Genomic DNA, 60,948 nt, shown 5'->3' on the forward strand with positions numbered 1-60,948 from the left:
TCATCCTCAAATTAATCACACTGAAAGAGTTAACAAATCAATCGTGACTGCTTTAAGATCCTATTCATTTCCTGATCAGAGAGCTTGGGATACCCATATCCACTTTATAGTACAAGCTATCAGGACTTCGTCTCACTAAGTAACCAAATGTCCTCCTTCTTATCTAATGTTTGGTCGTCATATTCCTCTTTCTGGTGATTATTTTGGTAAAATTTCAGAAAATGCCAATAACTTTCCCACCATATCAGATAAGTTACACCGCTTAGAAGATATTCAGCATCTTCCTGATATCTATGTGGATGTTCGCAAACGTTTGAAAGCATCTTATGCTAGAAACAAGTGCCATTATGACCTGAGAAAGCGAGCCTTATCTTTCAGAGTTGGAGATTCCGTTTTGAAGAAAAATTTTGTCAAATCAGATAAAGTGAATTTCCAATCTGCTAAGCTGTGTCAAAAATACATACCTTGCACCGTTATTAAGGTTATTTCTCCTTTGATCTATGAGTTGAAGGAAACCTCCACTGGCAGGAAACTAGGAAGGTTTCATGTCAAAAATTTAGTGGAAGACAAGACAGTAGGTCCACATAACTTGTCCGATAATTCAGATGGGTCATCTTCAGATGAAGATTAAAGGAGTTTATTATTTAAGATCTGTTTATCTATTTTATTTACCTGGTTAACATTTGGTTGTTGTGCCTTTTTATTTTATCTTATCTCAGCTTATCTTAATGTTGCTTAATATCTCAGTATATGAACTTGTTCATTTTCTTGTTGGTAATTTTTTTTTAGAGAGTTCAAATTGCATATCATAGGAGTACAGGATGGATAATGGGAATTTTCCCCATCTTGAATTCTTGGTTAAATAGGTATTTACAGGGACCATTAGGAAACACTTTTCAAAATATTTTCTTGATTTATGGTTTTGTATGGTTGCGTACGGACCATGCCCATAAATTGTTACAGTCGCTTTACTGTGTCAGGGTTTTAGCGTGGGTTCAGGATTGATCACCCTGGACTTGTGCCCTTTACTTGGCTCAGGAATATACCAATACTTATCAGTTGTTGCTTGAGTGTCTCTTAAGTTGAAATTGGAATGTGTCATTTAAAATTATATCGTTCTGATATTCACCAATAAGTAAATCTGTTTAACTTGGTTGTCATCTCCTATTTTCTTATCTTTTCAAGGATGTGAGTGTTAATAGATATTATTACCTGAAGTTTGTTTACATGTATCTCTACCACTTGTTTGGATTAGTAGATATGAGTTTATCTTTACCTTTACCTTAATTGAGTTTATCTTTACTTAAATTGAGTTGATTTTTACCTTTACCTAAAGTGAGTTTATCTTTACCTTTACCTTGGTTGAGTGTATCTCTTACCTTTATCTTGAGTATAGAGTCCTAAGAATCTGTCCTTCACTGTTCTTGTCGTGAGTAAAGAACTGGACCACGTCAATAGTTCAGTTTAGGTATTACAGTTAGGACATTTATTATCTTTTACCTTTTTTGCATACCCTCTACCACGAGTAGATGTGGGCTTGCAAGTATCTTTATCTTTTTAGCATACCCTGTACCATGAGTATAGTGGGCTTGCTAGTATCTTTACCTTATTGTGTCTTTCTATCACTGCTCAAGTGAGTAGATGTTATGGATTATCGTTTACCTTTCATTTTCTGTTGGTGATATCCAGAACCATATCATTATTTATGTTTAGGTTTATATTAATGTAGTTTAAACTGGTCCTGATGAATTAGTCCCTCATTGAGCTCTTGGGTGATTGATAGAATCTGGTCGCTCTAGTGTCAATGTTGGGTAAAGTCGATAGGATTTGTTTTAGGTTTATAGTTGTGAATGGTTCTTGGTAATATTATGTTTGGATTGTTAATACTGTTAGAACATTTATACCAAATAGACATTACCAAGAAAAATAGTGCAATGCGGCAATATAGCGCCTGTTACTTCCCTGTACTTTGTATTCGAACATCCAAAGGTGGCGATATGAAGTTACTATAGCAACAAAGTAATACATCGATTACAACAAAAAAGAAAAGACTCCACGTCAGAATTAATTTTAGAATTGTCACTTTTGTAATAGTTATAAATTTGTTCTATTTTATTCACATAAAATATTGTACAGTCCACACCACAAAGTTTAATTTATCTGCCATAAGATAATCCACCATATTTTTGGTCACTTCGCAGCCAGGATAGTGTGAATAAAAAATAGAATCCATAGTTGTAACCTAGTGGCAGTTCAGAGGTCGAAGACAGCCGAATTTACCATTTAGAGGATCCAAAACCCTCATTACTTGTGAGTTTGTTCCATTTCTATTATCTTTAAGATTTGATCAAACAGTGTTTTTGAATTTGAATTACCATAAAAAGATTTTTCCATATTTTTCGATTGTATATCGCCATAGATTATCAATCAGCTAATAGTAATAATTCATCAAGTTATTTACAGTTATTCTTAAGTGTTGTTTTCGTAAAGATTGCCATAAATTTTAAAAATGACTAGCTTAGCTAACAATATAAGAACCAGAGGTTCATATAAAAGTAAGTTAACAATTTTAGAGAGCTTTGTAAATTTATTAAAAAATGCTACACCAGCTAGCAAACCTGAAATGTCAGAAGTTCAATTGAGGTATGACTCTGGTAGCAATCTGTTAGCTGAATTTGAAGAGGTCCAACTACAAATTGAGATTTCTGTCAGTGAAGATAAATTGCAAGAACAAATTGACGAAAGAGATGTTTTCGAAAACAGGTATTTTAAAGCAATTAGTTTTTTAAAAGACTACATTAGCACCAATACTGTAATTAATACATTGCCTTCTATTTCTACACCACATGCAGACTCGTTAAATCATATTTTAATCCCAAAAATGAAATTAAATATTTTTAAAGGAGACTTTCAACATTGGCTTGAGTTCAAAACGACATTTATTAGTGTAGTTCATTCAAATACCACACTTCCAGATATTCATAAATTTCAACTTTTGAGACAATCTGTCGATGGATATGCCAAACGCATTGTTGACAAAGTTGAATTCTCGGGAAATTATTATCAGACCGCTTGGTATGCACTCTGTATGCGGTATGATAATAAAAAGTTATTAGTTAATAAACATATTAAAGCTATTTTTAATTTAGATTCGATCCAAAAAGAATCACCTAACCATTTAAGGGATTTATTAGACAGTGTCTCGGATAGTATGTCATCCATTGACAGTTTAAAAATTACAAAAAGTAGTTTATCTGACCTTTTGTTGACTTATATTATTTCCAATAAACTAGATAGACAAACTTATAGAGAATGGAAGGAATGCCATATTAAAGAAGAGCTTCCTACTTTGGCAGAGTTTTTTAATTTTCTAAAAGTAAAAGTAGACACTTTGAAAGAGATTCAAGACCAAAGTAGTCAAAAACCTCATAATAATTATAATAATAATTCTAGTTTTAATAATTATAAACATGCAAACCGTGATAGTCGAGGTGAGTATCAAAAAAGAGTATTCCAAGTTAATGCAGCAGATAGGACTTGCGTTTTGTGTAAAGGTAACCATTTAATATACTCATGCATCGAATTCCTTAAATTAGATACAAAAGGTAGATTGTCTAAAGTGAATAATTTAAAGTTGTGCTTTAATTGTTTGAGACAGAAACATAAAGCATCAGAATGTACTTTGAGACCATGGACCAAATGTAAAGCAAAACATAACTCATTAATCCATTTTGAAAATAATCAACAACACTCTATTGACACTGCTAATTCGCCATCAGCAGAGCCATCATCAATTAATTGTGCACAAAGTGTTGAGTTGCCACCAACGGTAACACATCAGCTTTCTGCACAAGCCATGAATTTTAAACATACCCAAGTTCTTTTGTCAACAGTGATTCTTAATGTTAAATCCAATAATAATGAATTAATTCCATGTAGAGCAATTTTGGACAGTGGTGCTCAAACAAACTTAATAAAAGAAAGTTTTTATAAAAAATTTAATATATCTATGATTCCTACTAACCTAGCTATTAGTGGTATAAATCAAACAATATCAAATATTACCAAAAAATGTCAAATTACAGTATGTTCCAGAGTTAATAATTTTAGTGTTCATCCATATTTTATGCTGTACCAGCTATTTCAAATCAAATTCCTTCAACCAGTTTTGATATTAAAAACTTTAATATCCCATTTAATATTCAGTTATCTGATCCATTGTTTAATGAATCTGGTAGCATTGATGCTATTATTGGTGCCCAACTATTTTGGGACCTCCTTTGTGATGGAAAAATAAACCTAGGAAAAGGTTTGCCAAGTTTACAAAACACTAAATTGGGTTGGATAGTAAACGGAGCTATCCCCTATGAGACAAGTCATGCAGTGTGTCATTTCACTAGAACCATCGCCGAAGATGAACAGTTAAAACACTTTTGGGATACTGATTCAATACAAGATCCCGAACCACCATCAAAAGATGATATTCAATGTGAGCAAATATTTGAAATCACTACCACCAGAGCTAACTCCACTGTTAGCTCACATCCTTCTGAAAAATTTTACTTTTTACCCCACCATGGAGTACTAAAAGAAACCAATATTACCACAAAGCTAAGAGTAGTTTACGATGTTTCATGTCCCAGTGCATCTGAATGGTCCCTAAATGACCTAGAATATACTGGGCCAAAAATTCAAAATGACATTGTTGACATTCCTCCAGATTTAAATAACAGTTGGACCAAACTGTATAACCAACTACCTTGTCTAAATCAATTACACATTCCAAGACCAGTACTTAGATCAGGTGATAAAATTACAAGCATCCATTGTTTTTGTGATGCTTCCATGCATGCTTATGCAAGTTGTATTTATGTATGTAGCATAGATGCAAAAAGCAAATACCATTCTCACATTCTATGTTTAAAAACAAAAGTTGCTCCTATAAAACCAATAACAATTCCTAAACTGGAATTGTGTGCAGCCCTACTAGGCTCCCAATTAATTGACAAAGTTACCAGATCTTCATCAATTCTAAATGTGCCAATATACATGTGGTCAGACTCAAAGATCGTATTGAGTTGGCTAAAACTGGAACCCAACCAGTTGCAAGTGTTTGTTGCCAACAGGGTAACAAAAATACAATCACTCAGCAGTATTGATAGTTGGCATTACGTCAATACAAAGGAGAATGCCGCAGATGTAGCTAGTCGCGGAATCTTTCCCGAATCCTTTCTTGAATCACAATTGTGGTTCCAGGGACCGCAGTTTTTAAGACAGCATCCCGATTTGTGGCCAGTTGATTCAACCGATGAAATAACTGAATTACCAGAGCTTAAAAGAACCATTCCGGTATCACTTCATTCCATTGTTCAAAACAGCTGGATTACTAATTTTATTAACAGATTTTCCGATTTGCATAAAATAAAAAGAGTTTTTGCATATGTTATGCGATTTATTAGAAGTATTAAAAATAAGACAAAAGCCCCAAGCTTACTTTTAAATGTTCACGAAACCAATGATTCATTTCTGCTATTGATCAAACTTGTACAGGCAGAATCCTTTCATGATGAACTTTTTTGTTTGTCAAATAATAAACCATTGAGTAAAAAATCCAGATTGCTTCATTTGTCTCCCATATTAGATAAAGGATTACTCAAGGTAGGTGGCAGACTTATGCATTCACTGTTGCCAAATAATGTAAAGACACCAATTCTTTTGCCAAAATCTCATGTATTAACTAAGTTAATTTGTACACACTACCATACCAGTTACTTGCATCCTGGACCACAGCTTCTATTGTCATTTATCAGACAACAATATTGGCCTTCTGGCAAGGTGTTAGTAAAACAAATTGTAAGACAATGTATTCAATTTTTTCGCGTGAAACCTCTTAATAATTGTGTAAAAATGGGACCTTTACCCAATGAACGCATTACTCCTGCCTATCCTTTCGAAAATGTAGGACTTGATTATGCAGGTCCATTTCCACTGAAAGAAAAAAAGGGACGTGGAAGCAGAATTTTAAAATGTTATATATGTGTATATGTTTGCTTTGTAACAAAAGCAGTACACTTGGAATTACTCACTGATATGACAACCGAATGTTTTCTTGCATGTTTTAAGAGATTTTTATCACGAAGAGGAATTCCTACCAATGTTTACTCTGACAACGGGTCAACCTTTAAAGCCGCTAGTAAAGAGTTAAGATCAATTAAAACCTTTTTACAACAAAACAACACCGACAACAAAAATAAAATTCATGATTTTGCTTTAACAAAAAATATCACTTGGCATTTTTCCCCAGCTTATAGTCCGAATTTTGGGGGTTTATGGGAATCAGCAGTTAAACAAATGAAGTATCATATGAAAAGAACACTTAAGAATATAAATCTGACATATGAAGAACTTCTCACCTTGATTAATCAAATTGAATGTATTTTGAATTCGAGACCACTGTTTGCCAAATCAGAAGATCCATCTGACTTGGAACCGATAACTCCTTCTCATTTTTTTACGTTACGTCCTTTAGTATCTATTCCTGAATCAAATCTGTTACATCTTCCCACCAATCGACTAAGCAGATTCCAGCATGTTCAACAGCTTCACCAGAGATTTTGGAACCGCTTTTCCAAGGAATATATCAGCCAGCTACACCAAACTTATAAATGGAACCAAAGCTCAACCAACGCAGTTTTACCTGGTTCCTTGGTTATTATCCGTGAAACAAATCTACCTCCATGCAAATGGTCTCTGGGAAGAATAGTAAAATTATATCCTGGTAGAGATGGAGAAACTCGAGTAGCCGACATCAAAACTTCCAATGGACTCATCACCAGATCTACAAGACATCTCTTTCAACTCCCAATAGAAGAGTAATAGTGTTCCAGTGTTTTATTGTAAAAGACTAACTTTTTGTTTGTGGTTTGACATTTGTTTTTGTTTTTTTTTTTAATGTTTTGAAGTATACTTCAACGCCGGGAGTATGTTAGAACATTTATACCAAATAGACATTACCAAGAAAAATAGTGCAATGCGGCAATATAGCGCCTGTTACTTCCCTGTGCTTTGTATTCGAACATCCAAAGGTGGCGATATGAAGTTACTATAGCAACAAAGTAATACATCGATTACAACAAAAAAGAAAAGACTCCACGTCAGAATTAATTTTAGAATTGTCACTTTTGTCATAGTTATAAATTTGTTCTATTTTATTCACATAAAATATTGTACAGTCCACACCACAAAGTTTAATTTATCTGCCATAAGATAATCCACCAAATACATACTTGTAATTTAGTTTTAATGATGTTTACTAACACTTGAGAATGTAGATGATAAGTGGTGTGGGTAGTTAACTTACTCTGTAAGTTTATAGTATTGTATTTAGAACGTAAGTGATTAAGGTGTAATTTTTTTTCTCTCTTGCCTCTCTTAACCCTTGGTCGTATTAAGTTAAATTAAATTATGTCGTTTGATAACTTTGATCAATTACACATCTCTTCTCTGTTCAAGACTTTATGTAAACATAATTCAGTATATCTCGCGTAGTCTCTATTCTATGTCTTACTTCGTCATTGGTTTTGCTTCTGTCTCCTTATAGCTTGTGAGCTAAGCATCATTGTGGTTTGACACCACAACGTTTCGACTTCACCGTATCCCTCCTCAGGTTCGTCCGAAAGCTAGGTTAGCCTAGGTAATAAAAAAAGGGGAAAATTCTGGTAGTTTTCCCTTTTTTTTTTGGTGAAGATGAGGGAGAATGTAGCGGTTACTGATTAAATTACTTCCATTAAAAGAAAAATTAAAGAGATATCCCTCCAGAAATATCCAAGATTCGCCGGTGATCGCTTTAATACGATTTTTAAACATGCAAGCGCTGTCAGCGTGTACTTCGCACAAATGAAATTCTAACTGAAGCGATAGTATGGAACTAGACTGAACGAGGAAAGACAGACAAATGTCTGTGCAAGGAACGGCATCTGAAGCGTCCATACAAGTATAACATCGATTATATAAAAAAACACTACCTTAAACAACAGTTATACCCATAGGAAAAATAGAAGAAGTTAAAATTTGTCGTTAAAATTTCAGTATTAATAGTAACTGTGGAATACCGCAAAGGTTGTCTGTGTTTTAAGCTTCAGGTAAGTCTACTTATTATTTTTTGGTATAAAACATCATCCATCATCATTACTTCTTTATTTTGTTAGATATTCTTTTAATTCATTTTGCTAATTATATTATGATACATTTATTTGTGTTTCAAGTATATTTTATTATAATACCGTATTCAAGGTCGAGAGTTTTTATCGTCAAAATATCGTTCCACTTAAACGTTTTTGTACATCATTAGGTTTTTCGTCAATTTTTTTTCTTCTACCACATGGATGGCATGTTCAAAGTTTTAACGAGCAGATACAGGTAAATGCGCATGTGCCGTTTAATGCTGAGACTGACATAAAGTTGACATGACATAACCAAACCAAGATGTTTATTTATTTTTTTCCTGTAATTGATTTTAAATAAAAGCCGAACAGTAATGCTTTGTTTGTTCGGTACAATATGTTGTGCACTCTCCAGAGTATAGCCAGTTTCTATAAAAAATGATTTTTATCTTGTAGATAGCCGTTCCCCTAAAGTATTTATTTTGTGGGTTACACCCAGTACAGGGGTTGTAAATTTGGACATACATTTGGAAGTAACATTTGGAAATAACATCATTACCTAATTTCACCACCTTCAATAGAGCAGCAGCTTCACTTCTTTTTGAACAGCTTCCCATCTGCGTTGGATGTGATCGTACCCAGAGAAATAAAACACCTAGTGGACGACTTACAGGGATAATCATCTGTTTAAAAGATAAGCCTTTTTTTTTTGTTAATTTCATAACTATTTATTATTCTTATTTACAGCTACTGTTTTTATACATATTATGCATATAAACCCAGTATATTTTCCATAGGTTTTTTTTTTATAAATAGGGGGGTTTGTTTTTTGTTTTATTTCAGAATATTAGGATTTCAAAGATATATTAATTAGGTAGTGATCAATAATAAATTAATTAATCAGTTTTTTTAAAGTAAATAGGGTAAAAGGGGTATTAAAAATTTATATAGTGGATTTACAGGAAAAGAAAGAGATGATAGAAGGTTGTTAAAGTATATATAGATATTGTGTCATTTAAATTAAGAGTCTAACCCATACTCATTTTTAGTGTTCTTTTTATATACCTACCGTTTGGTAAAAGTGGTTAAATTTTAGAAATATATGTGTAGGAGACTATAAGGACTTGTTGGAACTATACACCATCACCACGATTGTTAAATTATTTATTTATATGTATATTTATCTAAATTATTATTTTTTATATCTACACTGTTAAAAATTATTTATTAGAAATATGTTTGTCATTAGTAAAGGTTGATTTTTATTCAGTTCTCTATCAACAGTATATAATATAGCAAGACAAGGTTAGTATTGAGTATTTTGTTTTTCAGGTGATTGTATCAATTGTCATTTATTTCCTGTCATTTGTTATTTAAAAAAATCTCTAACTTTTCCCACTTCGTTCGAGTTGGCGCCCTTTTTCTTCTTCTTTCCTTGTACCTCCATATCATTTTATATCTAGCATTCTTATCTACTTTACTTCCCTTTTTGTATTGACGGGTCTCATTTTCTTTCGTATTACGTTCATTTCATTATCCCATCTATCATTTTATATCTCTAAAGCCAATATTCAGTGTATTGAAGCTAGCCCGAATACTCACTTGAGATTTAGTGTCTCTCTGCCCTTTTGCTTTTTTTTCCTTCTGAGCTAAGCCACTCTTCATTTCTGTCTTAAATTTCTTCTCTCCTATTTTTCCCATATTTCTCAGTTCTTTTTCTTCAAAAATCTCTATACCCAGAGTATAGAGGTTTCACTGCCCGAAAAATGAAGAACAATCCCAATGAAATTAGAAAATCGATTCGAAATCTTTTAAAACGAGCAAGGAAATGCATCGAACAATATGGCGGACATTTTGAGCAACTGTTATAGTTCAAATATTTTTAATTTATGTTAAATTGTTGAATTTTTTAAACAATTTTTTTTATTAGATATAGCTGTTTTTTAATTTTTTACTAAATCATTAAAATATCCCAATTCTCGCAATTCTAATTTTTAATGATGTGCATACAGCTACAAATCCAGAGAATCCATGAAGCCAGCGTAGTAAATAAGTATTAAGTATTTTTAAAATAAGTATTGATTCATTAACATTAAATTATTAAAACTTAATAATACATACCTGGTTTTTAATCTCAGAATTCTTTAAAATTTCAATATAATTCCAAAATTGATGTAAATAAATCAACGGCGAAAAAATTAAAATGAACCTTAAATCACAGTTTATTATGCTCTTTTAAAATGGGCAGACAAATTTTCAAAATTTCATTATACAGGGTGTTGGTTCAAGGTCACAATTACTTTATATTTTTTTGTTAATCCGGACCTATATTTTTCTTGTCATTAGTAATTGGGTCGTGCCAATGTGGTAAATAAGTATTGGTTATTTTTAAAATGGGTATTTATTCATTAACTTTAATAATTTATAACTAAAAGTTAATAACACTTGCTTTTTAATGTCAGAGTTCTTAAAAAATTCAATATAATTTCAAAATTAAAGTCATAAAATTGTCTGGCCGAAAAATTGAAGAGAACCATTAAACTTACTTTTTTGTGCTCTTTTCAAATATGCAAACAGATTTTCAAAATTTGAATATACAGGGTGTTGTTTTAGGGTCACAATTACTTTATAATTTTTTGTTAATCCGGACCTGCATTTTTCTTATGGTTAGTATGTCGGTCGTTTGGGTTTTAAATGAGACATATGTGTACCAAATATCAAGAAAATATACAGGGTGGTTCTAAAGTTATGACTTAGGAAAGAAATGGGCAAAATCGATAAAACACCCTGTAACTCGGTTATAAAAGTCGGTAGAGCAAAAAATGTAGTATATCTAGAACCGGCTCGGTGATCTCTATTCACCATTAAAGTATTTCCGTTTCCCAATTAAACACCCTGTATAAGACAATATTTCGTCCCACAATAACGTATGGAAGCGAAACATGGACTCTGAATCAGCGGGAAACAACAAAATTACTGGTACTTGAAAGAAAGATACTGCGGACTATCTATGGGCCTTGCAGAGAAGAGACAACAGGAGAATGGAGAAGAAGACACAATGATGAACTCCAGACAATATACGGAGATGAAAACATAGTACGCTACACTAAAGCAAACAGAATACGATGGGCGGGTCACGTACTAAGATCAAGTGACGAAAGACTTCTAAACGCCACATTCTGGGAAAACCCCATTGAAAAAGGTCAGTTGGTCGCCCAAGAAAGAGATGGAAGGACGCAGTAGCCAGTGATCTACGCAAAATGGGAGTACAGCAATGGGAAATAGCTGCTCAGGAGGAGGAGCTGCAACAATGAAGGGAAATAGTAAACGCGGCCAAGGCCAAGACTCACATAGAGTTGAAGAGCCAAATGATGATGATGATGTGATGGTGATGAGGCCAAATTAAACGAAGATGACGGACCACAATTTGGAAAATATGCTTCTACTAATAGTCCAGAAAGCCACTGCTCATCCGCTAGGAAAAATATTCCAATTCGGATTTTTTGCACACTCTTACTCAAAAAGGACCCCTTTTAACAAATTTGCATGTTGCCAGGACCGAAAGTGAGTCAAAAATTTTTTAAACGTTTTTTTTTTTCCTAAAATTATTTTTTTGCGTGGAACAAATTTTTTTTAGGTTTTTTGGATTATTCCAAACAGAAAAGGTCTTTAGTGACATTTCTCTAAAGTTGATAGTTTTTGACATATAAGCGATTAAAAATTGAAAAATTGCGAAATTGGCCATTTTTAACCCTTAAAAACTATGTGAAAAACTGAAAATTTGAATGTTGCCAAGGCAGGTAGATATTGTTTAAACATCTATTAGTGAAATCCCGAAGAGTTTTTTGCAATACAATATTCAAAACTCCTTTGTTTTTTAATTACTAATCAAGCATGCGCGACACTATTTTTCACCGACATACAGTAGGTATGGTGCAAATGAAAGGAATAAATTGGTTATTTCGTAAACCGGCAACCGTATCAACGGGAAAAATCCCGAAACAGGTCGATTTTTATTTTTAAGTAATGATATTGTCGCATACATGGTATACTAGTGACGTCATCCATCTGGTCGTGATGACGTAATCGATGATTTTTTAATGAGAATAGGGGTCGTGTGCTAGCTCATTTGAAAGGTTCTTCAATTCTCTATTCAGTAATATAAACATTTATATAATTATTTATACAGGGTGTCCTTCTACTTCTTTTTTTGTCAAATAATTTAATTTAATAAAAATTTTTTGGACAACCTGTATAAATAATTATGTAAATGTTTACATTACTGAATAGAGAATGGAAGAACCTTTCAAATGAGCTACCACACGACCCCTATTCTCATTTAAAAAATCATCGATTACGTCATCACGCCCAGACGGATGACGTCACTAGTATACCATATATTCCACAATATCATAACTTAAAAATAAAAATCGATCTGTTTCGGGTTTTTTCCTTAAAGTCGCCGGTTTACGAAATAACGAATTTATTCCTTTCATTTGCATCATACTGTGTACACATGCAACGGTGGAAAATAGCGTCGCGCACGCGTTATTAAAAATTAAAAAACAAAGGAGTTTTGAATGCTGTATTGTAAAAAACTCTTCAGGATTTCATCAATCGATGTTTAAAGAATATTTTCCTACCTTGGCAACATTCAAATTTTAAGTTTTTCACATAGTTATTGAAGGTTAAAAATGGCCAATTTCGCAATTTTTAATCGCTTATATGTCGAAAACTATCAACTTTAGAGAAAGGTCACAAAAGACATTTTCTGTTTATAATGGTCCAAAAAACCTAAAAAAACTTTGTCCCGTGCAAAAAAATAATTTTATGAAAAAAAAAACAAAAAAAAACGATTAAAAAATTTTTGACCCACTTTTGGTCCTGGTAACATGCAAATTTATTAAAAGGAATCCTGTTTGAGTAAGATTGTGCAAAAAATTCGAATCGGAATATTTTTCCTAGCGGATGCGCAGTGGCTTTCTGGACTATAAAGGCTAATGGGCATTTCGTCGGCTCTACATAGAAGACGAAGAAGGAATTGATCATATATATAAAAATAGTAAAATAGAATATATTCAAACAAGACATTTATAAAAAATAACGCATTTTTAATTTTTTATTCTTTACACAAGACCAATTTTCTATTTTAATATCTATCTGAAATACCTATTTTCTATCTTCTATTTTAAATAGAGTTCTCCAATCTATTTTCTATTTAACATTTTAAATACCTTTTTAATACCTATTTCATATATTTTATTGTAAATAGGTTTTTAAACCTATTTTACCCACCTCTGCTATTATAGTTGGCAAACGTGTACTGGGGACACGAGCCGTTAAATACCGCTATGAATTCCACGATTTTATTGGTTAGAACTACCCACGTGATATCTGTGTTCGTATTGGTCAGAGAATTAAGCAATAAAGACAAATGACAATCAGCTGTTAGACATCAAGTCAGTATGGTATATTTGAAACCCAAAACATAGCTTATGCTATTTTAGAGGACTTAGTAACTTACTTTCAGTATGTAATTTTTTTTTCTAATATTGGGTCACCCATTGGGTGCGTTCAGACGACCACAGCGGCTGGGCAGCTGAGCCAGCAGTAGCTGTCAGACGTCACCGCTGGAAGTCAGCCGCTGAGAGATTTACTAAGCTTTCCCTATCACGGCTGGATGCAACCACTCAGCCGATTTCTGCTGGCAGCCAGCCGCTATGGTCGTCCGAACGCACCCTATGTGATGGAATTTTTATTTTGATGTAAATAAATATTATTACTGATAATTTGTATAAGCAAAATTATTGTACTGCACCTACAGTGACTCACAGCCTCAATTCTGAAATGATACAGTCGTTACTCAATAAAACTAGCTTGTGTCAGTGACCCAATATTAGAAAAAAAAATTACATACTGAAAGTAAGTTACTAAGTCCTCTAAAATAGCATAAGCTATGTTTTGGGTTTCAAATATACCATACTTAAATAACAATAGTTCTTTAATTATTTTGTGTACGATTTTGATATCAGCTAAAATGATGTAAACTTTTAAAGGAGAATATTAATAAAGAAAACAAAACTCCTTGTTGCTTATTTCTTTGGCTGATAGAAGATTTATTTCATGCAGTTCAGCTATGTAGATTATTCTTTTGTAATATCCGTCTAATTATTTTAGGGTTACATCTTTTTCCAAACTGTATTTCCACCTCATCTCTCAATTTTGGTGCACTTTTTTGGGATTATTTGCTATTTCTCTGACAATACATCTTAGCTATTAGGACTTTGCAGACGACTGCTCTGAAAAGTTCGTTTGATGTTCATCCGTACCATTCTCTCAGGTTGCGCAGCCAAGATATTCTGCATCTCCCTATGCTTCTTTTTCCTTGAATCTTTCCCTGCATAATGAGTTGGAGCAAGTTGTTTTGGTCCATACATGGCAACATTTTTCATACGAATTTCTAGTTACATACAATCTATCTTTTTATGTCATAAGGCCAAACCCAGTTATACCAGGAAATTGGCTCAGGCCATAGCATTATTCTCTACATATAAAAACTTAGGAAAGTGTGTCCTTTTAGGTGACACAATAGATCGAACACAACGAGCCATGTGTATCTTTTTCGGTACACATTGTTGAGGACAGTGTATATCTAAAAGGATACACTGGCGCTGAGGGTGTTAATTATTGCATATTTGAAACCCAAAACATAGCTTATGCTATTTTAGAAGACTCATACTAACTTACCTACTTTCAGTATGTAAGTTTTTTCTAATAAATATTGAGCGACTGACACAAGCTAGCTTTATTGAGTAGTGACTGCATCGTTTAAGCTGTGAGCCCCTGTATATGTTTATCAGTCATGGCCTAGCTACACATTAAAATTGTTTCGTTATCATTCCCTGTGTTGCTTTCTTCAGCGTGCACACTGATTTTTGTACAGCAGCTTTTGTAGCCAATAGTTACTCTTGTTTGTTTTCTAGATTTTTCCTAATCAGGACTTGATTTCTTTTTGCTTTGTTACTAACTCCCTTCTACAATAGAGAGTTTGGGGCTTATTATTCGCTAAAGTGTTAGAATGCTTGTGGGTTTTGATATATGTACCTACTACCACAACTCTCAATATAAACTTTGATCAAACTGATAGTGTGACGACTAGATTTTTATAATTTGAACAAACTGCAATTGTGACGTCACTTCCTGAGTTTGCTCAAACTGTTTGATCAAATTATTTGATAGTGAAACCACGACTTTAAGGATTTAAGTAACATCAATTTAATTTGCAATAAAAAAGATCATGAAGATTTGACGATGCTTGTAAATACATACACCCAATTTAGATAATTTAAGTGACAGCAATGTTTAGATTGTTTTGTCAAATATACCTACATGCAACAAAAAATTTAATAAAAATTTGCATAAAAAAATTGAAGTGTTTTAAAGGTTTCAATATGTAAAAACATTGAACCACAGAAACGGTTTTTCTCCACAAAGGAACAAAAATCGTAGCAACATATTAATAAGTGATACGTTTAAAAATCCAAATGTAAATGAAATTTCAGACTTTTTAAAAGGACACAAGACACAACATGCCCTATACTTCACAAAATGCCGAAGAAAATCATAATTATTATATAATATAACATATAATTTCTCCTAAATTACTTTTCCCCATATCCAGTATATTAACTTTTATGTAAATTATCTCTTTTTGATTTTCATGCATTTATAATTTAATTTATAAGATCTATTCTAGTTCTAGTGCTGCCGTGTTTGTATTGAACAACTGAAATAAATTAAAAGAATATTATAGCTATACAATAATTGTTTATATTTTTTATGAGATAAAAAGAAATATTTTATGAGACTATAAGGTACAGTCTAGAAAGAAGACTAGTAGAAACAAATAAATAGTGTTTTTCAATCAATACCGTTTTTCAATACATATTGATTTTCTACCACACTTTTATTTCTCTCATAAAAATTGTCAATTGTAAGATAAACAAGAAATTAATATTTATCCATCATCCTCAGTCAGCTGACTTGTTTTCTTGAAACGACACTTTGCATACAATATTGGTATTTAAATATCCCGCTCTGTCATTCTTAATCATTTGACCAATACGAACACAGATATCACGTGGGTAGTTCTAACCAATGAAATCTTGGAATTCATAGCGGTATTTAACGCTTCGTACTGGGGACCTGGGGCTTCTGGCAAAAATTCAAAGTCCTAACAAAACAAAAATTATCTCAACCATCTCATCTGTTGGTCAACAATCACATAGTCAATTCCCCAGAAGGGAAAGCCGAAGCATTCAGAAATTCGCTTCAAAACAATTTTCAAACGCCAGATAACCCGAACTTTGATCGCATATTTAAATTCAACACAGAATACATTGTAAATGTTACTCTCAACCACTACATTCCAGTCTATGATCCTATCATGGACCCCCTCACAGACAGGGAAACGGAGAGCTTTTGCCAAATCGGCAAAAACAGCGCTCCCGGACCTGATGGCATCAATCGAAGGTGCCTCAAAAAACTTCCAGAGAGTATCATTCCTCTTCTAACTAAAATATTCAATGCATGTCTCAAAAACAGCCACTTTCCTACTCCTTGGAAAGTGGCCAACACCATCATGCTTTTGAAAAAAGGCAAACCCCCAACCGACGTGGAATCCTATAGACCAATTTCATTAATCAATACTCTGGGTAAGGTTCTTGAGCTAATCCTAAAAGAGAGGCTCAATAACTTTCTCGAAAACCACAATATCATACCAAAATTCCAATATGGATTCCAGTCAGGAAAATCTACTAAACATGCATTAATAGACTTCACTACCAAAGTTACTCAAACCATCAACGATGGTTCATTCGCCATAGCCACATTTCTGGATGTGCAGAAGGCTTTCGACCAGGTCTGGCACGACGGGCTTGTTCGGAAACTTCTGGACATCGGGCTTCCATTGCAATTTACCAAAATTGTACACTCCTACCTCCACAATCGTACTGTCAGAGTGAAAATATGCGATCAAAAGTCCACCCCCTTCACTCCACAAGCTGGAGTTCCCCAGGGTTCAGTCCTAGCGCCGCTGTTGTACATCATCTACAACAGCGATATCACTAACCAAAATATCCCAGGTACTCGGCTGTTTCTCTATGCAGACGACACGACTCTGCTCTCAACTACCTCTCGATACAACCCAAGACTCCTCTTCAGAAGAGCCCAGGCTCTGTTGGACGGCGTCGGCGAATGGTGTTGTAAGTGGAGAGTCACGCTCAACGCGAACAAAACAACAACAACTGTGTTTCGCGCCCCTTCTGTGTCAAATAGAATCATTCGCAATGAAGACGACCAATATCCTCTGAGTTTGTTGGGAAAAGGCTTGTCGTTAGCCCGACTGTGAACTATTTGGGAGTTCTGTTTACCAGGACTCTCAACTGGGACGCAGATCTAAAGGCAACTTTAGACAGGGTAAGGAACAGGGCCAGACTTCTCAACGCTCTCTCTGGAAAAATTGGCAAGACACACAAGAAGACTCTCATTCACACTTACAAGACCTTTATTCGACCCGTCATGGAGTACAAGTCATGTATCTACTCTCTTTGCTCTAGACAAAAACAAGAGAGGTTGTTGAGGACAGAGCGCAGAGTCTTGCGTAGATGTAACTATGAGCACTGGCGATATCCCTCAAACGAAATCCATAACATCTCGAACATCCCCAAAATCACCGAGAGAATAAACTCTCTGAACAGGAACTTCACAATCAAAGTAATCAACGGCCCCCCTTCCGACACACAAGAATCTCTCAAATGTTCCTGTTCATCTTCCGGCCACGTACTCTACCGAAAGCCCAAACGCAAAAAGATTCACGTACCGTCCGCTCTAATGCAAACATGCATTGACGAACTCCCGGTAGAGTACGAAAACATCCTTGAGGCTACCCCGTTAGCCTACCGTACCCACCTCTAACATTTCCTCTTCCCTACCCCGAACAGGGAGAAGTTGGTTTTTTGCGGTTTCCCAACTTCATTGCACAATTATACCTGTTCGTCCCAAGAAAATAGCCGCAACTATTTTCTCCACTCGAACGCTCACTGTCCACGCTGCGCTCAAAGCCACCTCCTGACCGCCGACGAGGGACGCAGGTTCGCCTGTCGTTGTACAATGGTTTCTAGGGAGACTGGTCGAGAGCAAAGCACGGACAGTACACGTAAATGTCTATGGAACCAACAACAATCCATCAAACTTTCTTCTCTGTTGTCTTCTGGCCCTCTGGACACCACCGTCCGGCATTACCAAGGATCCAAGAACACCAGGACACGGTGCTTGCCCCAGTGTGTTTTTCGGACTGTTTGCTTTTGCTGCCAACACTAAACATTCACCACAAACCCTGAAGAGGACAAAATCCTAAACGGGGAATCACATTGTATGCATTTCTTCTTAACATTATCAAGACAAGCAAATCAAAACAATGTAGTAGTAGGACCTGGGGCCATAACAAGCTTTTTATTAAAAGATGACTGTAAAGGTTATATGAATTTGACCAAAAAACCAATTCCTCTTTTGACATGACACTTGACATTGATAACTTATGAGCGTTTATTGGCTGTGAGTTTTGACGGTAGCGCAATCTCGCGGTTTGAAACTTATACTTTTCTGATAAAATTTATGTATGTGAAATATACAAAACGAGAAAAATAGATACTTATCTAGAAAGACACAAATTATGAACTGAAATATTATTGTAACCTGATTACTAAATGAATACACAGAATTAATAGTAAAATTAATTATGTTTTTTTATTTTATTCATTATAATTTTAATATTTAATATATAAGTTCGTGCGACTGGATGACTGATTACGCAAGAGACCATTGAGAAAAAGAATAAGTTTAAATTAATTATTTAACATTTTAAATGTTACCTCTGTTTATTTTTGTGTGCTTACTGATTTGCTTATTAAAATTTGTAATTTGTATGAATTGTAATTTGTTTGAATTCTATCAAAATGAATATTAAACATATTGGATTCAAGTCTTATTTCCCATGATATCCAATTTCAATCAGCAACACCAAAAAAGGAAAGGATTTAGTTGATGCAGGACATGTACGCAATGTTTCCGAATATAATAAATGCATCCAGTACTGTTATATTCAGTATTTTTACATGAATCTATACAACAGCTGCAATATCCTGTTTTCTTTTTTGAAAAATCCGTATTATCCGCCATTTCAGTTTATAAAGTTTATCAAATGCACAAAACAAAACTGCCAACTGCCACTAACACAGCGTTGCCACATTTTATTTAGAAAATCTACTGTAAGTTTAGCTTACTAAAATCTACTTATCAAAAACTAAAATACAATATACTATAAAACTTTATTAATATATTTGTATATAATTTAGAACTTTCTATAATAAAAATAACAGCTGACTAACTAGAAATTTTTTTACTTAGCTAATGCCTCGACAACTAATGGGCATTAGCATGGTGATGGTACAGTGGATTTTACCAGTTAGGTAGCTAGTGTTATGTGTAGTGTGTGTGTTTAGTAAGTGTCTTGTTACTTTGCAAAGTCGATGTCATTGTCTTTGCAGAGACGCTAATTGTATCCGAACGTCTGCGGTCCCTCCGGTGGGTACCGATCCCACAAGGATAGAAACTATTTTCATTTATTAATTTATAATAAAAGAAAAATTCTCTACCCTGGTGAGATTCGAACTCACGACCATTCGGTCCTTTCGATCCAAAGGTAGGCGCTCTTACCACTGAGCCACAGAGGGAGTTTAACTAGAAATTAATATGACTGTTTGTAAACAAAAACCAAACTTTTTTATATTTTAACTGGGGAAAAAATGACCAACTATTATTAATTTTTATCAGTTTTATATTTAATATTTGTATATAATATTTTGTCATCCACTGATTTTAACATCTGCATGTCTGGATCATATTCTTCAAACAATTATTTCGCATGTTACATTAGAAACACGCAAACACAACATTTGTTGTTTTGCAAAGTTACATATATTATAATTTTAATATTTAGATATTTTAGTTTTCCATCGTTAGCTTCTAACAGGCTCACCGAATGCCAGAACTCTTCAATAACACCTGAAATAGGTACTGATTGCACTGCTACTTGAAATCTACAAGTTTGTTACACCAGAATCCAGTTTCATTTCTGTTTAATATTCATCATCTACGTCCTGGAGCTAGATTCCGTGCACTGTAGATATCTACAGTTCGCTTTCTATCGATGTCAATTGTCGTGAAAATATTTGAATTTTTAGCTTTAATTGAATTATTTTCTAGTTTTGCTAGTTGATGCTGAAGTGACACTTAGTAAAACCAGAAAATATTTGAATTAAAACTAAAAATTCAAATATATTGACATTGATAGAAAGCGGTCGGCGGTGTTAGCGATTGTACACAGAATCCCACCCCTGAATCTTATTTTCGGTAATGACATTGGGAAATTGTAACAAAATGTCTAAAAATTAATTTAGAAATGGGGTAAATACTATTAAAAAGCAAATTTTATTTTTGTCATAAGGAAATGTTGAAATATACCAAAAATCTACTAAAAAATATTGCCTACTAGAATTTTTTAAAAAATATCAAAAATCTACCAAAAAAGTAGAAATCTACTAAATGTGGCAACGCTGCACTAACAGCGCTGGAGAAAACCGTCAAATCCCCTCTCCTCTACCCATGGCGCGCCATTTAAATTTATCAGATAAATGCACAAAACTGCCACTAACAGCGCTGGCGAAAGCTGTCAAATCCCCTCTACCCATCGGCTCATGGCCAATAGTTTATATTACATGAAAATAGATAGAAATATTTTGAAATTTGTAATCGTTTAATTTATAAAACAAATAATGTGCGATAATCAAACACACAAAGCCGTTAGGCTATTTCCAAGAAACAATAGGTGGACTGGTCCTTCTTCATCACTAGAAGATAGAAGTGTAAGATTTGATTTTTAACCTCATATTGTTACCCAAATAAACAAACTATTTTATTCAAAATGTACTAGATCCCAAGAAAAGAGATTTTGTTGTTTCAATATGCTATTTTACAATAATAAGGATGTTACATCCACAGACTATTTATGTTTCTCGTTCCACACTTGTACATTGGCTTTCCGGCTTGATTTTTTTCCCTCCAACATCTAGTTAAACCCTTTTTACTGGTTTGTGACTACAGTTTCCTTGCTTTATCCCCAATATAACTAGAATTAAACAATTGGGGTACTTTCTCTATACAATTAAATACTGTGTGGCTAGTTGGTTATTGATCTTCCTTATGAGTTGTTGCAGAGTTTTTTATTTATTGTAATAGCTAATGTTTATATTAGAGAAGAATGAAAATGTTTTTTACTTATCGATACATTTTTGGCAAAGTAAGGTAAGTGACATTTTTGAGAATCAAGTTTTCCACTAAACTAACGCTATTATTGTTCAGAAGGTACTGCCAAAGTGTAGTAAGCCTATACGTATATTATGTTTAAAGTAATTCTAGGCTTACTACACTTTGGCAGTACCTTCTAAACAATAATAGTGTTTGTTTAATGGAAAAACATGATTTTCGCCAAAAATGTATCGTTATATTTATTTTCTTCAAATTAGCCTGATCAAATCATTGTAGTATAATTGATTTTATTTAACCCTTATTCTCCCCACTGTACTTTTTTGTACCCAAAAATTTTGGTACCCTTAAATCCCAAGTATTGGAGTTAATTTGATAATGTTCTGTTAAATATCATTTATTAGTTATCAGCTGATGTTTAATATTTCAAATGTAATTCAAATGATTTTGTTTTAAATACATAATAAGATTTGTAGGTAGAGCTCCATTTTCCCGGCCCTCTTTATATCCCAGGAATCGGGAGTCAGTAATTTGGAATTCCCAGTAATCGGGAAATATAAAAAGAAGAAATTGTTTTTATTTTAATTTTTCAATGCAATTAGTATAAAAACGTATAAATTTGATCACAAATTAAAAATGTTACAAATTATATAATACAGTAGAGCGTTGATAATCCAAACTAATTGGTACAGGGGTAGTTCGGATTATCAAACTGTTTGGATTATCGAACATATGTTCAAAATACATACAAATAATAATAGGGTTTATTGTCCAACAGAATCCATTTACAGGACAATATATTACACAAAAAAAAATTAAATGAAATATTAGTAATTCATAGGTACCAATAACACATCAAAAATTTTACAAAACTAAATTTGAATGTAAAGAAATAAATCACCTAAAGTATAATTCAATAAGCGATCCAGGGCGATGTAAACATTACCACTTGTAAGCCTCAACAGGGCCGCATTTAGGATTATCTTTTTATTTAGTCAGAATATATATTATCTTATAACATACCAAATTTATATTTTAATTTTGCAAAAGTGTTCGACAAAGAACCTGGTTGTTTTAGTTGATATCCGATAATAGGAACCATTTATATAGGGCGAAAAACCCAAGAATTTATTTTTTTGCCAACAATTTTATGTACAGTTTGTACAGAGTGCCTACAAAAAATATAAGTTTTATTTTTAATTTTTGATATAATATGTATACTTAGTTGTTTGTACAATTCCAAAAAGTTTCATAATAATAATAACAAACAAATACTCATTACTCAATTATGTTGAAATAGTATACAGTGAGCACGTAAAGGTTGGAATAAATTCATTTTCTCGAAAATGGACGATTTTGGAAAAAAATCTCAAAACAGGTCAATTTTTATTTTTAAATTACGACTTTTTGGCATATATATCTCATACTAGTGACGTCACCCATCTGGGCGTGATGACGTCATCGATGATTTTTTTAAATAGGAATAGGTGTTGTGTGATAGCTCATTTGAAAAGTAATTTAATTCTCTATTCAGTAATATAAACATTTACATAATTATTTATACCGAGTGTCCAAAAAAAAATTTTTTGAATTAAATGTATTGACATAAAAAGAAGAATGCATGTAATTTATTTAGTTCAAAATACATTTTACTGCTCTCAGAAAACAGAAAAAAAATGTTTATTTGAAAAATAGTCATTGCTTTTCGCTTAAATTAAATGTTCAAACTGTCAAGAGGAAGGTGGGTGGCGGTTTTAATATTGAATTTAAGCAAAAAACAGTATTTATTTGTCAAATAAACATTATTTCCTGTTTTCTGATAGCAGTAAAATGTATTTTGAGTTAAATAAATTACACACAGTCTCCATTTTATGTCAATAAATTTAATTGAAAAAAAAATTTTTTTGGACACCTTGTATAAATAATTATGTTAATGTTTGTATTACTGAATAGAGAATTTATTTACCTTTCAAATCAGCTATCACACGACCCCTATTCTCATTTAAAAAAATATAGATGACATCATTACGCCCAGATGGGTGACGTCACTAGTATGATACATATGCCAAAAAGTCGCAATTTAAAAATATTAATTGACCTGTTTCGGGATATTTTTCCAAAATCGTCCATTCTCGAGAAAATGAATTTATTCCAACATTTACGTGCTCACTGTATATATTCATATATAATTAATTATTAATATGTCGTGACTCGTGACTGTTAACTTATCTAAATTTGAAAATTTTGGGGAATGCATATGTACGATAAATACCTATGTCATCAGAACTAAACATAAAGTCAAGCAATTAGGCATGCAAGTCATAGGTTTAAGGTCCAGCGAATTGATGATTCATTTTGTATTCCTTGATCACCATAAACACACTTCTATCACAAACTCCAACTTTTTTGGCCACTTTTTTCACAATATCTTCAACCACTAACCCGGGATTTTCTTGTCTTTCACATTTAAAATCGTTTAAAATTATTTCTTTAACTTCAACGCTAAGAGGGCTTCTTTTACTGCGTTTTCGAGGAGGAGTCCAGGTATTTCAACCAATTCATCAGCAGAATCAGTGAATGACATTTTTGGTTTCAATATCTGTTATTGAAATAATATGTGTTACAGTAATCACAATTACGTATAGATAGGGTCGTTATACAAATAAAAATGTATACTTAAATAGTTTTAAATCGCACAACAAATAATTGCTAATTCAACATTAACAGCATAAATATAATTTATTGTCCTTTAACCATCAAGATGACTAAAAATTTACTAACAAATCGATTCAAATTACAAAATTTTAATACCGAAATATACCTATTTAAATCTTGTCCAAACCTGTATGAGCTGCCGACGACGTCGGCAGTAACGAAATAAAGATGGACATTTCGGTTAGTTTTTAAATATTTTTGAAGAACTGTTACCTGCATATATGCATAAAATATTCATTAATTTTATAAATCGGATCATTTTTTTTCACTTACTATGTATTCAGTGATAACAATAATTTATTTACTAGGCAATAAACACTAATAGTTGAGAAAAGAAAAAAATTAATAAAGTGTCATAATTATACTGTTACTTATCGGAACGAGTAGACTCATTTGGAACATCTTTAACAATTATCTGTTAAATTTATCGTTGTTTATATGCCCTGCATCGCTTATTGAATTATACTTTAGGTAGATCTTGGCCATAGAAATAAGTTGCTTTAAACTGCAGTTAAATATATCGCAGGAAATACTTAAGGCATTATAATAGCTGCACATGACGAATAGAGGAGAATTCAACATAAGGTTAGCAGGGCCGCGTTTAGGTCAACTGACGCCCTAGGCAATTCTCTAGTAGCCGCCCTTCAAACATGTACCATTTTTGCGGAGAAAAATTACAGAAATTTTTATTTAAACAGGAATACATTATAAATGGATTTAAACTACGATGTTTATATATCTATAACAGAAAAAAATGTCATTCCAGTTCGATCACATCAGAGATTTCTTTTCAAAAAAAGACTTTTCAAAAAAAAGTTTTTTTCTTGACAAAATCGACAAATTGTTAACACGTTCTTGCGTCATACTTGATGGGAAATTATTTTTAATTCTTGACATTTTCGAAAATGACCATTCAGCGGACACGTTGGCAACTGGGATGCACAAATAAATGTGCAAAGCAATGTCAAAATTAGGGAAAATATCTTTCAATCCACTTAGTGCAGTCACTGAAGGTTTTCACCTCCGATTCCGTTGAACCTCCATCGATTTTGATGAAAATTGGTGAGTAGTTACAGAATACCCCAAGGAATAAAGGTGACATGGTGCCAACTTGCGATTTTTCCGTGGTGGTGGATGCCATCCCTTCTCGTGGGTGAAAATTATTTTTTTTTAAATAATACCATAAATCGATAGAGACAAATTCTAAGCAAAATTTGTTATATGTATAAGGTTATTAAGAGCACACAGTAGCGATCAACAGGTAGCAACAAACGCGGTCCAAGATTGCGAAAGTTCTGCGAAATTTCAAAAGTGAGGCAACAGTGCGTCGGAAATTCGACACTGACAGTGACTTTTATACTATAAAAAACTAGTTATTTATGAAACAGTTCGTGAAGTATGCTTTTTGCGAACGCACGCGATATTTAGAGCACGAGCGACAATGGAGCGAGTGGTAAACATCGCGTAAGTTCGCAAAAAGTACTTCACGCACAGTTTCATACAATATTTTATCTACGATAAACAAATAAAAAAACTGTAACTCTTCTCCACTGAAATTCATTTATATTCTACAATTTTTAAAACTTTGACATTTAAAAATTCTAACTACTTTCAAACCACGAAACTGTCAAAACTTTTGTTGTAATTTATTGCTCATTTTGTCATCACCATGACAACGCGAAAGTTAAGGATATTTGATTATATGAAAGTGTGTATTTGATTATGTGTAAACAGTGCGAAAAAGTAAGTCACATTTAAAATACATTGTTACTTCACGCACACTTTAAACCCTTCACGCACTGCTATCTATAATGACAGTTTTCACAAACTAAAAACTTATGCATAATATGACATAGAGTAGATAAAATAATTTTTATACACATGGCAGTACAGGCTCCTTGTTTCAATATTTTATTTAGTTATAGAGTAATTTCCACATACTAACATATTTCTGAAATTGGGCTCTATACCGCCATTCTTTATTATATTACGAATATCTGCGCCAAATATCCCGACAAAATATTCAAAATTAGAGCCGCAAATCTTGGAACGCGTTTGTTGCTACCTGTTGATCGCTACTGTTTGGTCTTAATATAAATCAATACTTTTTGAGTTGATCAAAAATTTTATTTTTTCGTAAAAAAATGCATGTTTAAAGCTGTTTTCCACGTATAACTCAAAAACTATAAGCTTTTACACAAAAGCTATAATTACCAGAATTGAAGATAAAAATCTGAATACACTCCTCACTTAAAGAACTAAACTTGTGTTAATTCGAAGTGAGTTATGGTTAATTGAATGTATATTTTTTTCGACGAGTACTCAAATCTAAATATTCAAGCTTAAATAACGAGAACACGATGCATTTTATAAGGTATACCTGCTAAGCACTTGTCAAAGTACTTCGAAGTACCTATCAAATGAGTTCCAGTAGAAGTTAATAGCATCACAATTAAGCAAGTTATGATGAAAATAAGAGAACCCTTTAGAACTTTTAGGAAAATGTGAAAAATAAAACATACGCCATTTCCACAAAAATTAAAATTTATTTCTTATATCCTTAGACGAATTTCTTTATATTAGCATAAGTAATGATTTCAACAATTTTGACCTGTTTAGAATGCATATTTTTTAAAGAAAGCTATAATTTAAAAAAATCAGAATTTTTAGAATTATCGCAGTTTTCATTTTCTTTTGATAATAATTCCACAAATACTCAATAGACGTAAAAAGTAAATGTATAAGAAAATTTTAGTTTTTTCTGTATCAAATATTTTACCTTTTTAATATCTCTGTAGGGTAAAAAATAATCGAGATAGAAACGTTTAAAGCTTTAATTTTGCTGCGAGAACATGTAACCGGGGCCATTTAACCTTTTATTTAAAAAAAAGTAAGGGGTTTAAAAGATTAAATTCAACGTGGTTTAATAGCCATTAAAATTAACTTTCAAATAGTTTTTAGACAAATCTGATATCGTAAAAATTAACGGAGTTATTAAAAAAAACATTAATTTTTTTGGAATTTCGAAAAATATTTGGTGCATAAATTTTAATGCTATCAACTTGTTCGGAAGCTCATTTCATAGATATTTCTAGGTGCTTTGACAAATATTTAACATAATAAGGTTATGTTATAAAATGTATAAGTTTCCCGTTATTTAAGCTTGAATATTTAGATTTGTCTCTTGAGATACTCGTCGAAAAAAATATACATTCAATTACCTATAACTCACTTTTAGTTAACACTAAAAGATTTTTCCAGTAAGGAGTTTATTTAATTTTTTATTAGCTTTAATTTTGGTATTACTAACTTTTTTGTAAAATCTTATAGTTTTTGAGTTATTTATGAAAAAGCGGTTAAAAACATGCATTTTTCTCACGAAAAATTAAAATCTTTGATCTTGAATAACTTAAAAAGTTTTGATGTATTTTAATAACTTTATGTAACAAATTTTGCTTAGAATTTGTCCCTCTATCGAATTCTTGGGATATTTTTAATAACATATTTTCACCCCTCAGAAGGGGTGGCATACACCCCCGCGCAAGTTGACACCTTGTCACCTTTGTTCCTTGAAATATCCTCTAACCACTCACCAATCTTCATGCAAATCGATGGAGGTTCAACGAGATCGGAGGTAATAGCTCATATCCACCTTCAGTGATTATGCAGACTGCCCTAACTCTCCTTTAAATATGTATTAAGATATATGTCAATTGGTGATTTTATTGTGGTATCTAAATGACCCTTTACGTGAATGCATTCATTTATGAATGATGTATCTTGGTCGTCTTTATTTTGTATCAGATTTTCAGCTTCTTTAATAATTTCTTCATTGCTTAATTTTGGCAAATCTGTTAATACACGAAAACGTTGATAAATTAGCCGATAAGATTCCAAACGTCTATTCAGGTCTCTGTCTCTTATCAGAGTGTCGATTATAATATAAAATGTGTGGATTTTTATCTCATCACTGGCTGAAAAGTTTAGTTCATCATCGGCCCCCTCGTCAAACTGAATTTTTCTTTTTCTCTTTCTTATTTCTTTATGTTTTATTTGGGCACAATTTTTTGGCTTCCTTGCGGTAAAGTAATTTGAAAGAGCTTCATACTCTTTAATGACAGAAGCCAGATCCATAATTTTAATATACAAATATTTTTTGTACAGTATTTTTGCCGCCTTCAAATAATGTGCCGCCCTAGGCAACTGCCTATATTGCCTAATGGATAAAGCAGCCCTGAAGGTTAGTTCTAGCTTGTGTATTTCTGAATGTAATCGAATTTCTTACTGGATAAGACGGAACGTTAAAATTTATTTGTCGAAGGATATCAGGGCTGTCAATGAGATTATGTAGTAGCTTGTACAGGAATACCAGGGAGGCATTAATTCGTCTAGTCTAGATTCTAATGATACTGCGTCCAAACCCCTACATAACTCATTATTGCTGATACCCCTCCTAGGATGTATATAATTAATTTTGTAAGACAAAATTTTTAAAAATTTACGCTGTACCCGTTCTATAATTTGGATATGTACTTACATCATAAAATGTTGACCAAATGATAGAGGCATATTCCAGTTTACAGCTCACAAAAGTGTAAAATAATAATTTAGTGGCCTTAGTATTAGTGAGATTTCGACTATTTGTAATTATAAATCCATAAGATTTAACTGCTTCTCTAACCTTTATATTAACATGTTCAACAAAAGTGAGTTTGTGATCAAATATAACTCCAAGGTCTTTAATTTTATTCAAACGTTCCAGTTCATTGTCATCAATAATATAAGGATGGTATATAGTAGTAGACTGTTTCCTGGAATAACTAACTACTTTGCACTTATCTTTAAATCATCGGCATAACATAAACATGGTGCAGAAATAGATTCGCACAGATCGTTAATAAATAACAAGAACAATAATGGACCTAGATTATAATCTTATGGAACCCCTGAAGAAGCTACGTACTTTGCCGATTTGTAACCATTGTAAGAAACAAACTGCGTTCTATTTGACAAGTAAGACCTCATAAAAGTAACTGCATCCTCAGAAAGACCAAAGTGACATAATTTAGAAAGCAATACTTCGTGGTGAATTCTATTGAACGCCTTCGAAAAGTCAGTATAGACAACATCAACTTGACTTCTATTATCTAGAGCCTCTGAAATATATTGTGTGACCACTAATAAGTTTGTCACAGTGGACCGATTGGAGACAAAGCACATATGTACGTACGTTTTAGTTACAAGGAATAAAACACCTGCATAATAAACAAATATATTGTATGTATTTCTGCATAAACAAAACAAAAATCCGCGGTCATATTTTGCCCATATTGTCATATTAAATCCAAAAATTCGGTCCGCGATCATATTTTTTAATTTTATAATTTTCTTTTGCGTTCGGATTAGCGAACGTTCGGATTACCGGGGTTCGGATTATCGACGCTCTACTGTAGTTATTTTACATTTGTAAAAATTACAAATTAAAAAAATTCAAAAATTTAAAAGTTAAGTGTTAAATCTGAATTTTTGTTGTTTTTATTAGTGAAATATTTTAAAAAAACAAAAATTGTTGAGTGTTTGATCTTTCAGGCTGGCTCTTTTTTTTGTACAGAAATTTGCTGAAGTTGAAAACGCACTTTGTGTTGAATGTAGGTCTGATGCTTTTTAGTGCAATGAGTAATTTTTTTAAACGTCCGGTCAGCTGATTTACACCAATGTAATAACGTTAATGTATTAAATTTTCTATCTACTAATTTTCCATAAACATAATTTTAATTGAAAATAAATAATATTTATGTTATAATTCTGGATGTTTCAAAATTAATCAGACCATCGCATAAGCAAAAGAATGTTTCTGTTAACGGATAAGATACATTCTGATTTAACGCCAAAATTGGAAGGTTTAATAAATAATTGAAACATAAATATTTTAAGTGGAATAATTTAAAATGATTATTAAGCAGTAGCGTGGTTCGAAAAAAACTTTCTTTCTTATTTCAGATCGCTATAGTGCGCAAAAGTTGCCATTGGTATAGACTTGAAGAAAGCACTAATTTTTATTTTTTTATTAATTTGTCTTCCGGTCGCGCAATGCCATCGAAGTTAGCAAAAATTGTGAAAAACCTTAATTTTTCATATTTTTTTTAAACATGCCAGATGGTTTTAATTGCGTTCCTATACCATAAATTAACTAGTAAAAGTATGTAAAATCAATATAAATGCACTTATTATACATTTGTTTCATATCTTCCGGTCGCGCAACATAATTCAAAATGAGTAAAATTGGTAGTTTTTGCAAAATTTCAAAGTTTGACTGTTTAGTACAATTTAATCATACGACTTTTAGAGATGCTATAGTTTAATTCAATTACAATAATATATTTAAAATCCAAGCATATAAGATACATTTTGATATTCAAGTGGAATTCGGTCGCGCAGCTTCGTCAAAAACAGCAGACTACTGAGAGGCGAGGCGAAAGTGACGAATGCCAGCGAATCTCGCGCAGCCACAAATAGAGCTACATGTGGGAAGACCTCTACAATGGAGTATTTGTCTTCTCCATTACAACTAACTGCTATTCCGCCACCTTTTCCAACACTTAGATGGAAATTCAACAGGCACTGTAGGATATCCGGACCGATTGGAAAGGCCCTACCTGATTGTGAAAGACTACCAGTTGTTGTTGATTTTAATCGTTGGCATCGCTGAGCGATGCAATAATGTGGTTCTAATATAGCCGTCTCTGGAACTGTGTCCACACACTTTACTTGAAGCTTCAGTTACTAGCTTAACGCATCTTTCAACTGCCTGTGTATGGCATGGCAAAGTAAATATATATCTATACTCATAACAAGCTTGAAGTCATTGCTCACATACTGTTTTATCTCTTCATTAGTCAATGTTCTTAGCAGTAGAGGGGAGTCAGTGTACTGGTGTTCCATTTGATAATTTCGTAATACTATTTAGATTCAAAGTTTAAGTTTGGTGGTTTAAAGATTATGATACAGTCACTTTCAGATATTGCTTGATTTTCCGTCGTGATACGCCTAAAGCCCAGCTCTCGGACATGGTTTCTTTCATCAGTTACCATAGTCAAAAGTAAATTTTCGGGATGGGCAAAGTAAGCATTCCGTTGTAAAACGGGATCAACAACTTGAAGCAGCTCTTCTGGTAAGTACCTTGAAGATTCAATGATTTTGTAATCATGTCTAGGCCCATCTGTGAATTTGTGGTTTATTTTTGTGGCAAACCACATAGGCATATTATAACATTTGAGAATGAATGTGACAATCTCTCTCAGATTTTCAGAAGGGTTGGACATACTGATGTAGAAACGCAAAACTCGGTTTGCAGTAGTAAGCCATCTTGAATGTGACGTTGGGCTAGGATCATGTACCCACTACAAAGTCTTCTGAACAATGTCCTGACTTGATGATTTCTGATATCTCAAGCAAGTACGATTGTTGGTGCTTGCTAAGAATACGCTTGTCAACTTTTGAAATTTCACAATCAATAGGATTAAAATCAATAAGTGGTAGTCTTTCACAATCAGGTAGGGCCTTTCCAATTGGTCCGGAATATCCTATTGGTCCTGTTGTATTTTCATCTAAGTGTTGGAAAAGGTGGTGGAATGGCAGTTCGTTGTAATGTAGAAGACAAATACTCCATTGTAGAGGTATTCCCACATGTATATTTACTTGTGGCTGCGCGCGCTTCGCTGGCATTCGTCACTTTCGCGTCGCCTCTCGGTAGTCTGTTGTTTTTGACGAAGCTGCGCGACCGAATAACAATTGAATATCAAAATTTATCTTATACAGTATAAATTAAAGAAATATGGAACATAGCTTTTTAAGACACAGTGTTTGAACTGCATTTGAGATAGTGGACCAATATAAAAGTTCCAGACATTAAAACCAGAAATCATAGCAACATTAACATTGGCATGTAGAAAATATCTTTGAACTAGAACCTCCTACTTCTATCTCTCTTTTTGGGAGTTTACTAAAATAGCGAGCCCAGCCGAATGAGCCAAAAGTACATAATCGGACTTAAGGGTCCGCACCGCGCCAAGGAATAGAACCGAACCGAACCCACTACCTACATGCACAGACAAGGCGATTGCAGATACGCGGTACGAATGGGTTATTATTTTTATAAGTTTTTGGATATGTATTTAAAACATATAATTTAACCTAAAATATTTATTTTAATATTTATAGTGATAAATATTTCATGTGTATCTATTTACGGATAGTGATGATTGGCATTATACATAATATTATGTATATTGTTCTAAAGCTATTTTTTGTGGCGTTTGTGTAATTTATTTTTATAAATGGGAAATAAGCCACAATTTAACTTAAAAAATGATTTTGTTAACGTTTCGACCTCCACTTCGGACGTCGTTGTCAAAATAAACAGTATTAATAAATTAAACAAAAATGTTGTTGCTTAGTAAAAAAAATTTCTTCTAATAATATAATTTATTCTAACTCATTCATATCGGCAATTATTAGAAGATTTTTTTTACTAAGCTACAACATTTTTGTTTAAATTATTAATATTTTGTATTTTGACAACGACGTTCGAAATAAAAGTTAACGAAATAATTTTTTAAGTTAAATTGTGGCTTATTTCGTATTTAGAATAATAAATTACATAAACGCCACAACGAAATAGCTTCAGACAATATTTTAGGTGAAAAAATATGTTTTAAATAGGTACGTATCCATAAACTTAAACTTATAAAAATAAAATAATCTATTCGTACCGCGTATGCACAAAAAGCTAGAATGATCTGCAAATTCTGCAATCGCCTTCTGCATGTAGTCAGGTCGCCGGTCGGTTCGGTTCTATTCCTTGGCGCGATCGCGAGGCGGACCCATAGGAACCGGTCGTATAATAATTCTTATACCTGATTCTGACCTAGAGGTGGGCTAGAAGTATTTGCAAGCATGTAACCGTAACCCATCGTAATTTTTATCTGTGATTGTGATTTAACAGAGCAACAAAATAGTTATTATTTTGTCTAGAGTCTAGGTCATGATTATAAAATTAGGTCTGTTAGAATGAGAAACAATTTTATTCAAAAAGAGTTTTTGTAATGAAAATAATATTGCATTAATAAATAATTTCATGTTTTTTTCATTGTCTTAATTGTTATTAGAAAATCTAACAAGAGCATAGGCGCCAAATTTCGGGCCAATGCTTTCTCAATGCATTCATTTTTTTCGAATTTTAAGAAAATAATAAGTATTTTTGAAAAATATAAACGCGGAATGAAAGATTACATTATTATCTAGGGCCAGAAGTCCATTAGAATAAAAAAACTGTCATTTGAATGAGATATTTGAAATTAAAAATCACACTCAATTTTCTCTTCTTTTTACCGCTGTAACTTATATTAGAAGTTATAGAACACATTATAGAAGTTTTCAGGGACTTTTAGCACTCGGTAATTATGTAATTTTTTATTCTGCTTTTAAATTTTTCAAAAATACTTACTAGTTTTCTTAGGATTCGAAAGAAATAAATGCATTTAAATAGCATTGTCCCGAAATTTTGCGCCTACCCTCTTAAAAACGAAATACAAAGTAAACTTTAAATACCAGTATTTGCTACAAATACTTATTAGTTACTATTTGGTATCCGGATCTGCAGATGTTTTCTCATGTTCTAATAAAATTTGAGTCGTAAATCCTTTATCTTTTTGTTCCATTCCAAATTTTTCTGCAATAAGAGCGATTCTGTTTTCTGTGCTATTTCCGCATTTGTTGGATCCTTAAAAGGAATTAGTCGAAACCTTATTCTGCCAAGAAAAGTTGAAACAGTTTATCGACAGTTTAATAAAATACTCATACATTGTTGAACTAGTGTTTACGTACATATTTGTTATGCTTATAATAGCCTTAACAATTTCTTCTAGCTGAATAAATCTTTCCAACATATAAAATGTCGAATTACAACATGTGGAAACATCTTGCAGTAATTTGAGAGGATTCCCGTTTCCTGGATTTTTTCAAAATCTAAAAGTTTAGCAGTTGCTTGTAGAACTCTTTTTAAAGTGGCTAATGGTATTTTTTATTTTGATTAAATTTTTAATGATTTTCTTATATCACTTTTGATAACAACATCTGAGGTAGAAGTTGAAACGTCAATAAAATCATTTTTTTAAGTTAAATTGTGGCTGATTTCCTCATCCTTTAAGCCATCGTTCACAATAAAGTTTATTTATTGTGTGTGCAAAGCATCCAAAATGTTTCATTTTCACATCATTTTGTACCACCTTTAACATTTTGTGCATTATAGGAAACAATAATGTATTAAAATTTTGTTTTCTAAGTTCTCTAAGTTTGATAAGACAGCTTTATCTTACAAATATTGCATGATACATAATTATCATCCACTTATATAAAAACGTTCCATAAACTACTAAATTTTTCTATTTTTGTTTGGCACTAATGGCATGGTATGCGTTCTAATAGCAAACCCAATTTTGTAATAGTGACCTAAACAAAATAATAACACGTGTAGAATTTTACGATGGTCCACAGTGGTAACACTTTTTATTAGGAGTTTAATATACGAATATTTCGTTGCTCTGTTAAATCACAATTGAATCGGTCATTGCGAAAACAATCTAAGACCATATTTTGGGTAAAATGACGACGCTTTTCAACGCCATTAAATTTACAATTACATTATACATAAACATTTAAACTTGTTTTGCCTTTCAGAAAGATTCATTTATAACCATAATACTTATACAGATAGCACGTAAAGGTTGGAATAAATTAATTTTCTTGAGAATGGACAATTTAAAAAAAAATCCCGAAAGAGGTCAATTTTTATTTTTAAATTACGACTTTTTGTCATATATATATCATACTAGTGACGTCACCCATCTGGGCGTGATGACGTCATCGATTATTTTTTTAAATGGGAATAGGGGTCGTGTGATAGCTCATTTGAAAGGTAATTTAATTAGATTCGCTTTTGATATCTCACATCTTAGTTGCCTGTCAGCTCTTGTAACATAATGACCTAATTTGTTACCTTTGACCCACTTACAACGTGTGGGAGTCATATGTTATCCTAGGGCCATATCCTTAGGGATTATATCCATCCTTTGGAATTTGCTATGTTAGCATTTTGATGTGACTTTTAGTCCATTTTTGAAAGGCTTTGACCTTCGTATTTTTTGGTTGGCTCACCATGTTCTTGCAACACTGATGATGCTCTTTTTAGAGCGAAAACGTTCTGTTCGATGTTTGTAGCCCTATAGGGCTTTTTAAAATAATATACCTTTTACCAAGACCAAAAAATTTTTTATTAAATTTTACTTGTAATTTAATTCTCTATGCAGTTATATAAACATTTAGATAATTATTTATATACGGTGTCCAAAAGAAATTGTTTTGAATTAAAGTTATTGACATAAAAAGAAGGATGAATGTAATTTATTTAGTTCAAAATACATTTTACTGTTCTCAGAAAACAGAAAAAATGTTTATTTGGAAAATAATCATTATTTTTCGCTTAAATCAAATGTTCAAACTGTTAAGAGGAAGGTGGGTGGCGGCTTTAATATTGAGTTTATGCAAAAAACAATATTTATTTGTCAAATAAACATTATTTCCTGTTTTTTTCTGACAGCAGTAAAATGTATTTTAAGTTAAATATATTACACAAATTCTTCTATTTGTCAATAAATTTAATTCAAAAAATTTTTTTTTGGACACCCTGTATAAATAATTAGTTAATGTTTATATTACTGAATAGAGAATTGAATTACCTTGCAAATAAGCTATCACACGACCCCTATTCTCATTTAAAAAAATTATAGATGACGTCATCACGTACAGATGGGTGACGTCACTGGTATGATATATATGTCAAAAAGTCGTAATTTGAAAATAAAAATTGACCTGTTTTGGGATTTTTTACCAAAATCGTCCATTCTCGAGAAAATGAATTTATTCCAACCTTTACGTGCTCACTGTATAAAATATTGTATTATCTCGGAATATCCAACTATTAATGAAAATATTTTTACGTTTCCTTAAAAGTTTACACATTGTAACATGAATTGTTTTCACAATCACTGATTCAGTTACAGACAAAAATCACAAGAATAAAATATCACTATCGTAAATTAGCCCACCTCTAGACTCGTTCGGTTGATTTAAAACAGAATGAAATGGTAAATGTAGGCGGGCTTTTGCATTTACGTAGCTTATAGTTCAGAATCCAGCAGTCGACTGAGGTATTGTACTTGTATAATATAATAATTATTTGAAAATATTTTGTTGGCCAACCGCCTAGAGCCGAGATACATGTATTGGCTATGATCCGTTTAAATATCGCTGGACCTGTATGCTTGGATTTAAAATATATTATTGTAATTGAATTAAACTATACCATCTCTAAAAGTCGTATGATTAAATTGCACCAAACAGTCAAACTTCGAAATTTTGCAAAAACTACTAATTTTACTCATTTTGTATTATGTTGCGCGACCGGAAGATATGAAAAAAATGTATAATAAGTCCATTTATATTGATTTTTTATACTTTTAGTAGTTAATTCATGGTACAGGAAAGCAATTAAAACCATCTGGCCTGTTAAAAAAAATATATGGAAAATTAAGATTTTTCACAATTTTTGCTAACTTCGATGGCATTGCGCGACCGGAAGACAAATTAATAAAAAAATAATAATTAGTGCTTTTTTCAAGTCTATACCAATGGCAACTTTTGCGCACTATAGCGATCTGAAATAAGAAAAAAAGTTTTTTTCGAACCACCCTATTAAGCAGACAAATTAATAATTGTATCAGAATCATTTATTCATTGGGAGTTAGTAAATATCTCTGCTCATAATTTAAAATAAAATATTTAAAAAATATCCCGGGAAGTCTTGAAGAATTCTCGGTAATCGGGATTTTCATTTTTTACTGATTTCCCGAGAAATTTGTCCCGGGAATGCAGCTCTATTTGTAGGTACTCTACTGGATGATTGAGAAAAAACAACACTAAAAAGCTTATTGTAAAAAGTTATGACCGAGAAAATAAGGCCGACTTAAAAGTACCATTGGGAAGCAACTGTCAAAAAAAATCTAAATGTGCTGAGAGACTAAGGGTTAATTATGATATACAGATGTCGTTTTCCTCCTCACAACTTTTTCTGTTGTCCCTTTGGTCTACTAGCTGATAACTTTGTAGGTTCCTTTAAATTCATGTGTAACTGGAGTAGTTGAATTTGGTTTCACTTCTCTTTAGTTCATATAGGTCTTGATCATTATCATCATTCAATGATGATCTTGATCATCAATCAGTTTTGATTCCTTCCTATCCAGCTACTCTGGGCCTCTTCTCCTTCTCCTCACTCCATCAGGTCTTTGGTTGTAAATGTGTTTCTACAGCTCCATCTCACTTATTCTCTCTAAGGTGACCTAGCCACTGCAGCCTGTTTAATTTGATAGACCTACCAACGCTAGGCTTGCTATAAAGGTGGTAAAGTGCAAAGTTATAGTGTCTATGCCATAATCCGTTTTCCTGCATGCCTTTATAAATATGTCAGAGGAATTTACGTTCAAATCAGCCTAAAAGTTCTTCGTTTAGGCTGTTTTGAACAGTTGTGAAATGACAACTTGAGTGATTTGTTCAGCAACTCAAAAGTTTTATTCTGGTCAATATACTTTTTTATAATTTACATTAGTATTGTAAATCACTATCACTTTAGATCTTTCAATATTTTATTTAATTTTTAGAAATGCATGAATATGAGGCTCCGATTGCCACCTGATATTGTAATAAGACAATCAAGAGAGGTAAGTCTCATAACTGAATTTTAAAAATTATTGTTTTTAACCCATTCGCTGCATATCTAAGAGAATGGAACTTGGCTAGGAGCCAGTCTGTTAAACAGCATCTGACTAAAGTAACCATATCCGGTAGGTGTGAGTTGACGGAATTAATTAGAAATAATAAAAATAAGTTAACGACGAACAGTAAAACATTTATTTATTTTGGTAACAAAAAAGTGTTGCTTAGTTAGATCTCGGAAAAGGGTCGGTCGTTAGCGAGTAGTGCTTTGTTTTCACGCTGTGAATAGACTGTTAAGAAAAGCCACAACCTATTATATCGATGTTATGCCTTTCTACAATATGGCCCGGAGAGGACAATAAATGACTCCGATCTGACGCATAAAAACACACACACTTCTGCAGTTTTAAAAACGAATGCATGTCCCAAAGTGAGTTGTTGACATAATGGTCTGATATGGTAATTAATTTATGGGGACTTCAGTTTGTTAAACTGACACTCCAAAAACATATGGTCAGGGGATGCATTCGTTTCGTAAAACCATGTCTTTCTTAGCGTCTGGTTTGTATATTAACGGTGACTTTATATGACCCATATTATTTCGTTTTGAGAAAAAATATTAAAATTAAAATTAGCAAAAATAGTAATTAAAGCGTATCGCTATAACCATATCATGCATGTGATCAGCAGAGAATGGGTTAATTGAATTTTATGAGTATAAAATATTTATTTATTTATTTAATTGGAAACCCTCAGTATTTAAAATAAAAAAAGGTCACTTTTGAGGTCACAGTGGTTTGATCCCTGGGTCACTTTTTAAAATTGGAATGTGTTTGTTCAATTATCTGTCTTTGTTTGAGGTATTTACAACTATGAGAAATAAGTTTACACCTTTATGCTTTTTAGTGGTTTTTATAAATAAGATAGTAATAAGTACTTAGCTGATTTAATAAATTTATTTACACACTATCAGTTTTTTTGAAAACATACACCAGTTCCCGTTTTGATTTATATAGAAGTGCGTACAAGTCAAACAGTCTTTTCCTACTCTGTTTGTGACGTGTTCTGTCCACGATATTTAAAAAAATTTTATTCTAGTTTTTTTCATTGATGCCGCATTCAAGGTCCAAGCTTCCATTCCATAAAACAAAGTCGAGAAAACATAGCACCTAGCCAACCTAACTCTTAGTTCCAACTTCAAATCTCTTGTACAGAGCACTTTTCTCATTTTGTTAAAATTTGCTCTAGCCTTTTCTATTCTGATTTTGATTTCCTGGCAGTAATCACCTGTGGAGTTGATCATTGTTCCAAGATATGGATATTTGTCGACTCGTTCGATATTGGATCATTGTATGTTGGGTCCGTTTATGAAGAGATTCTCGTTATTTCTTTGAGTTTTCGATATTATCATAAATTTTGTCTTCTTGACGTATATTGTTAGACCGTATTCTTGTCCAAACTCCGCTGTTCTGGTCACCAGCCTGTGAAGATCCCCAATATTTTCGGCTAAGATGACAGTGTCATCCGCATATCTAATGTTGTTAATGGGAACTCCGTTTACCTTTATTTCAGCCGTTTTACCCTCAAGAGCTTTTAAGATATGGTAGTAATTAGTAGTATTTAATATACAACAAAATTTGTTGAAATGTCCAAAATAACGATAATGCCTTTCAGAAATGTCAAAAATAACGGGAAGTACAATTAAAAAAAAATAGTTATCACAAAATATGGTTGTATTAAAAACAAAAATAAAATTAATACAAAGTATGGCGTCCATCCTGATTTATTACGGCTCTACATCTGTCGTTCATAGACAAAATACGATTGTCGATATCTTGTTGAGATTCGTTTGCCCATTCTTCTATCAGACGCTCTTGTAAAGGAAACGGCGTGTATATGTTACCCATATGTGGAGTAATTCTTCGCTGAAGCATCTCCTATATATGGTCGGTGGGATTCAGGTCGGGGGATTGTGCTGGCTAAGGTAACACATCAATACCGTCGTTGCTATGCCAGTCTGTCACTGCTCGTGCGACATGTTAGACTAGCATTATTATGCATGGGGTGGAAATTTTGACCAACCCTACTAGCAAATGGACGAACGATAGGTTGTAGAATGGAGTCAAGGTACTGCTGAGCTGTAAGAATGCGGTCTGGAAAAACGAGGTACGTTCTTCCACCGGTTATGGTTCCACTCCATATCATTACTGTACCACCTGTGTATGTGTAGACGTCCTGGAAATGTTTTAAGCACTCTGTATTTCCAGATCGTCTCTACCCTCTTACTCGTCGAGAATCTGGATGTAATCCAAATCTAGATTCTAGATTCAAAAATCATGTGCATCCCAGTTTTGATATTCTTGACATCACTATAATCTTGCAGCGCGATTGCATCTGGATATATGAGGACATCTTAATGGCCTTCGACTGTGGAGATTGGCTTAATAGAGATGATTCCTTACAATATCATGACCTATGGTTAACTGGTGTACCCGTTGCAAGTCGCTTACCAATTCAGGTGCTGTAATTTTTCGTTATCTTCTAGATGTTAACACTAAAAATCGGTCTTGAACTGCAATTGCAGCGCGCTCAGGTTATAAATGACGTTTGGCTGAACTTCCAGTGACATAAAAACGCCGCCAAAATTGACTTGTAACACTTTGGGAGACTTCCATGTGCTCAGCTACATTAGTTTGCCGCATGCCACATTGAAGAAGGCCTACAGCCCTGTTCATCTCATCCAAAGTTAAATGACGTCGTTCCATGATAAAAACAATATTCTCAATGCACTAACTAAACAACAACTTATAACATGAACAAAATCGAACAAAATCTGCAGTATAAAATCTATAGTTTATTCTTCTGTCAAAAACTTTGTCAAATATTCGGTATCACGTTTGCCGTTATTTTTTACTCCCAAAAATGTACAGGAAGAGCAACTGTACAAATTCAATAAAAATTAAACGACCACCTAAATTTGTTTTTATTAATTTTATTGTGTTATAAAAATATCCCTAGACTTTTCCGATGTGTATAGATAGGAATAGAAGTTAATAACAAAAATTGTAGCCAACTTTGAGGTCCACATTACAAAATTAGTTAGAATGGATGAGTTCGGACGACCACAGCTGACTGTCAGCACAAAGTAGCTTAGTGGTTGTATCCAGCGCTAATAGGGAAAGATTAGTAAATCTCTCAGCGGCTGACTTCCAGCGGTGTCGTCTGAACACCACCGCTTACTCAGTTGTCCACTGTCCAGCCGCTGTGGTCATCCGAACGCACCCATTGTACAAAGTGTTCGATAACATAGTGGCGGACCAAACTTCTTCTACTTTTTCTAGTGCCGACTCCACTAATAAAGTTTGGCTATAACTATTGCAAATTCGGGTCCATCTTCTGCTTTTCTGAAAAGCGTCAGTGTGTTTAGCCCGATCCAGTCACGAATATTTGTCAGCCAGGATATTTGTCGTCTACCAGGGCCCCTTTTCCTTCGATTTTACCCTTCATAATAAGCTGTATAATTTCTATGTACCTATGTGCCCCAAATATGTTGCTTTTCTCCTTTTAATGATGATCAATAATAGTTCTCTGTCTCTTCCCATTCTGTGCAACACCATTTTGTTCGTAATATTATCGGTAAAATGGGTGAAAACAATAATATGAAATAAAAATAAATATTATGTATATACAGTAAAACCTCCATTAACCGAAACATCGTTTAACCGAAATGGCTGACAGTTTCAATAATTTCGTTAATAAAAAGTAAATTAAAAAAAAAAGCAATAAAATTAAATACAATGAACATGTTTAAAGTGTTTTTTAAAGAAATCTTTTATTTTATTTTGTGTTTTCCTTTGACAACGATGTTTTGCAGCATGTATTTCTCCAATACTATGTAATTTGATACAAGAAGAATTCAAAAAACAATGGTATTTTTAACCGAAATTGTTGTTATCCGAAACGGCCTTCCCCCCAATTAGATTCAGATTCAGAATGTGTATTGCTTTTAACTACAGTAATGCTTAAAGTAAAATAGCTCACCTAATAAAACATTTTCCCCCATGACCATTGGTCGTCTGGGGGGTTGGCCAAAATATAAATGAACATTTTTTTCTCTATAACTAACAATAAAATTAACAATTATTAATAAAAAATATAACTAACGAATATGAAAAAAAAAAAATGATAACTATCATAGTTTCCAGTGAAATTCCCTTGCTGGGATAAGCTTACACCAGGCACCAGAATACATAATGAAATTTTATAAAGTATTATGTACTAAAATAAACATATAAACACAATTAAATTAAATATTAATTAAGATTTAATAAAGCATAAAAGGTCACTCATTAATTGAGAAGTATAGATTAAATTTTACCTATTGGAATGTCGTGAATACAAGCTCAAAATCGGTTAAGAACTGGTGAATAGGCACAATACATGAAGAAGAAGTAGAATGTCATGAGTCAAATAGTTATATTCCAACACTAGATTGTATCTATACTTCCATGCATCCCTTGCATATCCAACCAGTTCCCTCCAGCCCAAACCTCTCATAAGTTCCAACAATTCTTCCCTATCTAATCTTCTTTTTCTGAACCACTTCATTCTGTATTCACGTAGTATCGGACATCGTCCCATGAAATGCAAAATATCTTCCACCTCCCTTCATTACACAAAGCTCACTTTTTCCTCTCATCAGCCCTACCAGGTCTATCATTGAGATACAATACTCCACATCTAATCTTGAATATCCACCTTATATCATTAAAACTCACCTCATCCCTCATATTATAACCTATGTCAACGCCGAGTCCCATTAACTCTATAATGATTGCAGAAATTTGATCTAGTTGCTCTCTCCAATGCTCTTTCCCTTATCCCAACACGAATGGCTCCTATCACCTGTTCCAACTTATCCTCCCAAAAATTCCTATTTTCCCACTCTGTGTTAAATTCCACTCCCCATCTTTCTCCCAAGTTTTCCCAATCTCTTCTCCAACCACAGTTAACTCTTATCATTTCCTGAAGCAGAAATTTAGACAGACGTCCTTCCTCATACTCTAACACTCTCTTGACATATTTTTTATGCAACTTCATCGTAAATAGATACACATGCTCAATGTTGGTTTCTAAATCCAACATATAGTTTGGACAGTAACTCGGAATATTCAACATTTTTTTTATAAATAACCTTCTTACCTCCTCCACTTCATTAAATTCCGCCAATCCCCAAACTTGAGCACCATAGGTCAGAATAGATCGGACTACCCCTTCATAAATACGCACTTTAGATGATAGTGGAAGATTTGCCTTAGCTAAGACCTGTCGCCAAGCCATGTTTATAGCTGCTCTAGCCGCTCGTCGTTTCTCGATAAAGTGGGAACTAAAGGATAGCCGCGGTGTTAGTTTCACTTCCAAATAGCAATAATTATTAACAACTTCCACGACTTCTCCATTTATTTTCCACTCTTCTTTAATTTTTCCACCTCCTTGCCTAAACACCATAATTTTTGACTTGTCCATGTTGATCTTCAAATTCCATAGTCTGCAATACTTACTCCCCTAATTTATTGATCATAATTTGTAAAACTCTTGGGCTGCTTGCTAACACTTCCATATCATCAGCATACAGCAATGTTCTAATGATAAATCCGTTTAAATCAACGCCTCCTAGAAAATCATGTAAGTCATTAAGAAATAGTGCAAATAGCAGCGGACTAAGAATGCAGCCTTGTCTAACTCCCATCTCACAGTCAAACCAACGTGACGTACCATTCGTTCCCCATACTGCAGATTGTGTTCCTGTAAAGATGCATTTGATAATTTCCCGCAGTTTGGAAGACAACCCCATACAACTAAGCTTGTAATACAGCGCTTGTCGCGGAGGAATACCTTCCCCCCAATTATTTCGGTTAACGGAGGTTTTACTGTTAGTCCAGGGCGCATCTGTTTTCAGATGGACGTTGAGAGATGACTCAAATTTTTTTGCAGAAATTGCTTGAAAATAGATCAAATAATAATATTTGGGTTATCCTCCCTCTCAAAAAGGTCCGGAACATTGTTTAAATAATCAAAATGTCAAAAATTGAAGGAAAAATTCGATTTTTTTCTTCGTTTTTTGATTATAACTTTAAAAGTATTCATTTCCGAGAAAAGTTGTACTGACATAAAAGTTGCGTAATTAAATTTCCTACAATATAGAATTGGTTATAAATTTAAAAAATAGTCACCCTAGTTGCAAAATAGCAATAATTGCGAAAAAACCATACAAAAACAAGTATTCGCATTTTACGTTTTTCAACCATTTATGCTACACTTAGGACCTTCATATTTCACCCAGAAAAACTTTATGATACAGTAAAACAATACTGTAAATTTCATTAAGATCGGTTCAATAGATTTTGCAAAATAAATTTTGCAATCCAGCTTTCGCAAAAAAAAATCATTTTTTCAAAATGTTACAGCACTGAAAATAAAGCAGATAGCAAGTTGATTTTTTTTGCTTATAGAAGTGTACTGTACCTTTCATTTGAAATTTTCAAAATTAAAATCGATTACTTACTACGGCGTCAGAAAATGTTTGAAATAAACAATAATTTTTGGTGCTACGCGCAGGACAGCGGTGTTCGATTCACACAAGTTGATTTCCACCAAAATTTCTTCCAATCTTTATCTAATATATTATTTTCTTACTCTATATTTTGTTGTATTTTAATATTTTAATTCCACAAAAATCAAACTAATTTTATTATTGTTTGTGAAATATTGTTTAAACAATTGCATATGTTTAAAAATAATAAACTTTTATTATTTAAGTTAAAATATATTAACAAAGAAAGTTTTTGCTAATAAAAGTGTTATTTCAAAGGATAGAGTATGTGTTTTTATTTTGCAATAAACAATTTATTTATTTATATCGAAATGTAATAAAAATTAAAATGTATCAATCATTATCAAAGGTCATTGGAATGCCCAATCAAAACAAACTATCCGCTGTCCTGCGCGTAGCACCAATAATTAATGTTTATTTAAAAAATTCCTGACGCCGTGGATCGATTTTAATTTTGCAAAATTGCAAATGAAAGGTACAGTACACTTCTATAAGCAAAAAAATTTTCAACTTGCTATCTGCTTTATTTTCAGTCCTGTAACATTTGAAAAAATTATTTTTTTTTACCAAAGCTGGATTGCAAAATCTATTGAACCGATCTTAATGAAATATACAGTGTTGTTTTACTGTATCATATAGTGTTTCAGGGTGAAATATGAAGGTCCTAAGTGTAGCATAAATGGTTGAAAAACGTATAATGCGAATACTTGTTTTTGTATGTTTTTTCACAATTATTGCTATTTTTCAACAAGGGTGACTATTTTTTAAATTTTTAACCAATTCTATATTGTAGGAAATTTAATTACGCAACTTTTATGTCAGTACAACTTTTCTCGAAAATTAATACGTTTAAAGTTATAATCAAAAAACCAAGAAAAAAATCGAATTTTTCCTTAATTTTTTGACATTTTGATTATTTAAACAATGTTCCGGACCTTTTTGAGAGGGAGGATAACTCAAGTATTATTATTTGATTTATTTTCAAGCAATTTCTGCAAAAAAATTTGAGTCACCTCTCAACGTCCAAATGCACTAATATTTTTACAGATGCGCCCTGGTCTATGTATACATATTGTCCTAAAACTTTTTCGTCTATAATAAATTAAATAATTGTGTTTTAAATTTTATGTTTGCGTGTCTATTTTTTCTTCTTCTTTTGGTACCTATTCGTTTCGAATATCGGCGATCATTATGGCTATAATTATTTTATTAACTGATTCTTTAAATAGGTTAGTTGGTTGTTGTGGAAAACCATTTCCTCAGATTCTTTAACCATGATATTCTTCTTCCAATTCCTCGCTTTCCGAATACTTTGCCTTGAAGGATTACCTTCAGTAAACTGTATTTCATGCCGTTTCTCATTATGAGTCCGAGATATTCTAACTTTCTTCTTTTAATCGTATACATCACCTCTCTTTCTTTCCCCATTCTTCGCAGTACGGTCTCGTTGGTTATCCTATCAGTCCATGATATCCTAAGAATTGGCCTGTATAGCCACATCTCGAAGGCTTCAAGTTTTTTCTCCATCGCTTCAGTGAGTGTCCAGGATTCAACTCCGTAGTACAATATTGATAAGATATAAGATCGTAGGGGCCTTATTTTTATCTACAGATTAAAGTTGTGGCTTTTAAAGAGTTTGGCCATGTTGTTGAATGCACTCCTAGCCTTCTATATGCTACATTTTACTTCTTGTGAGTGATCCCATTGTTCCAAAATAGGTATACTGTTTTACTGGGTCCACTGGTGTATTCTTGATAAGCAGTTGTACGTCTCTAATTTTATTTTTACTGATGACCATAAATTTAGTTTTTGATATGTTTACTTGTAGGCCAAATCTTTCACTTACTTCATTTAATTTGTATATTTGTTGCTGTAAACTGTTCAAACTGTCTGCAACAATAACGGTGTCGTCTGCATAGCGGATATTTTTTCTAATAGATCTTTTGTCTTTGTCTGATTATGGTAAAAAGTTTGAACTTTCATTTTAAAAAATATTAATACGCGGAATAATTTTTGGAACATTAATATAAGCAAAGTGACTTTTACTGATTTTTATTGTTTAGAAGGCTTCATTCTTGCTTTTTACGGTACATTCTTGAACTCATTCTAAAACGTAGCTTCCATGTATTGGTAACTTTTCTTTTGAATTTGGACACTCGACTTTCCATCACTCATTCTTGTGGATTCTATTTTCTTTATGTTTACTTTGAAATGTTCACATGGCGATGCCTTTTTCTTGAAACTAATCAACCGTACTGCACAAGGAACTTCTTCGGTTATAATTAGCAGGGCCGGCGATAACGGGCCTGCAAGGAATGCACTGCAGGCGAGCGTCCCTGTTTAGGGGCGCCACAACGAGCTTGGAACCCCGCAATTTACGGTGCTCCGAAAAAACCAAAATTTAAAAATGTTAATCTCCCCGGCTCTTTTCTAGTGATGGTAGCCTATAAACCATCAATTTCAGCTCAAAGTGTTAAACCTAACCCTTGTCTCAAGCAACCAAAAAAATGTTTTTTTGGTTTTTCAATGATTTTTAATTATTTTTCTCTTCTTTTTTTTATTTCCCCTTCTGTTTTCTGGTGATGGGTAGCTTATAAACTCTCAATTTCAAATTTCAGCCCAAAATGTTAACCCTAACCCTTATTCCAAGCCCCCCAAAAAAATTTGTTTTGGGTTTTTCCAAGATTGTTAATTAGTTTTAATATATTTTTTTTATGAAAACAAACAAGTAAACTCAGTTTTAAATTTTATTTCGACATATATGCTTAGAAAGAAAAATCATAGGCCATGATAACAAGTTTAATGTGGGGATTAAAATATAATAAATATTACAAATTTTTCACGTTTATTGGTCTTTGTCGAGATATTTTTAGTATTTAACTGAAAATTATTCTCGTTAAAAAAAAACAACACATTTTTCTAACTAATTATACATCTGAATATAAAGGAATGCACAAGGTTGTTACAAATTGATTTGTTTTTAATTGTTTGTTTTTAATTTGTTATCTTTCTGAAATCGGTAAAACACTTTCTGTGGTTTTCAACTACTTTTTCACACTTTGCTTGCTTTTTCCGGTTTTTGTGAGGACTTTTCTCATTAATTATACATCTGAATAAAAAGGGATGCACAAAGTTGTTACAAATTGATTTAAATGGAAAATAGTAACTACGTGAGTAAAAGTTTGTATAAAGATTAATCAAAGTTGCATTTCTGAAATCGGTAAAACATTTTCTGTGGTTTTCAACCACTTGTAACACACTGCTTGCTTTTTTATCTTTTGTGAGGGGCCATGAAATGTCTGAAATGAAAAAAGCAAGCGAAGTGTGTTACAACTAGTTGAAAATCACATAAAGTGTTTTACCCTTTTCAGAAAGGCAACTTTTCTCTCTCCTATGGCGCTACAGCCCAAGTCTGGCCCTGACCTCTCCCAGCATCCGCCTCCAAGTATCTCTTTCCCCTGGCTGCTCTACTTCAGTTATCCACCCTCAAAATGTCTGTAGCATGTTTTAGTAACCTTAAAACACAATTTTAGTGATTTAGCTACTATCCTCCATTTATTATCCGCCATAGTTTTTTTTTAACGAGAATAATTGAGGCGCTCAGAGCAACAGTGGTGGCCTAACCCACATCCCACAATTTTACCAAAATGCTTGTATTACATTAAAGTTATGCATTACTTAAGTATTTTCAGATGCAGAGTGGCTCAATCAACCATTGCTTGAGCTATTCTATATCTAAAAATACTTAAATAAGGGATAACTTTAATGTAATAAAAGCGTTTTGGTAAAATTATGCGATGTGGGTTAGGCCACTGTTGCTCTGAGCGCCTCAATTTTAATAGGTCTTCAAGATATCTTGAGATAGACTAATAAACGTGAAAAATAGGTCATATTTATTATACTTTAATCCCCATATTAAACTTGTTAACATGGCTTATGATTTTTTTCTGAACATATAATATACACTATACACTAAGCATCAAAATTAACGCACCACCTTAAAAATGGGACATTTTTGATGTCTCGTATGTCCTAAACCTGTTGTCCGATTTGAGAGATTTTTTTAGTATATTATATATAGCTTTATTCTTCAAGAATATCGATGTAATAATATTATTGCTAAACAGGTAAGTATCATTGTATACTAGGTGTAGTAATGATAGTGTGTTTTTGCCTCAAAGTTTGGAACACCCTGTGGAATATTCTAGCGTATATAAAATATTGAAATTAAAACTCAACTGTAGCCTTAGGCTTTCTTAACATTTTGGTTTTTGATTCATTTGGATATGTTGGATAATAAAAACGTTAGGTGCTTTAACAACTAGCAATGTTATTAATCAATGCAGGGTGTTTCTAAATAAGTGCGACAAACTTTAAGGGGTAATTCTGCATGAAAAAATAATGACGTTTGCTTTATAAACATATGTCGCAAATGCTTTGTTTCCGAGATACGGGATGTTGAATTTTTTCTTACAAACTGACGATTTATTTGTTGCTCTAAAACTGGTTGAGGTATGCAAATGAAATTTGGTAGGTTTTAAGAGGTAGTTATTACGCATTTTTTGACATTCAATAAGGAATTTTATATTCACCATTGGCGTGCATACGGGTATAAATATTTTAGATACATCCCGTATGCACGCCAATGATAAATATAAAATTCTTAATTGTTTGTCAAAAAATGCGCAATAACTACCTCTTAAATCCTACTAAATTTCATTTGCATATCTCAACCGATTTTAGAGCAATAAATAAATCGTCAGTTTGTAAGAAAAAATTCAACATCCCGTATCTCGGAAACGAAACATTTGTGGACATGTGTTTATAAAGCAAACGGTCATTATTTTTCATGCAGAATTACCCCTTAAAATTTGTCGCACGTATTTAGAAACACCCTATATTGATGAATAACATGGCTAGTTATTAAAGTATCTAACTTTTTTATTATCCCACATAAGCGAAAGAGTCAAAAAGCAAAATGTTAAGAAAGCCTAAAGCTACAGTAGAGTTTTAATTTCCATATTTTATATACGCTAGAATATTCCACTGGGTGTTCCAAACTTTGAGGAATAAACATACTATCATTGTTACACCTGGTATACGAGTACAATGACACTTACCTGTTTAGCAATAATATTATTACATCGATATTCTTGAAGAATAAAGCTATAAGACACAAAAACAATCATTCAAATCGGACAACAGCTTTAGGAAATACAAGACATCAAAAATGTCCCATTTTGAAGGTGGTGCGTTAATTTTGATGCTTAGTGTATTATGTAAAATAAAATTAAAACTGAGTTTACTTGATTGTTTTCTTACAATAGGTTATTGATTAAAAATAATTTAAACATTTTTTAAATCCAAAAAAAAATTTTTTGGGGTGCTTGGGACTATGGTTAGTGTTGACATTTTGGACTGAAATTTGACATTGAGGGTTTATAGGCTATCCATCACCAGAGAACAGCCGGGGAGATCAACATTTTTAAACTTTTGTTGTTTTTTCGGAACACACTCACCGCATATTTTGTAGAATTTTAATTATTTATATAATTGGTTATTAACACTTAATATTTTAAAATTAATGTTCTATTTTGTGTGTTTTAGACATTCTTCAAACGCCTTAGAATTAACCGCAGTAGAAGTGTTGATCGCTTTCGCCAGATTGTCGAAAACTACGGAGAATTCATGAACTACAGATCTATATCACATCTAAAAACAATTCTAGAATCTGATCTCGAAGCCGCCACTCTTATGACAGATGTTGACGTCAATGACGTGCTCAATGACATCGAACGGGAATTAGCTCAAGTAGATTTGCAAGATGAAGCAGCTAAGTACGAATTGGATGTGCAGAGTCAAACTCAAGACATTGTGAATAGACTGTTGCCTGTCTGCAAAGTATGCCTGCGAGAAAATACGGAAGGTGACATTTGCGGACTTTGTGCTACATCTCTTGACTCAGAATTTACAAAGTAAATGTGATTTCTAGGTTTATTGACATATCTTATGAATGGGTTTCCCGATATTTTGTTTTCTTATTATGTAGACCAGTGGTTCTCAACCATTTTGAGTAATGTACCACAAAATTATTTTTACTATTTTTTGTACCACCTAACCGAAATACCTTTTAGGTAATATAATTAACTATAATTTATTTGCTGGACGTTTTACGGAATTGACAAAATAAAATTAAACAAGAGTAAAATTTTTTAGGTTATATTTTTAAATTTTATGGCTGTGTTTTTGCGTTTTGCGTACCACTGTAAATGATCATATGTACCACCGGTGGTACATATACCACAAGTTGAGAACCACTGATGTAGACTATTAGTATGTAACTTTCCGATCTATTTATAAAAATTTATAGAACTGGCTATGGTAACTAAAGTATTACTAACTTAGTTTTTATTTTAAACATTGTATAAGCTAGTGCTGATATACTATAATTCTTATTCAGCCAAGAAATGGTACCTATTTCATGATGTATAGTTCTTCCACTTTATCTTTGCCCATGCATGAAATTCTTCACGAATTACTTTTTATACTAGGTCTCTTTTTACTCACAGAACCTAGTATCGTAAAATTAAGCCGCTTGTCCATAGAAACCATAATAAGTTAAACAAGGATAAACAATTAAAACAATAGTTCATGTCTTTAATACCTTGTTTACTATGAATTTTAACGTTTATTTAATTTCGCTATTCCAACACACAGCCAAATTTGTCCATTGTCGGACATACGCCTCCTCAAGATGTCTCCATTCATCTCTGTCCTGCGCAGCTGCAATTCAGTTTGTCGCTATTCTTTTAATGTCGTTAAAGATCCGCCAAGTGAAGGTAAACAGTTCGTCCACATTCCTCATGCTTTAATCACCCATGACTACACTCAGAAAAGAGAAGAAGATAAAAATTACCCATGTCCCGTTGCTAACAACTGTGAACAAGTATACGAAATAGCATATCCAATAAAAGTCCATCTCAGGTGACAGTCCGGCGAGAAACCATTCATCTGCAACTGGTTGAACTGCACTTGAAGATTTTCAAGATCTGATGAACTCGCTCGGCTCTAGAAGCAAATGTACTAGAAAACACTTTATAATTTTCATTACTTGATCCCTTCATTCCTTTAGAAAATATGTAATTTTCAAATTACAGTAAATATGATGAAGTTCAGAAAAAGGATCCACTTCCCAACGGTAACGACAAATTTTTAGACAGCATGATTAAAGATCTATTTAATAACGACAACCACCTACTAGAAGAAGCCATAGCCGATGAAAACTTTTCCCTCTCCTTGTTTGATGATCTCAACGATGTGCGTCCCCGGCCATTAGAAATAAATATGGAGAATAACGCTTCTGAACCTTTGGGTATCTTCGAGATGTGTCCACACATGAACGACGAAACCACCTGTAAAAATACTTCCAAAGATCCGCCAAGTGAAGGTAAACACTTCGCCCAGAGTCCTCATGCTTTAATCACCCGCGACTACACTCAGAAAAAAAAAATAAAAATTTCCCATGTCCCTTTGCGAACTGAAAATGTATACCAATCAGCATATCCTCTAAAAGTCCATAACAGGAAACAGTCCGGCGAGAAACCGGTCATCTTCAACTGGTTGAACTGCACTTGGAGATTTTCAAGATCTGATGAACTAGCTAGGCTCTAGAAGCAAATGTATTAGAAAACACTTTAGAATTTTCACTACTTGATCCCTTCGTTCCTTTAGAAAATATGGAATCTTCAAATTACAGTAAATATTATGATGAACTTCAAGAAAAGGATCCACTTCTCAACGGTAACGACAAGTTTTTAGACAGCATGATTAAAGACCTAGGTACTTAATAATGACGACCACTTATTATAAGAATCCATAGCCGATGGAAATTTTTCCCAGTTGGATGATCTCAACGATGTGCTTCCTCTGCCATTCGAATTAAATATGGAGAATAACACTTCTGAACCTTTGGGTATCTTCGAGATGTCTCCACACGTGAACGACGAAACCACGTGTAAAAAGACCACCAAACATTCGCCAAGTGAAGGGAAACACTTCGTCCAGAGTCTCCATGCTTTATTCACCCGCGACTACAGTCAGAAAAGAGAAGAAGATAAAAATTTCCCATGTTCCTTTGCTAACTGTGAAAAAGTATACGAAACAGCATATCCACTAAAAGTTGATCTCAGGAAACATTCCGGCGAGAAACCATTCATCTGCAACTGGTTGAACTGCACTTGGAGATTTTCAAGATCTGATGAACTAGCTAGGCTCTAAAAGCAAATGTATTAGAAAACACTTTAGAATTTTCAATACTTGATCCCTTCGTTCCTTTAGAAAATATGGAATTTTCAAATTACACTAAATATTATGATGAAGTTCAAAAAAAGGATCCACTTCTCAACGGTAACGACAAATTTTTGGACAGCATGATTAAAGACCTATTTAATAACGACAACCACCTACTAGAAGAAGCCATAGCCGATGAAAACTTTTCCCTTTCCTTGTTTGATGATCTCAACGATGTGCGTCCCCGGTCATTCGAAATCAATATGGAGAATAACGCTTCTGAACCCGAGATGTCTCCACACATAAACGACGAAACAGCGTGTAAAAAGACCCCAAAGATCCGCCGGGTGAAGGTAAACACTTCGTCCGGAGTCCTCATGCTTTAATCACCCGCGACTACACTCAGAAAGGAGAAGATAAAAATTTCCCATGTCCCTTTGCTAACTGTGAAAAAGTAAATGAAACAGAATATTCACTAAAAACCCATCTCCGTAAACATTCCGGCGAGAAACCATTCATCTGCAACTGGTTGAACTACACTTGGAGATTTTCAAGATCTGATGAACTCGCTCGGCTCTAGAAGCAAATGTACTAGAAAACACTTTAGAATTTTCACTACTTGATTCCTTCGTTCGTTTAGAAAATATGGAATCTTCAAATTACAATAAATATTATGAAGTTCAGAAAAAGGATTCACTTCTCAACGGTAACGACAAGTTTTTAGACAGCATGATTAAAGACATATTTAATAACGACGACCACCTATTAGAAGAATCCATAGCCGATGAAAATTTTTCCCAGTTTGATGATCTCAACAAAGTGCTTCCCCGACCTTTCAAAATAAATATGGAGAATAACGCTTCTGAACCTGTGGGTATCTTCGAGATGTCTTCACACATAAACGACGAAACAACGTGTAAAAAGAACCCAAAAGGTCCGCCAAGTGAAGGTAAACACTTCGTCCAGAGTCCTCATGCTTTAATCACCCGCGACTATACTCAGAAAAGAGAAGACAAAAATTTCCCATGGCCCTTTGCTAACAACTGTGAAACAGTATACGAAACAGCATAAATATTCACTAAAAGCCCATCTCAGGAGACATTCCGGCGAGAAACTATTCATCTGCAACTGGTTGAACTGCACTTGGAGATTTTCAAGATCTGATGAACTAGCTAGGCTCTAGAAATGTACTAGAAAACACTTTAGAATTTTCTCTACTTAATCCCTTCGTTCCTTTAGAAAATATGGAATCTTCAAATTACAATAAATATTATGATGAAGTTCAAAAAACGGATCCACTTCTCAACGGTAACGACAAGTTTTTAGACAGCATGATTAAAGACCTATTTAATAACGACGACCACCTACTAGAAGAAGCCATAGCCGATGAAAACTTTTCCCTTTCCCTGTTTGATGATCTTAACGATGTGCGTCTCCGGCTATTCGAAATAAATAGGAGAATAACACTTCTGAACCTTTAGGTATCTCATAGATGTCTCCACATATAAACGACGAAACCACGTGTAAAAAGACCCCCAAAAATCCTCCAAGTGAAGGTAAACACTTCGTCCAAAGTCCTCATGCCTTAATCACCCACGACTACACTCAGAAAAGAGAAGAAGATAAAAATTTCCCATGTCCCTTTGCTAACTGAGAAAGTATACGAAACAGCATATCCACTAAAAGTCCATCTCAGGAGACAGTCCGGCGAGAAACCATTCATCTGCAACTGGCTGAACTGCACTTGGAGATTTTCAAGATCTGATGAACTCGCTCGGCTCTAGAAGCAAATGTACTAGAAAACACTTTATAATTTTCATTACTTGATCCCTTCATTCCTTTAGAAAATATGTAATTTTCAAATTACAGTAAATATGATGAAGTTCAGAAAAAGGATCCACTTCTCAACGGTAACGACAAGTTTTTAGACAGCATGATTAAAGACCTATTTAATAAGGACGACCACCTACTAGAAGAAGCCATAGCCGATGAAAACTTTTCCCTTTCCCTGTTTGATGATCTTAACGATGTGCGTCTCCGGCTATTCGAAATAAATATGGAGAATATCACTTCTGAACCTTTAGGTATCTCATAGATGTCTCCACACATGAACGACGAAACCACGTGTAAAAAGACCCCCCAAAGATCCGCCAAGTGAAGGTAAACCCTCATGCTTTAATCACCCACGACTACACTCAGAAAAGAGAAGAAGATAAAAATTTCCCATGTCCCTTTGCTAACTGAAAAAGTATACGAAACAGCATATCCACTAAAAGTCCATCTCAGGAGACAGTCCGGCGAGAAACCATTCATCTGCAACTGGTTGAACTGCACTTGGAGATTTTCAAGATCTGATGAACTCGCTAGGCTCTAGAAGCAAATGTACTAGAAAACACTTTAGAATTTTCACTACTTGATCCCTTCGTTCCTTTAAAAAATATAGAATCTTCAAATTACAATAAATATTATGATGCAGTTCAGAAAAAAGATCCACTTCTCAACAGTAACGACAAGTTTTTAGACAGCATGATTACAGACCTATTTAATAACGACGACCACCTATTAAAAGGAATCCATAGCCAATGAAAATTTTTCAACCTCCAAAGATCCGCCAAGTGAAGGTAAACACTTCGTCCAGAGTCCTCATGCTTTAATCACCCACGACTACACTCAGAAAAGAGAAGATAAACATTTCCCATGTCCCTTTGCTAACAACTGTGAAGCAGTATACGAAACAGCATATTCACTAAAAGCCCATCTCAGAAGACATTCCGGCGAGAAACCATTCATCTGCAACTGGTTGAACTGCACTTGGGAGGTTTTTAAGATCTGATGAACTCGCTAGGCATAAACGTTCTCACTCCGGAGATAAACCATACAAGTGCGAACTTTGTGTAAAGGACTTGGCAAGATCTGACGATCTGTCCAAACACAAAAAAGTCCATATGAAACATATGAGCCAATATGGAACATACGACATAAGAAAGCGTGCAAGATGTAGTGTTTTCAAGATCTGATGAACTAACTAGGCTCTAAAGGCAAATGTACTAGAAAACACCTTAGAATTTTCATTACTTGATCCCTTCGTTCCTTTAGAAAAAATGGAATCTTCAAATTACAATAAATATGATGAAGTTCAGAAAAAGGATCCACTTCTCAACGGTAACGACAAGTTTTTAGACAGCATGATTAAAGACATATTTAATAACGACGACCACCTATTAGAAGAATCCATAGCCGATGAAAAATTTTTCCAGTTTGATGATCTCAACAAAGTGCTTCCTCGACCTTTCAAAATAAATATGGAGAATAACACTTCTGAACCTGTAGGTATCTTCGAGATGTCTTCACACATAAACGACGAAACAACGTATAAAAAGAACCCAAAAGATCCGCCAAGTGAAGGTAAACACTTCGTCCAGAGTCCTCATGCTTTAATCACCCGCGACTATACTCAGAAAAGAGAAGAAGATAAAAATTTCCCATGGCCCTTTGCTAACAACTGTGAAACAGTATACGAAACAGCATAAATATTCACTAAAAGCCCATCTCAGGAGATATTCCGGCGAGAAACCATTCATCTGCAACTGGTTGAACTGCACTTGGAGATTTCCAAGATCTGATGAACTCGCTAGGCATAAAGATTCTCACTCAGGAGATAACCATACAAGTGCGAACTTTGTGTAAAGGACTTGGCAAGATCTGACGATCTGTCCAAACACAAAAAAGTCCATATGAAACATATGAGCCAATATGGAACATACGACATAAGAAAGCGTTCAAGATGTAGTGTTTTCAAGATCTGATGAACTAGCTAGGCTCTTAAGGCAAATGTACTAGAAAACACCTTAGAATTTTCATTACTTGATCCCTTCGTTCCTTTAGACAAAATGGAATCTTCAAATTACAATAAATATGATGAAGTTCAGAAAAAGAATCCACTTCTCAACGGTAACGACAAGTTTTTAGACAGCATGATTAAAGACATATTTAATAACGACGACCACCTATTAGAAGAATCCATAGCCGATGAAAAATTTTCCCAGTTTGATGATCTCAACAAAGTGCTTCCTCGACCTTTCAAAATAAATATGGAGAATAACACTTGTGAACCTGTGGGTATCTTCGAGATGTCTTCACACATAAACGACGAAACAACGTGTAAAAAGAACCCAAAAGGTCCGCCAAGTGAAGGTAAACACTTCGTCCAGAGTCCTCATGCTTTAATCACCCGCGACTATACTCAGAAAAGAGAAGAAGATAAAAATTTCCCATGGCCTTTTGCTAACAACTGTGAAACAGTATACGAAACAGCATAAATATTCACTAAAAGCCCATCTCAGGAGACATTCCAGCGAGAAACCATTCATCTGCAACTGGTTGAACTGCACTTGGAGATTTTCAAGATCTGATGAACTCGCTAGGCATAAAGGTTCTCACTCAGGAGTTAAACCATACAAGTGCGAACTTTGTGTAAAGGACTTGGCAAGATCGACGATCTGTCCAAACACAAAAAAGTCCATATGAAACATATGAGCCAATATGGAACATACGACATAAGAAAGCGTGCAAGATGTAAAGTGTTAGGAGAGATATAAAAACTTTTTGTACTGAATAAACTTCGTCAAACTCATATCGTATGCCTCTAGCGACGTGGTCGAGCAACTCAAATCCTTAGTCCGTTTTTGTTTAAGCTAATGTAATCTTTTTATAGTTATAGTTCCATAAAAGTAGTTTTAGTATTCTCATTCCATGTAAGTCTGTACAATGTTCGGATGTTTTGCCAAATACTTTTCTTTCGATGTTTTCCAGTATTAAGCTGTTACTAATTCCGAAAGTATTAGGGTGTCATTGTTTTACCTTTTTTAGCATCGGCAATTTAGCATCGTATGTCCCGAAATTCATAAGAAGCTAATAAAATTTTTGTTGCTTCGATTATTTTATTTTCCTTAACATTTCCATACCACTTTGGAACTAATCACATGCCATTTCAATTCTTTGATGAGGGCATCTTCAATGGTGTGAGTTTTCGGTTAAAAAATGCTTGGCATTTTTTGAGCCTACCCAAGTGTGTCTGCCCATGCCCTCGGATTCCAGTTCCTTCTACTGTTCTAGAATCGTCTTATACCACTTTATGAAATTCTTATTTAGCTTTGTAATAAATTACCATTTGTTAGTTTATCTTATGCTATTTTGACTACTCTGGTCTTCTCCATTCTACTTGTGTGATTATTCTATTTCTATTTTTTCTTTTGTATCCACTCGTTTATAATATGTAACATTGTCTTGTGATAACTTCACTTCTATTTCGGCCTTTCAGAGTATTTCTTGTAGTTCTCCTCAGTTTTCTCATCTCTGCAGTTTCTAATACCCTTTGGTGTTACCCTGATAGACATGTCATTATTGATCTTATACTGGCTTTATAAACTCGTTGATTCCATCTTAGTGTTAATATGTAGGTTTCGCCATATAGTGTTCTTAAGGCGTCTGGGTAGTTTATTTGCATAAAAATGGTAGATAATAATGATTTTGTCCATTGCTTTAAGATTCTTATGGAATTATCTTAGTCAACTGTGTATAAGTATTTTCAAAATTCTACTTTCCCAATGGTGTAACCTTATATTTCATTTTGGATTTAATTTCTATGTACGAGCAAAGCGTATTCATAACTTTCCGTACCTAATGTTAGAGGTATGTATTTAGATAATGCATTAAAAAATATGTAAAGATATATTTTGTTCTCTATATTGTTTGCCATGAAATCTTTATTTTTAATTCTTTGACTATCATTTTTTTCCACACCATTACTATTTCATATTACCCATCTATGAAGAACATAATATCAAAAACCCAAGAGATAAAAAACTGCTACAGGAACCTAATTTAGATAAATAATTAAGTAAAATGCTTTATAAAAGGTATTTTAGAAATAAAAATGAACGTTTAGAAATAAACGTTTTAGAAATAAAAATTTCATAATCAGCGCTGCTTACAGATATAGATGCTTGATCCACCAAAATAAAAGGGTTAAAGCCCTTTAAATGTTATAAAGTTATATTGTTATATAAAATAATGAGTCATTTGTATACAGCCGACTAATGTACAGTAAAAATTTCATTTTTCAATTTTAATCCTTGGTGTGGTAAAATAAGCAAAACATTGCCTGTAAATAAAAAATTAAAACGTTAACGTGTTACCTACCAGTTCTATAACTTTTATTATTTTGGTTATGAGCTATTCCAGGTCAAATCAACACACTTTGAATTCATTTTTTTCCTGACCTATTTAGATTTTGTTAAAATTTAGAGTACTCATAGTGGATGATTAGGTGAAGAAAAATACAAAATTTAAAATTTTTATCTCGAGCCGTTTCCGAAATATGGTTATGTAAAATTTTCCAAAAAAATCCAAAATACCGCGACCATACTTTATTGGAATGTATATATATATTACACAGTACTATTATATATATATATATATATATATATATATATATATATATATATATATATATATATATATATATATATATATATATATATATATATATATTATCACTGGGCCTGTATATATCACTGTAAAGAGCTTTAAAAATGCTACAAAATGACACCTCTCCCAGCATTTTAGCTCAATTAGGACAGCTTCTACGACCATTCCAATAAAGTATGGTCGTGGTGTTTTGGATTTTTTTGAAAACTTTACATAACCATATATCGGAAATAGTTTGAGATGAAAATTTAAAATTTTGTATTTTTGTTTCCCTTATTAGCCACTATGAGTATTCCAAATTATAACCAATTCTGAAGAGGGGGTGAAAATTAGGTGTGTTGAGTTGATAGGGAATGACCCTTATGCAAATGTTGCCTCACACATTTTATAATTAAAAAAAGAAATTCATTTTCATTAATTTTTCTAGCATTGACTAGTTCTGATCCTTGTTATTTATTACCAATGTTTCTGTTCTAAAATGTGTGGTCAATAGCAAACTGTTTTGTGTTTTGTTTACAAACAATATAATGTGATATTATTTCAAAAATAAAACTGTTTTGTAATTTTGTTATTTTATTTATATTAGTAGATATACCAATTTATTGTTTCAAATATAATGTAATCCTTTTAATTTAAAATTAAATTTTTTGGCTTCCTTTGCTATATGTTTGGCTATTTTATATATCTTCGTTTTTTCCTTCCCTAGTATTAAGTGGTAGTATATATTTATTTACGCTTCTGCTTTAGCTTTTGCAACTGCTACTTTCGCTTCCTTTTTGGCGACCTTGTAGCTTTGTAGATCTATGTCCGACCTATTTTCTTGCCACTGTTTATATAATGTTCTCTTATTTTTGCTTGAACTTTGTTTCACCACCACCAGGTCTCGTTATTCTCAAACCTCTTCCATGAAATACTTGTAAACGTAAGGAAAAAAGTTTGAGATTAAAGAGACCAGGGCCTAGATTCTGTGCACTGTAGATATCTACACGTCGCTTTCTATCGATGTCAATTTTCGTAAAAATATTTGAATTTTTAGCTTTAATTGAATTATTTTCTAGTTTTGCTAGGTTATACTCTAATTGATGCTGAAGTGACACTTAGTAAAACAAGAAAATATTTCAACTAAAAATTAAAATATATTGACATCGCGCCGATCGCTTTCTATCAATGTCAATATATTTGAATTTTTAGTTTTAATTCAAATATTTGAACATTACTTTCTCCACCCTCTGAGAACATTACTTTCTCCACAAGACCATTAATCTTTCCTCGTTGTAAGTTCTATAATCCCACATGAGGCATATTTTCGTTTTTGGACGCAAAAGTTAGTTTATTTATTTTCGTTCAACTTGCAACTCAAGCAAATAGTCTATACCGTACCGGGCTGTACTATCCGATTGTCTTGTATATTTGTTTATTTTCAATAAAAACCTTTAATCTTCGCAACAATTAGAAGTTTTTTCAAAATAA

At 33.2% G+C, this 60,948-nt stretch overlaps 4 protein-coding genes across 5 annotated transcripts; all 4 read left to right on the plus strand.

Annotated features, from left to right (window-relative positions):
- Positions 1 to 2,509: 2,509 nt before the first annotated feature.
- Positions 2,510 to 13,600, plus strand: LOC126893137 (uncharacterized). The gene is made up of 3 exons (XM_050663088.1): positions 2,510 to 4,037; positions 4,349 to 4,533; positions 13,472 to 13,600. Exons 1-3 carry the CDS (start codon positions 2,510 to 2,512, stop codon positions 13,598 to 13,600), a joined length of 1,842 nt encoding a protein of 613 aa, XP_050519045.1.
- Positions 13,601 to 20,844: 7,244 nt separating this feature from the next.
- On the plus strand, positions 20,845 to 60,042 carry LOC126878640 (uncharacterized). Of its 2 annotated transcripts, XM_050641469.1 has the most exons (5): positions 20,845 to 21,145; positions 38,033 to 38,092; positions 50,308 to 53,342; positions 55,611 to 55,842; positions 57,422 to 60,042. In XM_050641469.1, the coding sequence occupies exons 1-3, from the start codon at positions 21,056 to 21,058 to the stop codon at positions 50,677 to 50,679; spliced, it is 522 nt and encodes a 173-aa protein (XP_050497426.1). In that variant the 5' UTR covers positions 20,845 to 21,055; the 3' UTR covers positions 50,680 to 53,342; positions 55,611 to 55,842; positions 57,422 to 60,042. The 2 variants fall into 2 exon arrangements, with proteins under 2 accessions (XP_050497426.1, XP_050497425.1); XM_050641468.1 differs by having other exon boundaries at positions 55,611 to 60,042.
- LOC126893138 (Krueppel-like factor 12) lies at positions 51,922 to 52,371 on the plus strand. Its single transcript, XM_050663089.1, has one exon. The coding sequence runs from the start codon at positions 51,922 to 51,924 to the stop codon at positions 52,369 to 52,371; it is 450 nt and encodes a 149-aa protein (XP_050519046.1).
- On the plus strand, positions 53,511 to 60,042 carry LOC126878639 (Krueppel-like factor 6). Its single transcript, XM_050641467.1, is given in 3 exon segments — positions 53,511 to 53,923; positions 55,596 to 55,804; positions 55,806 to 60,042. Coding segments are annotated over 3 exon segments (699 nt in total). The 5' UTR covers positions 53,511 to 53,634; the 3' UTR covers positions 56,007 to 60,042.
- Positions 60,043 to 60,948: the final 906 nt, after the last annotated feature.

Source organism: Diabrotica virgifera, chromosome 10 (assembly GCF_917563875.1).
Source record: "Diabrotica virgifera virgifera chromosome 10, PGI_DIABVI_V3a".
NCBI lineage: Eukaryota > Metazoa > Arthropoda > Insecta > Coleoptera > Chrysomelidae > Diabrotica > Diabrotica virgifera.

Excerpts from the sequence above, each read along its gene's own strand:
- LOC126893137 (XM_050663088.1), top strand. The coding sequence starts at position 2,510 with ATGACTAGCTTAGCTAACAATATAAGAACCAGAGGTTCATATAAAAGT. Across the intron at positions 4,038-4,348 it reads TACTAACCTAGCTATTAGTG|TAAACGGAGCTATCCCCTAT; the intron begins GTATAAATCAAA and ends TGGGTTGGATAG. Across the intron at positions 4,534-13,471 it reads CCACCAGAGCTAACTCCACT|TTGGCAAACGTGTACTGGGG; the intron begins GTTAGCTCACAT and ends CTGCTATTATAG.
- LOC126878640 (XM_050641468.1), top strand. The coding sequence starts at position 21,056 with ATGTGCGATAATCAAACACACAAAGCCGTTAGGCTATTTCCAAGAAAC. Across the intron at positions 21,146-38,032 it reads CATCACTAGAAGATAGAAGT|AAATGCATGAATATGAGGCT; the intron begins GTAAGATTTGAT and ends TTTAATTTTTAG. Across the intron at positions 38,093-50,307 it reads TAATAAGACAATCAAGAGAG|ACATTCTTCAAACGCCTTAG; the intron begins GTAAGTCTCATA and ends TGTGTGTTTTAG.
- LOC126893138 (XM_050663089.1), top strand. The coding sequence starts at position 51,922 with ATGATTAAAGATCTATTTAATAACGACAACCACCTACTAGAAGAAGCC.